This window comes from Lagenorhynchus albirostris, chromosome 1, assembly GCF_949774975.1.
Source record: "Lagenorhynchus albirostris chromosome 1, mLagAlb1.1, whole genome shotgun sequence".
Taxonomy (NCBI): Eukaryota; Metazoa; Chordata; class Mammalia; order Artiodactyla; family Delphinidae; genus Lagenorhynchus; species Lagenorhynchus albirostris.
In genome coordinates this window covers 100,725,647-100,797,735 of record NC_083095.1, presented here as the reverse complement: position 1 = coordinate 100,797,735, position 72,089 = coordinate 100,725,647, and positions in this window count along the sequence as shown.

Genomic DNA, 72,089 nt, shown 5'->3' with positions numbered 1-72,089 from the left:
TACCTGAATAGTAAGAATCTTAAAACCTATGGATTTACATGTCTCTGAAAGAGAATCAAGCGTGTGTACAGCAGCATAAACGCAGAAGTGATAGGATTGGTGAGTTTCGGTGAGCAAATGCAGACCCTTTGAAGTCATATTGCATGGTACCCATTCCATGGGTCACAACTCTCCAGGTAAGGGATTCTTCCTTCAGCTAAAACATGCATTTGGAACCCAGAGTATGATCCACCATGTGATCGGGAAACGTGTTCAAATGTGTCTCAGTTTTCGTCCCCTGGTACTCGGGTGCAACATTCCAGACGCTTTACTAACACTCTCCCCACTTGGAGAGTCAGTGCCTTTAACCTCCTGTTTGGCCCAGTTTGCAATTTCTCCGGGAAATGAACAGGAATAGGGAGAACCAATGAGAGACTAGCTGGAGGTGTCTGGACGTGCAAATTTAACTCTCATTTCCCACCAGGAAGAGGAATTAACCAAAGGCTCAGCTTGCCGTGCCGGAACCACACTAGGGCCTGAAGCAATCCTGCGGTGTTGCGGCCAGCTCACAATAAAGAGAGTTGAAGAAAGGATCTCAGGGGCCCTGTCATTCACAAACCTGCAGAGTTATAAATGACAGCTATCGTCCAAAAATATATTGAAGTAAGGCTGCCAAGAGCACTTGAAAGCGGGGCAGAATTGCAGGAAACCGATTTCAGGAGGTAGACTGGATTTGCATGAAAAGCATAGGAAAAGAGGCAGAACGTCCACAATGATGCACTTGGCCAAAAAGGGTGTATGCGTTTTTTCCTGAATATATTCAGGTGAAAACGCATACGCCCTTTTTGGCCAACCAAGCAAGCTTGCAAAGGAAATCTGCACTACAATGAAGTCTCACTGCCCCACGGGCAAAAGGGCCATCTGAAAAAAGTGTAAAATCCAGAAAGGCAGGACAGGCCATGGAGAACTGGGAGCCTTGTTATGCTGATGGGCGGGATGTAAATTGCCAACAGCCACTCTGGAGAAGTGTATGGTGTTTCCTGAAACATCTAAAAAACAAAGCAACAGAGCCTAGGGCACTTCCACTTATGCTCCTATAGCTTAGGGAAATTAAAATCAAAAAGACACAGCCACCCCAAAGTTTGGGAAGGCTCTGTTTACAAGAACCTCGTTTATGGTACAAGTTCAATATCACAGAAGGCGAAAAATGAATAAAGAATTTGTGGTATTTACGTACAATGCAATATCACTCAGCAATGAAATCTATGTCATCAGACCCGTAGCAGCATAATGAGTGCACTCAGGTACGATGATTCTAAGAGAAATAAGTCACACAGAAAAAGAAATATCAGAAGGTATCACTAATACACGGAATGTAAACTTGGCTACCCAGGAACTGAATTACAAAACAGAACAGGGTCTCAAATGTAGAAAACCAACTTATGCTTGCTTAAGGGGAAAGGTGAGTTGGGGTGCTGCATAAAACCAGAGATTGAAATTAGCACAGATACCGTTCCATAAGCCAAATATGTAATAGACAAGAGCTACTCCTTCCTCAACGAAGTGGACTCAACACCCCATATTAAACGCCTAAGGATATACCTGACTAGTAAGAATCTTAAAACCTATGGATTTACATGTCTCAAAAAGAGAATCAAGCGTGTGTACAACAGCATAAACGCAGCAGTGATAGGATTAGTGAGATTCGGTGAGCAAATGCAGACCCTTTGAAGTCATATTGCATGGTACCCATTCCATGGGTCTCAACTCTCCAGGTTTAAGGGATTCTTCCTTCAGCTAAAACATGCATGTGGAACCCAGAGTATGATCCACCGTGTGATCGGGAAACGTGTTCAAATATGTCTCAGTTTTCGTCCCCTGGTACTCGGGTGCAACATTCCAGACGCTTTACTAACACTCTCCCCACTTGGAGAGTCAGTGCCTTTAACCTCCTGTTTGGCCCAGTTTGCAATTTCTCCGGGAAATGAACAGGAATAGGGAGAACCAATGAGAGACTAGCTGGAGGTGTCTGGACGTGAAAATTTAACTCTCATTTCCCACCAGGAAGAGGAATTAACCAAAGGCTCAGCTTGCCGTGCCGGAACCACACTAGGGCCTGAAGCAATCCTGCGGTGTTGCGGCCAGCTCACAATAAAGAGAGTTGAAGAAAGGATCTCAGGGGCCCTGTCATTCACAAACCTGCAGAGTTATAAATGACAGCTATCGTCCAAAAATATATTGAAGTAAGGCTGCCAAGAGCACTTGAAAGCGGGGCAGAATTGCAGGAAACCGATTTCAGGAGGTAGACTGGATTTGCATGAAAAGCATAGGAAAAGAGGCAGAACGTCCACAATGATGCACTTGGCCAAAAAGGGTGTATGCGTTTTTTCCTGAATATATTCAGGTGAAAACGCATACGCCCTTTTTGGCCAACCAAGCAAGCTTGCAAAGGAAATCTGCACTACAATGAAGTCTCACTGCCCCACGGGCAAAAGGGCCATCTGAAAAAAGTGTAAAATCCAGAAAGGCAGGACAGGCCATGGAGAACTGGGAGCCTTGTTATGCTGATGGGCGGGATGTAAATTGCCAACAGCCACTCTGGAGAAGTGTATGGTGTTTCCTGAAACATCTAAAAAACAAAGCAACAGAGCCTAGGGCACTTCCACTTATGCTCCTATAGCTTAGGGAAATTAAAATCAAAAAGACACAGCCACCCCAAAGTTTGGGAAGGCTCTGTTTACAAGAACCTCGTTTATGGTACAAGTTCAATATCACAGAAGGCGAAAAATGAATAAAGAATTTGTGGTATTTACGTACAATGCAATATCACTCAGCAATGAAATCTATGTCATCAGACCCGTAGCAGCATAATGAGTGCACTCAGGTACGATGATTCTAAGAGAAATAAGTCACACAGAAAAAGAAATATCAGAAGGTATCACTAATACACGGAATGTAAACTTGGCTACCCAGGAACTGAATTACAAAACAGAACAGGGTCTCAAATGTAGAAAACCAACTTATGCTTGCTTAAGGGGAAAGGTGAGTTGGGGTGCTGCATAAAACCAGAGATTGAAATTAGCACAGATACCGTTCCATAAGCCAAATATGTAATAGACAAGAGCTACTCCTTCCTCAACGAAGTGGACTCAACACCCCATATTAAACGCCTAAGGATATACCTGACTAGTAAGAATCTTAAAACCTATGGATTTACATGTCTCAAAAAGAGAATCAAGCGTGTGTACAACAGCATAAACGCAGCAGTGATAGGATTAGTGAGATTCGGTGAGCAAATGCAGACCCTTTGAAGTCATATTGCATGGTACCCATTCCATGGGTCTCAACTCTCCAGGTTTAAGGGATTCTTCCTTCAGCTAAAACATGCATGTGGAACCCAGAGTATGATCCACCGTGTGATCGGGAAACGTGTTCAAATATGTCTCAGTTTTCGTCCCCTGGTACTCGGGTGCAACATTCCAGACGCTTTACTAACACTCTCCCCACTTGGAGAGTCAGTGCCTTTAACCTCCTGTTTGGCCCAGTTTGCAATTTCTCCGGGAAATGAACAGGAATAGGGAGAACCAATGAGAGACTAGCTGGAGGTGTCTGGACGTGAAAATTTAACTCTCATTTCCCACCAGGAAGAGGAATTAACCAAAGGCTCAGCTTGCCGTGCCGGAACCACACTAGGGCCTGAAGCAATCCTGCGGTGTTGCGGCCAGCTCACAATAAAGAGAGTTGAAGAAAGGATCTCAGGGGCCCTGTCATTCACAAACCTGCAGAGTTATAAATGACAGCTATCGTCCAAAAATATATTGAAGTAAGGCTGCCAAGAGCACTTGAAAGCGGGGCAGAATTGCAGGAAACCGATTTCAGGAGGTAGACTGGATTTGCATGAAAAGCATAGGAAAAGAGGCAGAACGTCCACAATGATGCACTTGGCCAAAAAGGGTGTATGCGTTTTTTCCTGAATATATTCAGGTGAAAACGCATACGCCCTTTTTGGCCAACCAAGCAAGCTTGCAAAGGAAATCTGCACTACAATGAAGTCTCACTGCCCCACGGGCAAAAGGGCCATCTGAAAAAAGTGTAAAATCCAGAAAGGCAGGACAGGCCATGGAGAACTGGGAGCCTTGTTATGCTGATGGGCGGGATGTAAATTGCCAACAGCCACTCTGGAGAAGTGTATGGTGTTTCCTGAAACATCTAAAAAACAAAGCAACAGAGCCTAGGGCACTTCCACTTATGCTCCTATAGCTTAGGGAAATTAAAATCAAAAAGACACAGCCACCCCAAAGTTTGGGAAGGCTCTGTTTACAAGAACCTCGTTTATGGTACAAGTTCAATATCACAGAAGGCGAAAAATGAATAAAGAATTTGTGGTATTTACGTACAATGCAATATCACTCAGCAATGAAATCTATGTCATCAGACCCGTAGCAGCATAATGAGTGCACTCAGGTACGATGATTCTAAGAGAAATAAGTCACACAGAAAAAGAAATATCAGAAGGTATCACTAATACACGGAATGTAAACTTGGCTACCCAGGAACTGAATTACAAAACAGAACAGGGTCTCAAATGTAGAAAACCAACTTATGCTTGCTTAAGGGGAAAGGTGAGTTGGGGTGCTGCATAAAACCAGAGATTGAAATTAGCACAGATACCGTTCCATAAGCCAAATATGTAATAGACAAGAGCTACTCCTTCCTCAACGAAGTGGACTCAACACCCCATATTAAACGCCTAAGGATATACCTGACTAGTAAGAATCTTAAAACCTATGGATTTACATGTCTCAAAAAGAGAATCAAGCGTGTGTACAACAGCATAAACGCAGCAGTGATAGGATTAGTGAGATTCGGTGAGCAAATGCAGACCCTTTGAAGTCATATTGCATGGTACCCATTCCATGGGTCTCAACTCTCCAGGTTTAAGGGATTCTTCCTTCAGCTAAAACATGCATGTGGAACCCAGAGTATGATCCACCGTGTGATCGGGAAACGTGTTCAAATATGTCTCAGTTTTCGTCCCCTGGTACTCGGGTGCAACATTCCAGACGCTTTACTAACACTCTCCCCACTTGGAGAGTCAGTGCCTTTAACCTCCTGTTTGGCCCAGTTTGCAATTTCTCCGGGAAATGAACAGGAATAGGGAGAACCAATGAGAGACTAGCTGGAGGTGTCTGGACGTGAAAATTTAACTCTCATTTCCCACCAGGAAGAGGAATTAACCAAAGGCTCAGCTTGCCGTGCCGGAACCACACTAGGGCCTGAAGCAATCCTGCGGTGTTGCGGCCAGCTCACAATAAAGAGAGTTGAAGAAAGGATCTCAGGGGCACTGTCATTCACAAACCTGCAGAGTTATAAATGACAGCTATCGTCCAAAAATATATGGAAGTAAGGCTGCCAAGAGCACTTGAAAGCGGGGCAGAATTGCAGGAAACCGATTTCAGGAGGTAGACAGGATTTGCATGAAAAACATAGGAAAAGAGGCAGAACGTCCACAATGATGCACTTGGCCAAAAAGGGTGTATGCGTTTTTTCCTGAATATATTCAGGTGAAAACGCATACGCCCTTTTTGGCCAACCAAGCAAGCTGGCAAAGGAAATCTGCACTACAATGAAGTCTCACTGCCCCACGGGCAAAAGGGCCATCTGAAAAAAGTGTAAAATCCAGAAAGGCAGGACAGGCCATGGAGAACTGGGAGCCTTGTTATGCTGATGGGCGGGATGTAAATTGCCAACAGCCACTCTGGAGAAGTGTATGGTGTTTCCTGAAACATCTAAAAAACAAAGCAACAGAGCCTAGGGCACTTCCACTTATGCTCCTATAGCTTAGGGAAATTAAAATCAAAAAGACACAGCCACCCCAAAGTTTGGGACGGCTCTGTTTACAAGAACCTCGTTTATGGTACAAGTTCAATATCACAGAAAGCGAAAAATGAATAAAGAATTTGTGGTATTTACGTACAATGCAATATCACTCAGCAATGAAATCTATGTCATCAGACCCGTAGCAGCATAATGAGTGCACTCAGGTACGATGATTCTAAGAGAAATAAGTCACACAGAAAAAGAAATATCAGAAGGTATCACTAATACACGGAATGTAAACTTGGCTACCCAGGAACTGAATTACAAAACAGAACAGGGTCTCAAATGTAGAAAACCAACTTATTCTTGCTTAAGGGGAAAGGTGAGTTGGGGTGCTGCATAAAACCAGAGATTGAAATTAGCACAGATACCATTCCATAAGCCAATTATGTAATAGACAAGAGCTACTCCTTGCTCAACGAAGTGGACTCAACACCCCATATTAAACGCCTAAAAATATACCTGAATAGTAAGAATCTTAAAACCTATGGATTTACATGTCTCTGAAAGAGAATCAAGCGTGTGTACAGCAGCATAAACGCAGAAGTGATAGGATTGGTGAGTTTCGGTGAGCAAATGCAGACCCTTTGAAGTCATATTGCATGGTACCCATTCCATGGGTCACAACTCTCCAGGTAAGGGATTCTTCCTTCAGCTAAAACATGCATTTGGAACCCAGAGTATGATCCACCATGTGATCGGGAAACGTGTTCAAATGTGTCTCAGTTTTCGTCCCCTGGTACTCGGGTGCAACATTCCAGACGCTTTACTAACACTCTCCCCACTTGGAGAGTCAGTGCCTTTAACCTCCTGTTTGGCCCAGTTTGCAATTATTTGAGAGAAATGAACAGGAATAGGGAGAACCAATGAGAGACTAGCTGGAGGTGTCTGGACGTGCAAATTTAACTCTCATTTCCCACCAGGAAGAGGAATTAACCAAAGGCTCAGCTTGCCGTGCTGGAACCACACTAGGGCCTGAAGCAATCCTGCGGTGTTGCGGCCAGCTCACAATAAAGAGAGTTGAAGAAAGGATCTCAGGGGCCCTGTCATTCACAAACCTGCAGAGTTATAAATGACAGCTATCGTCCAAAAATATATTGAAGTAAGGCTGCCAAGAGCACTTGAAAGCGGGGCAGAATTGCAGGAAACCGATTTCAGGAGGTAGACTGGATTTGCATGAAAAGCATAGGAAAAGAGGCAGAACGTCCACAATGATGCACTTGACCAAAAAGTGTGTATGCGTTTTTTCCTGAATATATTCAGGTGAAAACGCATACGCCCTTTTTGGCCAACCAAGCAAGCTTGCAAAGGAAATCTGCACTACAATGTAGTCTCACTGCCCCACGGGCAAAAGGGCCATCTGAAAAAAGTGTAAAATCCAGAAAGGCAGGACAGGCCATGGAGAACTGGGAGCCTTGTTATGCTGATGGGCGGGATGTAAATTGCCAACAGCCACTCTGGAGAAGTGTATGGTGTTTCCTGAAACATCTAAAAAACAAAGCAACAGAGTCTAGGGCACTTCCACTTATGCTCCTATAGATTAGGGAAATTAAAATCAAAAAGACACAGCCACCCCAAAGTTTGGGACGGCTGTGTTTACAAGAACCTCGTTTATGGTACAAGTTCAATATCACAGAAAGCGAAAAATGAATAAAGAATTTGTGGTATTTACGTACAATGCAATATCACTCAGCAATGAAATCTATGTCATCAGACCCGTAGCAGCATAATGAGTGGACTCAGGTACGATGATTCTAAGAGAAATAAGTCACACAGAAAAAGAAATATCAGAAGGTATCACTAATACACGGAATGTAAACTTGGCTACACAGGAACTGAATTACAAAACAGAACAGGGTCTCAAATGTAGAAAACCAACTTATGCTTGCTTAAGGGGAAAGGTGAGTTGGGGTGCTGCATAAAACCAGAGATTGAAATTATCACAGATACCATTCCATAAGCCAAATATATAATAGACAAGAGCTACTCCTTGCTCAACGAAGTGGACTCAACACCCCATATTAAACGCCTAAGAATATACCTGACTAGTAAGAATCTTAAAACCTATGGATTTACATGTCTCCAAAAGAGAATCAAGCGTGTGTACAGCAGCATAAACGCAGCAGTGATAGGATTTGTGAGATTCGGTGAGCAAATGCAGAGCCTTTGAAGTCATATTGCATGGTACCCATTCCATGGGTCTCAACTCTCCAGGTTTAAGGGATTCTTCCTTCAGCTAAAACATGCATGTGGAACCCAGAGTATGATCCACCGTGTGATCGGGAAACGTGTTCAAATGTGTCTCAGTTTTCGTCCCCTGGTACTCGGGTGCAACATTCCAGACGCTTTACTAACACTCTCCCCACTTGGAGAGTCAGTGCCTTTAACGTCCTGTTTGGCCCAGTTTGCAATTTCTGCGGGAAATGAACAGGAATAGGGAGAACCAATGAGAGACTAGCTGGAGGTGTCTGGACGTGCAAATTTAACTCTCATTTCCCACCAGGAAGAGGAATTAACCAAAGGCTCAGCTTTCCGTGCCGGAACCACACTAGGGCCTGAATCAATCTTGCGGTGTTGCGGCCAGCTCACAAGAAAGCGAGTTGAACAAAGGAGCTCAGGGGCACTGTCATTCACAAACCTGCAGAGTTATAAATGACAGCTATCGTCCAAAAATATATTGAAGTAAGGCTGCCAAGAGGACTTGAAAGCGGGGCAGAATTGCAGGAAACCGATTTCAGGAGGTAGACTGGAATTGCATGAAAAGCATAGGAAAAGAGGCAGAACGTCCACAATGATGCACTTGGCCAAAAAGGGCGTATGCGTTTTTTCCTGAATATATTCAGGAAAAAACGCATACGCCCTTTTTGGCCAACCAAGCAAGCTTGCAAAGGAAATCTGCACTACAATGAAGTCTCACTGCCCCCCGGGCAAAAGGGCCATCTGAAAAAAGTGTAAAATCCAGAAAGGCAGGACAGGCCATGGAGAACTGGGAGCCTTGTTATGCTGATGGGCGGGATGTAAATTGCCAACAGCCACTCTGGAGAAGTGTATGGTGTTTCCTGAAACATCTAAAAAACAAAGCAACAGAGCCTAGGGCACTTCCACTTATGCTCCTATAGCTTAGGGAAATTAAAATCAAAAAGACACAGCCACCCCAAAGTTTGGGAAGGCTCTGTTTACAAGAACCTCGTTTATGGTACAAGTTCAATATCACAGAAGGCGAAAAATGAATAAAGAATTTGTGGTATTTACGTACAATGCAATATCACTCAGCAATGAAATCTATGTCATCAGACCCGTAGCAGCATAATGAGTGCACTCAGGTACGATGATTCTAAGAGAAATAAGTCACACAGAAAAAGAAATATCAGAAGGTATCACTAATACACGGAATGTAAACTTGGCTACCCAGGAACTGAATTACAAAACAGAACAGGGTCTCAAATGTAGAAAACCAACTTATGCTTGCTTAAGGGGAAAGGTGAGTTGGGGTGCTGCATAAAACCAGAGATTGAAATTAGCACAGATACCGTTCCATAAGCCAAATATGTAATAGACAAGAGCTACTCCTTCCTCAACGAAGTGGACTCAACACCCCATATTAAACGCCTAAGGATATACCTGACTAGTAAGAATCTTAAAACCTATGGATTTACATGTCTCAAAAAGAGAATCAAGCGTGTGTACAACAGCATAAACGCAGCAGTGATAGGATTAGTGAGATTCGGTGAGCAAATGCAGACCCTTTGAAGTCATATTGCATGGTACCCATTCCATGGGTCTCAACTCTCCAGGTTTAAGGGATTCTTCCTTCAGCTAAAACATGCATGTGGAACCCAGAGTATGATCCACCGTGTGATCGGGAAACGTGTTCAAATATGTCTCAGTTTTCGTCCCCTGGTACTCGGGTGCAACATTCCAGACGCTTTACTAACACTCTCCCCACTTGGAGAGTCAGTGCCTTTAACCTCCTGTTTGGCCCAGTTTGCAATTTCTCCGGGAAATGAACAGGAATAGGGAGAACCAATGAGAGACTAGCTGGAGGTGTCTGGACGTGCAAATTTAACTCTCATTTCCCACCAGGAAGAGGAATTAACCAAAGGCTCAGCTTGCCGTGCCGGAACCACACTAGGGCCTGAAGCAATCCTGCGGTGTTGCGGCCAGCTCACAATAAAGAGAGTTGAAGAAAGGATCTCAGGGGCCCTGTCATTCACAAACCTGCAGAGTTATAAATGACAGCTATCGTCCAAAAATATATTGAAGTAAGGCTGCCAAGAGCACTTGAAAGCGGGGCAGAATTGCAGGAAACCGATTTCAGGAGGTAGACTGGATTTGCATGAAAAGCATAGGAAAAGAGGCAGAACGTCCACAATGATGCACTTGGCCAAAAAGGGTGTATGCGTTTTTTCCTGAATATATTCAGGTGAAAACGCATACGCCCTTTTTGGCCAACCAAGCAAGCTTGCAAAGGAAATCTGCACTACAATGAAGTCTCACTGCCCCACGGGCAAAAGGGCCATCTGAAAAAAGTGTAAAATCCAGAAAGGCAGGACAGGCCATGGAGAACTGGGAGCCTTGTTATGCTGATGGGCGGGATGTAAATTGCCAACAGCCACTCTGGAGAAGTGTATGGTGTTTCCTGAAACATCTAAAAAACAAAGCAACAGAGCCTAGGGCACTTCCACTTATGCTCCTATAGCTTAGGGAAATTAAAATAAAAAAGACACAGCCACCCCAAAGTTTGGGACGGCTCTGTTTACAAGAACCTCGTTTATGGTACAAGTTCAATATCACAGAAAGCGAAAAATGAATAAAGAATTTGTGGTATTTACGTACAATGCAATATCACTCAGCAATGAAATCTATGTCATCAGACCCGTAGCAGCATAATGAGTGGATTCAGATACAATGATTCTAAGAGAAATAAGTCACACAGAAAAAGAAACATCATAAGATATCACTAATACACGGAATGTAAACTTGGCTACACAGGAACTGAATTACAAAACAGAACAGGGTCTCAAATGTAGAAAACCAACTTATGCTTGCTTAAGGGGAAAGGTGAGTTGGGGTGCTGCATAAAACCAGAGATTGAAATTAGCACAGATACCGTTCCATAAGCCAATTATGTAATAGACAAGAGCTACTCCTTGCTCAACGAAGTGGACTCAACACCCCATATTAAACGCCTAAGAATATACCTCACTAGTAAGAATCTTAAAACCTATGGATTTACATGTCTACGAAAGAGAATCAAGCGTGTGTACAGCAGCATAAATGCAGAAGTGATAGGATTGGTGAGTTTCGGTGAGCAAATGCAGACCCTTTGAAGTCATATTGCATGGTACCCATTCCATGGGTCACAACTCTCCAGGTAAGGGATTCTTCCTTCAGCTAAAACATGCATTTGGAACCCAGAGTATGATCCACCATGTGATCGGGAAACGTGTTCAAATGTGTCTCAGTTTTCGTCCCCTGGTACTCGGGTGCAACATTCCAGACGCTTTACTAACACTCTCCCCACTTGGAGAGTCAGTGCCTTTAACCTCCTGTTTGGCCCAGTTTGCAATTTTTTGAGGGAAATGAACAGGAATAGGGAGAACCAATGAGAGACTAGCTGGAGGTGTCTGGACGTGCAAATTTAACTCTCATTTCCCACCAGGAAGAGGAATTAACCAAAGGCTCAGCTTGCCGTGCAGGAACCACACTAGGGCCTGAAGCAATCCTGCGGTGTTGCGGCCAGCTCACAATAAAGAGAGTTGAAGAAAGGATCTCAGGGGCACTGTCATTCACAAACCTGCAGAGTTATAAATGACAGCTATCGTCCAAAAATATATGGAAGTAAGGCTGCCAAGAGCACTTGAAAGCGGGGCAGAATTGCAGGAAACCGATTTCAGGAGGTAGACAGGATTTGCATGAAAAACATAGGAAAAGAGGCAGAACGTCCACAATGATGCACTTGGCCAAAAAGGGTGTATGCGTTTTTTCCTGAATATATTCAGGTGAAAACGCATACGCCCTTTTTGGCCAACCAAGCAAGCTGGCAAAGGAAATCTGCACTACAATGAAGTCTCACTGCCCCACGGGCAAAAGGGCCATCTGAAAAAAGTGTAAAATCCAGAAAGGCAGGACAGGCCATGGAGAACTGGGAGCCTTGTTATGCTGATGGGCGGGATGTAAATTGCCAACAGCCACTCTGGAGAAGTGTATGGTGTTTCCTGAAACATCTAAAAAACAAAGCAACAGAGCCTAGGGCACTTCCACTTATGCTCCTATAGCTTAGGGAAATTAAAATAAAAAAGACACAGCCACCCCAAAGTTTGGGACGGCTCTGTTTACAAGAACCTCGTTTATGGTACAAGTTCAATATCACAGAAAGCGAAAAATGAATAAAGAATTTGTGGTATTTACGTACAATGCAATATCACTCAGCAATGAAATCTATGTCATCAGACCCGTAGCAGCATAATGAGTGGATTCAGATACAATGATTCTAAGTGAAATAAGTCACACAGAAAAAGAAACATCATAAGATATCACTAATACACGGAATGTAAACTTGGCTACACAGGAACTGAATTACAAAACAGAACAGGGTCTCAAATGTAGAAAACCAACTTATGCTTGCTTAAGGGGAAAGGTGAGTTGGGGTGCTGCATAAAACCAGAGATTGAAATTAGCACAGATACCATTCCATAAGCCAATTATGTAATAGACAAGAGCTACTCCTTGCTCAACGAAGTGGACTCAACACCCCATATTAAACGCCTAAAAATATACCTGAATAGTAAGAATCTTAAAACCTATGGATTTACATGTCTCTGAAAGAGAATCAAGCGTGTGTACAGCAGCATAAACGCAGAAGTGATAGGATTGGTGAGTTTCGGTGAGCAAATGCAGACCCTTTGAAGTCATATTGCATGGTACCCATTCCATGGGTCACAACTCTCCAGGTAAGGGATTCTTCCTTCAGCTAAAACATGCATTTGGAACCCAGAGTATGATCCACCATGTGATCGGGAAACGTGTTCAAATGTGTCTCAGTTTTCGTCCCCTGGTACTCGGGTGCAACATTCCAGACGCTTTACTAACACTCTCCCCACTTGGAGAGTCAGTGCCTTTAACCTCCTGTTTGGCCCAGTTTGCAATTTTTTGAGAGAAATGAACAGGAATAGAGAGAACCAATGAGAGACTAGCTGGAGGTGTCTGGACGTGCAAATTTAACTCTCATTTCCCACCAGGAAGAGGAATTAACCAAAGGCTCAGCTTGCCGTGCTGGAACCACACTAGGGCCTGAAGCAATCCTGCGGTGTTGCGGCCAGCTCACAATAAAGAGAGTTGAAGAAAGGATCTCAGGGGCCCTGTCATTCACAAACCTGCAGAGTTATAAATGACAGCTATCGTCCAAAAATATATTGAAGTAAGGCTGCCAAGAGCACTTGAAAGCGGGGCAGAATTGCAGGAAACCGATTTCAGGAGGTAGACTGGATTTGCATGAAAAGCATAGGAAAAGAGGCAGAACGTCCACAATGATGCACTTGACCAAAAAGGGTGTATGCGTTTTTTCCTGAATATATTCAGGTGAAAACGCATACGCCCTTTTTGGCCAACCAAGCAAGCTTGCAAAGGAAATCTGCACTACAATGAAGTCTCACTGCCCCACGGGCAAAAGGGCCATCTGAAAAAAGTGTAAAATCCAGAAACGCAGGACAGGCCATGGAGAACTGGGAGCCTTGTTATGCTGATGGGCGGGATGTAAATTGCCAACAGCCACTCTGGAGAAGTGTATGGTGTTTCCTGAAACATCTAAAAAACAAAGCAACAGAGTCTAGGGCACTTCCACTTATGCTCCTATAGATTAGGGAAATTAAAATCAAAAAGACACAGCCACCCCAAAGTTTGGGACGGCTCTGTTTACAAGAACCTCGTTTATGGTACAAGTTCAATATCACAGAAAGCGAAAAATGAATAAAGAATTTGTGGTATTTACGTACAATGCAATATCACTCAGCAATGAAATCTATGTCATCAGACCCGTAGCAGCATAATGAGTGGACTCAGGTACGATGATTCTAAGAGAAATAAGTCACACAGAAAAAGAAATATCAGAAGGTATCACTAATACACGGAATGTAAACTTGGCTACACAGGAACTGAATTACAAAACAGAACAGGGTCTCAAATGTAGAAAACCAACTTATGCTTGCTTAAGGGGAAAGGTGAGTTGGGGTGCTGCATAAAACCAGAGATTGAAATTATCACAGATACCATTCCATAAGCCAAATATATAATAGACAAGAGCTACTCCTTGCTCAACGAAGTGGACTCAACACCCCATATTAAACGCCTAAGAATATACCTGACTAGTAAGAATCTTAAAACCTATGGATTTACATGTCTCCAAAAGAGAATCAAGCGTGTGTACAGCAGCATAAACGCAGCAGTGATAGGATTTGTGAGATTCGGTGAGCAAATGCAGAGCCTTTGAAGTCATATTGCATGGTACCCATTCCATGGGTCTCAACTCTCCAGGTTTAAGGGATTCTTCCTTCAGCTAAAACATGCATGTGGAACCCAGAGTATGATCCACCGTGTGATCGGGAAACGTGTTCAAATGTGTCTCAGTTTTCGTCCCCTGGTACTCGGGTGCAACATTCCAGACGCTTTACTAACACTCTCCCCACTTGGAGAGTCAGTGCCTTTAACGTCCTGTTTGGCCCAGTTTGCAATTTCTGCGGGAAATGAACAGGAATAGGGAGAACCAATGAGAGACTAGCTGGAGGTGTCTGGACGTGCAAATTTAACTCTCATTTCCCACCAGGAAGAGGAATTAACCAAAGGCTCAGCTTGCCGTGCCGGAACCACACTAGGGCCTGAATCAATCTTGCGGTGTTGCGGCCAGCTCACAAGAAAGCGAGTTGAACAAAGGAGCTCAGGGGCACTGTCATTCACAAACCTGCAGAGTTATAAATGACAGCTATCGTCCAAAAATATATTGAAGTAAGGCTGCCAAGAGGACTTGAAAGCGGGGCAGAATTGCAGGAAACCGATTTCAGGAGGTAGACTGGAATTGCATGAAAAGCATAGGAAAAGAGGCAGAACGTCCACAATGATGCACTTGGCCAAAAAGGGCGTATGCGTTTTTTCCTGAATATATTCAGGAAAAAACGCATACGCACTTTTTGGCCAACCAAGCAAGCTTGCAAAGGAAATCTGCACTACAATGAAGTCTCACTGCCCCCCGGGCAAAAGGGCCATCTGAAAAAAGTGTAAAATCCAGAAAGGCAGGACAGGCCATGGAGAACTGGGAGCCTTGTTATGCTGATGGGCGGGATGTAAATTGCCAACAGCCACTCTGGAGAAGTGTATGGTGTTTCCTGAAACATCTAAAAAACAAAGCAACAGAGCCTAGGGCACTTCCACTTATGCTCCTATAGCTTAGGGAAATTAAAATCAAAAAGACACAGCCACCCCAAAATTTGGGACGGCTCTGTTTACAACAACCTCGTTTATGGTACAAGTTCATTATCACAGAAAGCGAAAAATGAATAAAGAATTTGAGGTACTTACGTACAATGCAATATCACTCAGCAATGAAATCTATGTCATCAGACCCGTAGCAGCATAATGAGTGGATTCAGGTACGATGATTCTAAGTGAAATATGTCACACAGAAAAAGAAATATCATAATATATCACTAATACCCGGAATGTAAACTTGGCTACCCAGGAACTGAATTACAAAACAGAACAGGGTCTCAAATGTAGAAAACCAACTTATGCTTGCTTAAGGGGAAAGGTGAGTTGGGGTGCTGCATAAAACCAGAGATTGAAATTAGCACAGATACCGTTCCATAAGCCAAATATGTAATAGACAAGAGCTACTCCTTCCTCAACGAAGTGGACTCAACACCCCATATTAAACGCCTAAGAATATACCTGACTAGTAAGAATCTTAAAACCTATGGATTTACATGTCTCCAAAAGAGAATCAAGCGTGTGTACAGCAGCATAAACGCAGCAGTGATAGGATTAGTGAGGTTCGGTGAGCAAATGCAGACCCTTTGAAGACATATTGCATGGTACTCATTCCATGGGTCTCAACTCTCCAGCTTTAAGGAATTCTTCCTTCAGCTAAAACATGCATGTGGAACCCAGAGTATGATCCACCGTGTGATCGGGAAACGTGTTCAAATGTGTCTCAGTTTTCGTCCCCTGCTACTCGGGTGCAACATTCCAGACGCTTTACTAACACTCTCCCCACTTGGAGAGTCAGTGCCTTTAACCTCCTGTTTTGCCCAGTTTGCAATTTCTGTGGGAAATGAACAGGAATAGGGAGAACCAATGAGAGACTAGCTGGAGGTGTCTGGACGTGCAAATTTAACTCTCATTTCCCACCAGGAAGAGGAATTAACCAAAGGCTCATCTTGCCGTGCAGGAACCACACTAGGGCCTGAAGCAATCCTGCGGTGTTGCGGCCAGCTCACAATAAAGAGAGTTGAAGAAAGGATCTCAGGGGCCCTGTCATTCACAAACCTGCAGAGTTATAAATGACAGCTATCGTCCAAAAATATATTGAAGTAAGGCTGCCAAGAGGACTTGAAAGCGGGGCAGAATTGCAGGAAACCGATTTCAGGAGGTAGACTGGAATTGCATGAAAAGCATAGCAAAAGAGGCAGAACGTCCACAATGATGCACTTGGCCAAAAAGGGCGTATGCGTTTTTTCCTGAATATATTCAGGAAAAAACGCATACGCCCTTTTTGGCCAACCAAGCAAGCTTGCAAAGGAAATCTGCACTACAATGAAGTCTCACTGCCTTCTGGTCAAAAGGGCCATCTGAAAAAAGTGTAAAATCCAGAAAGGCAGGACAGGCCATGGAGAACTGGGAGCCTTGTTATGCTGATGGGCGGGATGTAAATTGCCAACAGCCACTCTGGAGAAGTGTATGGTGTTTCCTGAAACATCTAAAAAACAAAGCAACAGAGCCTAGGGCACTTCCACTTATGCTCCTATAGCTTAGGGAAATTAAAATCAAAAAGACACAGCCACCCCAAAATTTGGGACGGCTCTGTTTACAACAACCTCGTTTATGGTACAAGTTCATTATCACAGAAAGCGAAAAATGAATAAAGAATTTGAGGTACTTACGTACAATGCAATATCACTCAGCAATGAAATCTATGTCATCAGACCCGTAGCAGCATAATGAGTGGATTCAGGTACGATGATTCTAAGTGAAATATGTCACACAGAAAAAGAAATATCATAATATATCACTAATACCCGGAATGTAAACTTGGCTACCCAGGAACTGAATTACAAAACAGAACAGGGTCTCAAATGTAGAAAACCAACTTATGCTTGCTTAAGGGGAAAGGTGAGTTGGGGTGCTGCATAAAACCAGAGATTGAAATTAGCACAGATACCGTTCCATAAGCCAAATATGTAATAGACAAGAGCTACTCCTTCCTCAACGAAGTGGACTCAACACCCCATATTAAACGCCTAAGAATATACCTGACTAGTAAGAATCTTAAAACCTATGGATTTACATGTCTCCAAAAGAGAATCAAGCGTGTGTACAGCAGCATAAACGCAGCAGTGATAGGATTAGTGAGGTTCGGTGAGCAAATGCAGACCCTTTGAAGACATATTGCATGGTACTCATTCCATGGGTCTCAACTCTCCAGCTTTAAGGAATTCTTCCTTCAGCTAAAACATGCATGTGGAACCCAGAGTATGATCCACCGTGTGATCGGGAAACGTGTTCAAATGTGTCTCAGTTTTCGTCCCCTGCTACTCGGGTGCAACATTCCAGACGCTTTACTAACACTCTCCCCACTTGGAGAGTCAGTGCCTTTAACCTCCTGTTTTGCCCAGTTTGCAATTTCTGTGGGAAATGAACAGGAATAGGGAGAACCAATGAGAGACTAGCTGGAGGTGTCTGGACGTGCAAATTTAACTCTCATTTCCCACCAGGAAGAGGAATTAACCAAAGGCTCATCTTGCCGTGCAGGAACCACACTAGGGCCTGAAGCAATCCTGCGGTGTTGCGGCCAGCTCACAATAAAGAGAGTTGAAGAAAGGATCTCAGGGGCCCTGTCATTCACAAACCTGCAGAGTTATAAATGACAGCTATCGTCCAAAAATATATTGAAGTAAGGCTGCCAAGAGGACTTGAAAGCGGGGCAGAATTGCAGGAAACCGATTTCAGGAGGTAGACTGGAATTGCATGAAAAGCATAGCAAAAGAGGCAGAACGTCCACAATGATGCACTTGGCCAAAAAGGGCGTATGCGTTTTTTCCTGAATATATTCAGGAAAAAACGCATACGCCCTTTTTGGCCAACCAAGCAAGCTTGCAAAGGAAATCTGCACTACAATGAAGTCTCACTGCCCCCCGGGCAAAAGGGCCATCTGAAAAAAGTGTAAAATCCAGAAAGGCAGGACAGGCCATGGAGAACTGGGAGCCTTGTTATGCTGATGGGAGGGATGTAAATTGCCAACAGCCACTCTGGAGAAGTGTATGGTGTTTCCTGAAACATCTGAAAAACAAAGCAACAGAGCCTAGGGCACTTCCACTTATGCTCCTATAGCTTAGGGAAATTAAAATCAAAAAGACACAGCAACCCCAAAGTTTGGGACGGCTCTGTTTACAAGATCCTCGTTTATGGTACAAGTTCAATATCACAGACAGCGAAAAATGAATAAAGAATTTGTGGTATTTACGTACAATGCAATATCACTCAGCAATGAAATCTCTGTCATCCGGCCCGTAGCACCATAATGAGTAGATTCAGATTCGATGATTCTAAGTGAAATAAGTCACACAGAAAAAGAAACATCATAAGATATCACTAATACACGGAATGTAAACTTGGCTACACAGGACCTGAATTACAAAACAGAACAGGGTCTCAAATGTAGAAAACCAACTTATGCTTACTTAAGGGGAAAGGTGAGTTGGGGTGCTGCATAAAACAAGAGATTGAAATTAGCACAGATACCGTTCCATAAGCCAAATATGTAATAGACAAGAGCTACTCCTTGCTCAACGAAGTGGACTCAACACCCCATATTAAACGCCTAAGAATATACCTGACTAGTAAGAATCTTAAAACCTATGGATTTATATGTCTCCAAAAAGGAATCAAGCATGTGTACAGCAGCATAAACGCAGCAGTGATAGGATTGGTGAGTTTTGGTGAGCAAATGCAGACCCTTTGAAGTCATATTGCATGGTACCCATTCCATGGGTCACAACTCTCCAGGTTTAAGGGATTCCTCCTTCACCTAAAACATGCATGTGGAACCCAGAGTATGATCCACCGTGTGATCGGGAAACGTGTTCAAATGTGTCTCAGTTTTCGTCCCCTGCTACTCGGGTGCAACATTCCAGACGCTTTACTAACACTCTCCCCACTTGGAGAGTCAGTGCCTTTAACCTCCTGTTTGGCCCAGTTTGCAGTTTCTGCGGGAAATGAACAGGAATAGGGAGAACCAATGAGAGACTAGCTGGAGGTGTCTGTACGGGCAAATTTAACTCTCATTTCCCACCAGGAAGAGGAATTAACCAAAGGCTCAGCTTGCCGTGCCGGAACCACACTAGGGCCTGAAGCAATCCTGCGGTGTTGCGGCCAGCTCACAATAAAGAGAGTTGAAGAAAGGATCTCAGGGGCCCTGTCATTCACAAACCTGCAGAGTTATAAATGACAGCTATCGTCCAAAAATATATTGAAGTAAGGCTGCCAAGAGGACTTGAAAGCGGGGCAGAATTGCAGGAAACCGATTTCAGGAGGTAGACTGGAATTGCATGAAAAGCATAGGAAAAGAGGCAGAACGTCCACAATGATGCACTTGGCCAAAAAGGGCGTATGCGTTTTCTCCTGAATATATTCAGGAAAAAACGCATACGCCCTTTTTGGCCAACCAAGCAAGCTTGCAAAGGACATCTGCACTACAATGAAGTCTCACTGCCCCACGGGCAAAAGGGCCATCTGAAAAAAGTGTAAAATCCAGAAAGGCAGGACAGGCCATGGAGAACTGGGAGCCTTGTTATGCTGATGGGCGGGATGTAAATTGCCAACAGCCACTCTGGAGAAGTGTATGGTGTTTCCTGAAACATCTAAAAAACAAAGCAACAGAGCCTAGGGCACTTCCACTTATGCTCCTATAGCTTAGGGAAATTAAAATCAAAAAGACACAGCCACACCAACGTTTGGGACAACTCTGTTTACAAGAACCTCGTTCATGGTACAAGTTCAATATCACAGAAAGCGAAAAATGAATAAAGAATTTGTGGTATTTACGTACAATGCAATATCACTCAGCAATGAAATCTATGTCATCAGACCCGTAGCAGCATAATGAGTGGATTCAGGTACGATGATTCTAAGTGAAATATGTCACACAGAAAAAGAAATATAATAAGGTATCACTAATACACGGAATGTAAACTTGGCTACCCAGGAACTGAATTTCAAACAGAACAGGGTCTCAAATGTAGAAAACCAACCTATGCTTGCTTAAGGGGAAAGGTGAGTTGGGGGACTGCATAAAACCAGAGATTGAAATTAGCACAGATACCATTCCATAAGCCAAATATGTAATAGACAAGAGCTACTCCTTGCTCAACGAAGTGGACTCAACACCCCATATTAAACGCCTAAGAATATACCTGACTAGTAAGAATCTTAAAACCTATGGATTTACATGTCTCCAAAAGAGAATCAAGCGTGTGTACAGTAGCATAAACGCAGCAGTGATAGGATTAGTGAGGTTCGGTGAGCAAATGCAGACCCTTTGAAGTCATATTGCATGGTACCCATTCCATGGGTCTCAACTCTCCAGGTTTAAGGGATTCTTCCTTCAGCTAAAACATGCATGTGGAACCCAGAGTATGATCCACCGTGTGATCGGGAAACGTGTTCAAATATGTCTCAGTTTAAGTCCCCTGGTACTCGGGTGCAACATTCCAGACGCTTTACTAACACTCTCCCCACTTGGAGAGTCAGTGCCTTTAACCTCCTGTTTGGCCCAGTTTGCAATTTCTGTGGGAAATGAACAGGAATAGGGAGAACCAATGAGAGACTAGCTGGAGGTGTCTGGACGGGCAAATTTAACTCTCATTTCCCACCAGGAAGAGGAATTAACCAAAGGCTCAGCTTGCCGTCCGGGAACCACACTAGGGCCTGAAGCAATCCTGCGGTGTTGCGGCCAGCTCACAATAAAGAGAGTTGAACAAAGGATCTCAGGGGCACTGTCATTCACAAACCTGCAGAGTTATAAATGACAGCTATCATCCAAAAATATATTCAATAAGGCTGCCAAGAGCACTTGAAAGCGGGGCAGAATTGCAGGAAACCGATTTCAGGAGGTAGACTGGAATTGAATGAAAAGCATAGGAAAAGAGGCAGAACGTCCACAATGATGCACTTGGCCAAAAATGGCGTATGCGTTTTTTCCTGAATATATTCAGGAAAAAACGCATACGCCCTTTGGCCAACCAAGCAAGCTTGCAAAGGAAATCTGCACTACAATGAAGTCTCACTGCCCCCCGGGCAAAAGGGCCATCTGAAAAAAGTGTAAAATCCAGAAAGGCAGGACAGGCCATGGAGAACTGGGAGCCTTGTTATGCTGATGGGAGGGATGTAAATTGCCAACAGCCACTCTGGAGAAGTGTATGGTGTTTCCTGAAACATCTAAAAAACAAAGCAACAGAGCCTAGGGCACTTCCACTTATGGTCCTATAGCTTAGGGAAATTCAAATCAAAAAGACACAGCCACCCCAAAGTTTGGGACGGCTCTGTTTACAAGAACCTCGTTTATGGTACAAGTTCAATATCACAGAAAGCGAAAAATGAATAAAGAATTTGTGGTATATGTACAATGCAATATCACTCAGCAATGAAATCTATGTCATCAGACCCGTAGCAGCGTAATGAGTGGACTCAAGTACGATGATTCTAAGAGAAATAAGTCACACAGAAAAAGAAATATCATAAGGTATCACTAATACACGGAATGTAAACTTGGCTACCCAGGAACTGAATTACAAAACAGAACAGGGTCTCAAATGTAGAAAACCAACTTATGCTTGCTTAAGGGGAAAGGTGAGTTGGGGTGCTGCATAAAACCAGCGATTGAAATTAACACAGGTACCGTTCCATAAGCCAAATATGTAATAGACAAGAGCAACTCCTTGCTCAACGAAGTGGACTCAACACCCCATATTAAACGCCTAAGAATATACCTGACTAGTAAGAATCTTAAAACCTATGGATTTATATGTCTCCGAAAGCGAATCAAGCGTGTTTATCACGGCATAAACGCAGCAGTGATAGGATTGGTGAGTTTCGGTGAGCAAATGCAGACCCTTTGAAGTCATATGCATGGTACCCATTCCATGGGTCTCAACTCTCCAGGTTTAAGGGATTCTTCATTCAGCTAAAACATGCATGTGTAACCCAGAGTATGATCCACCGTGTGATCGGGAAACGTGTTCAAATATGTCTCAGTTTTTGTCCCCTGGTACTCGGGTGCAACATTCCAGACGCTTTACTAACACTCTCCCCACTTGGAGAGTCAGTGCCTTTAACGTCCTGTTTGGCCCAGTTTGCAATTTCCGCGGGAAATGAACAGGAATAGGGAGAACCAATGAGAGACTAGCTGGAGGTGTCTGGACGGGCAAATTTAACTCTCATTTCCCACCAGGAAGAGGAATTAACCAAAGGCTCAGCTTGCCGTGCCGGAACCACACTAGGGCTTGAAGCAATCTTGCGGTGTTGCGGCCAGCTCACAAGAAAGCGAGTTGAAGAAAGGATCTCAGGGGCCCTGTTATTCACAAACCTGCAGAGTTATAAATGACAGCTATAGTCCAAAATTATATTGAAGTAAGGCTGCCAAGAGCACTTGAAAGCGGGGCAGAATTGCAGGAAACCGATTTCAGGAGGTAGACTGGAATTGCATGAAAAGCATAGGAAAAGAGGAAGAACGTCCACAATGATGCACTTGGTCAAAAAGGGCGTATGCGTTTTTTCCTGAATATATTCAGGAGAAAACGCATACGCCCTTTTTGGCCAACCAAGCAAGCTTGCAAAGGAAATCTGCACTACAATGAAGTCTCACTGCCCCCCGGGCAAAAGGGCCATCTGAAAAAAGTGTAAAATCCAGAAAGGCAGGACAGGCCATGGAGAATTGGGAGCCTTGTTATGCGGATGGGCGGGATGTAAATTGCCAACAGCCACTCTGGAGAAGTGTATGGTGTTTCCTGAAGCATCTAAAAAAGAAAGCAACAGAGCCTAGGGCACTTCCACTTATGCTCCTATAGCTTAGGGAAATTCAAATCAAAAAGACACATCCACCCCAAAGTTTGGGCCGGCTCTGTTTACAAGAACCTCGTTTATGGTACAAGTTCAATATCACAGAAAGCGAAAAATGAATAAAGAATTTGTGGTATTTACGTACAATGCAATATCACTCAGCAATGAAATCTATGTCATCAGACCCGTAGCAGCATAATGAGTGAATTCAGGTACGATGATTCTAAGAGAAATAAGTCACACAGAAAAAGAAATATCATAAGGTATCACTAATACACGGAATGTAAACTTGGCTACCCAGGAACTGAATTACAAAACAGAACAGGGTCTCAAATGTAGAAAACCAACTTATGCTTGCTTAAGGGGAAAGGTGAGTTGGGGTGCTGCATAAAACCAGAGATTGAAATTAGCACAGATACCGTTCCATAAGCCAAATATGTAATAGACAAGAGCTACTCCTTGCTCAACGAAGTGGACTCAACACCCCATATTAAACGCCTAAAAATATACCTGAATAGTAAGAATCTTAAAACCTATTGATTTATATGTCTCCGAAAAGGAATCAAGCGTGTGTACAGCAGCATAAATGCAGCAGTGATAGGATTGGTGAGTTTCAGTGAGCAAATGCAGACCCTTTGAAGTCATATTGCATGGTACCCATTCCATGGGTCACAACTCTCCAGGTAAGGGATTCTTCCTTCAGCTAAAACATGCATTTGGAACCCAGAGTATGATCCACCATGTGATCGGGAAACGTGTTCAAATGTGTCTCAGTTTTCGTCCCCTGGTACTCGGGTGCAACATTCCAGACGCTTTACTAACACTCTCCCCACTTGGAGAGTCAGTGCCTTTAACGTCCTGTTTGGCCCAGTTTGCAATTTCTGCGGGAAATGAACAGGAATAGGGAGAACTAATGAGAGACTAGCTGGAGGTTTCTGGACGTGCAAATTTAACTCTCATTTCCCACCAGGAAGAGGAATTAACCAAAGGCTCATCTTGCCGTGCCGGAACCACAGTAGGGCCTGAAGCAATCCTGCGGTGTTGCGGACAGCTCACAATAAAGAGAGTTGAAGAAAGGATCTCAGGGGCACTGTCATTCACAAACCTGCAGAGTTATAAATGACAGCTATCGTCCAAAAATATATTGAAGTAAGGCTGCCAAGAGGACTTGAAAGCGGGGCAGAATTGCAGGAAACCGATTTCAGGAGGTAGACTGGAATTGCATGAAAAGCATAGGAAAAGAGGCAGAACGTCCACAATGATGCACTTGGCCAAAAAGGGCGTATGCGTTTTTTCCTGAATATATTCAGGAAAAAACGCATACGCCCTTTTTGGCCAACCAAGCAAGCTTGCAAAGGAAATCTGCACTACAATGAAGTCTCACTGCCCCACGGGCAAAAGGGCCATCTAAAAAAGGGTAAAATCCAGAAAGGCAGGACAGGCCGTGGAGAACTGGGAGCCTTGTTATGCTGATGGGCGGGATGTAAATTGCCAACAGCCACTCTGGAGAAGTGTATGGTGTTTCCTGAAGCATCTAAAAAACAAAGCAACAGAGCCTAGGGCACTTCCACTTATGCTCCTATAGCTTAGGGAAATTCAAATAAAAAAGACACAGCCACCCCAAAGTTTGGGACGGCTCTGTTTACAAGAACCTCGTTTATGGTACAAGTTCAATATCACAGAAAGCGAAAAATGAATAAAGAATTTGTGGTACTTACGTACAATGCAATATCACTCAGCAATGAAATCTATGTCATCAGACCCGTAGCAGCATAATGAGTGGACTCAGGTACGATGATTCTAAGAGAAATAAGTCACACAGAAAAAGAAATATCATAAGGTATCACTAATACACGGAATGTAAACTTGGCTACCCAGGAACTGAATTACAAAACAGAACAGGGTCTCAAATGTAGAAAACCAACTTATGCTTGCTTAAGGGGAAAGGTGAGTTGGGGTGCTGCATAAAACCAGAGATTGAAATTAGCACAGATACAATTCCATAAGCCAAATATGTAATAGGCAAGAGCTACTCCTTCCTCAACGAAGTGGACTCAACACCCCATATTAAACGCCTAAGAATATACCTGACTAGTAAGAATCTTAAAACCTATGGATTTACATGTCTCCAAAAGAGAATCAAGCGTGTGTACAGCAGCATAAACGCAGCAGTGATAGGATTAGTGAGGTTCGGTGAGCAAATGCAGACCCTTTGAAGTCATATTGCATGGTACCCATTCCATGGGTCTCAACTCTCCAGGTTTAAGGGATTCTTCCTTCACCTAAAACATGCATGTGGAACCCAGAGTATGATCCACCGTGTGATCGGGAAACGTGTTCAAATGTGTCTCAGTTTTCGTCCCCTTGTACTCGGGTGCAACATTCCAGACGCTTTACTAACACTCTCCCCACTTGGAGAGTCAGTGCCTTTAACGTCGTGTTTGGCCCAGTTTGCAATTTCTGCGGGAAATGAACAGGAATAGGGAGAACCAATGAGAGACTAGCTGGAGGTGTCTGGACGGGCAAATTTAACTCTCATTTCCCACCAGGAAGAGGAATTAACCAAAGGCTCAGCTTGCCGTGCCGGAACCACACTAGGGCCTGAAGCAATCTTGCGGTGTTGCGGCCATCTCACAAGAAAGCCAGTTGAAGAAAGGAGCTCAGGGGCACTGTAATTCACAAACCTGCAGAGTTATAAATGACAGCTATCGTCCAAAAATATATTGAAGTAAGGCTGCCAAGAGCACTTGAATGCGGGGCAGAATTGCAGCAAACCGATTTCAGGAGGTAGACTGGAATTGCATGAAAAGCATAGGAAAAGAGGCAGAACGTCCACAATGATGCACTTGGCCAAAAAGGGCGTATGCGTTTTTTCCTGAATATATTCAGGAAAAAACGCATACGCCCTTTTTGGCCAACCAAGCAAGCTTGCAAAGGAAATCTGCACTACAATGAAGTCTCACTGCCCCACGGGCAAAAGGGCCATCTGAAAAAAGTGTAAAATCCAGAAAGGCAGGACAGGCCATGGAGAACTGGGAGCCTTGTTATGCTGATGGGCGGGATGTAAATTGCCAACAGCCACTCTGGAGAAGTGTATGGTGTTTCCTGAAACATCTAAAAAACAAAGCAACAGAGCCTAGGGCACTTCCACTTATGCTCCTATAGCTTAGGGAAATTAAAATCAAAAAGACACAGCCACCCCAAAGTTTGGGACGGCTCTGTTTACAAGATCCTCGTTTATGGTACAAGTTCAATATCACAGAAAGCGAAAAATGAATAAAGAATTTGTGGTATTTACGTACAATGCAATATCACTCAGCAATGAAATCTATGTCATCAGGCCCGTAGCACCATAATGAGTGGATTCAGATTCGATGATTCTAAGTGAAATAAGTCACACAGAAAAAGAAACATCATAAGATATCACTAATACACGGAATGTAAACTTGGCTACACAGGACCTGAATTACAAAACAGAACAGGGTCTCAAATGTAGAAAACCAACTTATGCTTACTTAAGGGGAAAGGTGAGTTGGGGTGCTGCATAAAACAAGAGATTGAAATTAGCACAGATACCGTTCCATAAGCCAAATATGTAATAGACAAGAGCTACTCCTTCCTCAACGAAGTGGACTCAACACCCCATATTAAACGCCTAAGAATATACCTGACTAGTAAGAATCTTAAAACCTATGGATTTATATGTCTCCGAAAAGGAATCAAGCATGTGTACAGCAGCATAAACGCAGCAGTGATAGGATTGGTGAGTTTTGGTGAGCAAATGCAGACCCTTTGAAGTCATATTGCATGGTACCCATTCCATGGGTCACAACTCTCCAGGTTTAAGGGATTCCTCCTTCAGCTAAAACATGCATGTGGAACCCAGAGTATGATCCACCGTGTGATCGGGAAACGTGTTCAAATGTGTCTCAGTTTTCGTCCCCTGCTACTCGGGTGCAACATTCCAGACGCTTTACTAACACTCTCCCCACTTGGAGAGTCAGTGCCTTTAACCTCCTGTTTGGCCCAGTTTGCAGTTTCTGCGGGAATTGAACAGGAATAGGGAGAACCAATGAGAGACTAGCTGGAGGTGTCTGGACGGGCAAATTTAACTCTCATTTCCCACCAGGAAGAGGAATTAACCAAAGGCTCAGCTTGCCGTGCCGGAACCACACTAGGGCCTGAAGCAATCTTGCGGTGTTGCGGCCATCTCACAAGAAAGCCAGTTGAAGAAAGGAGCTCAGGGGCACTGTAATTCACAAACCTGCAGAGTTATAAATGACAGCTATCGTCCAAAAATATATTGAAGTAAGGCTGCCAAGAGCACTTGAATGCGGGGCAGAATTGCAGGAAACCGATTTCAGGAGGTAGACTGGAATTGCATGAAAAGCATAGGAAAAGAGGCAGAACGTCCACAATGATGCACTTGGCCAAAAAGGGCGTATGCGTTTTTTCCTGAATATATTCAGGAAAAAACGCATACGCCCTTTTTGGCCAACCAAGCAAGCTTGCAAAGGAAATCTGCACTACAATGAAGTCTCACTGCCCCACGGGCAAAAGGGCCATCTGAAAAAAGTGTAAAATCCAGAAAGGCAGGACAGGCCATGGAGAACTGGGAGCCTTGTTATGCTGATGGGCGGGATGTAAATTGCCAACAGCCACTCTGGAGAAGTGTATGGTGTTTCCTGAAACATCTAAAAAACAAAGCAACAGAGCCTAGGGCACTTCCACTTATGCTCCTATAGCTTAGGGAAATTAAAATCAAAAAGACACAGCCACCCCAAAGTTTGGGACGGCTCTGTTTACAAGATCCTCGTTTATGGTACAAGTTCAATATCACAGAAAGCGAAAAATGAATAAAGAATTTGTGGTATTTACGTACAATGCAATATCACTCAGCAATGAAATCTATGTCATCAGGCCCGTAGCACCATAATGAGTGGATTAAGATTCGATGATTCTAAGTGAAATAAGTCACACAGAAAAAGAAACATCATAAGATATCACTAATACACGGAATGTAAACTTGGCTACACAGGACCTGAATTACAAAACAGAACAGGGTCTCAAATGTAGAAAACCAACTTATGCTTACTTAAGGGGAAAGGTGAGTTGGGGTGCTGCATAAAACCAGAGATTGAAATTAGCACAGATACAATTCCATAAGCCAAATATGTAATAGGCAAGAGCTACTCCTTCCTCAACGAAGTGGACTCAACACCCCATATTAAACGCCTAAGAATATACCTGACTAGTAAGAATCTTAAAACCTATGGATTTACATGTCTCCAAAAGAGAATCAAGCGTGTGTACAGCAGCATAAACGCAGCAGTGATAGGATTAGTGAGGTTCGGTGAGCAAATGCAGACCCTTTGAAGTCATATTGCATGGTACCCATTCCATGGGTCTCAACTCTCCAGGTTTAAGGGATTCTTCCTTCAGCTAAAACATGCATGTGGAACCCAGAGTATGATCCACCGTGTGATCGGGAAACGTGTTCAAATGTGTCTCAGTTTTCGTCCCCTGGTACTCGGGTGCAACATTCCAGACGCTTTACTAACACTCTCCCCACTTGGAGAGTCAGTGCCTTTATCGTCGTGTTTGGCCCAGTTTGCAATTTCTGCGGGAAATGAACAGGAATAGGGAGAACCAATGAGAGACTAGCTGGAGGTGTCTGGACGGGCAAATTTAACTCTCATTACCCACCAGGAAGAGGAATTAACCAAAGGCTCAGCTTGCCGTGCCGGAACCACACTAGGGCCTGAAGCAATCTTGCGGTGTTGCGGCCAGCTCACAAGAAAGCCAGTTGAAGAAAGGAGCTCAGGGGCACTGTAATTCACAAACCTGCAGAGTTATAAATGACAGCTATCGTCCAAAAATATATTGAAGTAAGGCTGCCAAGAGCACTTGAATGCGGGGCAGAATTGCAGGAAACCGATTTCAGGAGGTAGACTGGAATTGCATGAAAAGCATAGGAAAAGAGGCAGAACGTCCACAATGATGCACTTGGCCAAAAAGGGCGTATGCGTTTTTTCCTGAATATATTCAGGAAAAAACGCATACGCCCTTTTTGGCCAACGAAGCAAGCTTGCAAAAGAAATCTGCACTACAATGAAGTCTCAATGCCCCACGGGCAAAAGGGCCATCTGAAAAAAGTGTAAAATCCAGAAAGGCAGGACAGGCCATGGAGAACTGGGAGCCTTGTTATGCTGATGGGCGGGATGTAAATTGCCAACAGCCACTCTGGAGAAGTGTATGGTGTTTCCTGAAACATCTAAAAAACAAAGCAACAGAGCCTAGGGCATTTCCACTTATGCTCCTATAGCTTAGGGAAATTAAAATCAAAAAGACACAGCCACCCCAAAGTTTGGGACGGCTCTGTTTACAAGATCCTCGTTTACGGTACAAGTTCAATATCACAGAAAGCGAAAAATGAATAAAGAATTTGTGGTATTTACGTACAATGCAATATCACTCAGCAATGAAATCTATGTCTTCAGGCCCGTAGCACCATAATGAGTGGATTCAGATACAATGATTCTAAGTGAAATAAGTCACACAGAAAAAGAAACATCATAAGATATCACTAATACACGGAATGTAAACTTGGCTACCCAGGAACTGAATTACAAAACAGAACAGGGTCTCAAATGTAGAAAACCAACTTATGCTTGCTTAAGGGGAAAGGTGAGTTTGGGTGCTGCATAAAACCAGAGATTGAAATTAGCACAGATACCGTTCCATAAGCCAAATATGTAATAGAAAAGAGCTACTCCTTGCTCAACGAAGTGGACTCAACACCCCATATTAAACGCCTAAAAATATACCTTAATAGTAAGAATCTTAAAACCTATGGATTTATATGTCTCTGAAAAGGAATCAAGCGTGTGTACAGCAGCATAAACGCAGCAGTGATAGGATTGGTGAGTTTCGGTGAGCAAATGCAGACCCTTAGAAGTCATATTGCATGGAACCCATTCCATGGGTCACAACTCTCCAGGTAAGGGATTCTTCCTTCAGCTAAAACATGCATGTGGAACCCAGAGTATGATCCACCATGTGATCGGGAAACGTGTTCAAATGTGTCTCAGTTTTCGTCCCCTGGTACTCGGGTGCAACATTCCAGACGCTTTACTAACACTCTCCCCACTTGGAGAGTCAGTGCCTTTAACGTCGTGTTTGGCCAAGTTTGCAATTTCTGCGGGAAATGAACAGGAATAGGGAGAACCAATGAGAGACTAGCTGGAGGTGTCTGGACGGGCAAATTTAACTCTCATTTCCCACCAGGAAGAGGAATTAACCAAAGGCTCAGCTTGCCGTGCCGGAACCACACTAGGGCCTGAAGCAATCTTGCGGTGTTGCGGCCATCTCACAAGAAAGCCAATTGAAGAAAGGAGCTCAGGGGCACTGTAATTCACAAACCTGCAGAGTTATAAATGACAGCTATCGTCCAAAAATATATTGAAGTAAGGCTGCCAAGAGCACTTGAATGCGGGGCAGAATTGCAGGAAACCGATTTCAGGAGGTAGACTGGAATTGCATGAAAAGCATAGGAAAAGAGGCAGAACGTCCACAATGATGCACTTGGCCAAAAAGGGCGTATGCGTTTTTTCCTGAATATATTCAGGAAAAAACGCATACGCCCTTTTTGGCCAACCAAGCAAGCTTGCAAAGGAAATCTGCACTACAATGAAGTCTCACTGCCCCCCGGTCAAAAGGGCAATCTGAAAAAAGTGTAAAATCCAGAAAGGCAGGACAGGCCATGGAGAACTGGGAGCCTTGTTATGCTGATTGGCGGGATGTAAATTACCAACAGCCACTCTGGAGAAGTGTATGGTGTTTCCTGAAACATCTAAAAAACAAAGCAACAGAGCCTAGGGCACTTCCACTTATGCTCCTATAGCTTAGGGAAATTCAAATCAAAAAGACACAGCCACCCCAAAGTTTGGGACGGCTCTGTTTACAAGAACCTCGTTTATGGTACAAGTTCAATATCACAGAAAGCGAAAAATGAATAAAGAATTTGTGGTACTTACGTACAATGCAATATCACTCAGCAATGAAATCTATGTCATCAGGCCCGTAGCAGCGTAATGAGTGGACTCATGTACGATGATTCTAAGAGAAATAAGTCACACAGAAAAAGAAATATCATAAGGTATCACTAATACACGGAATGTAAACTTGGCTGCCCAGGAACTGAATTACAAAACAGAACAGGGTCCCAAATGTAGAAAACCAACTTATGCTTGCTTAAGGGGAAAGGTGAGTTAGGGTGCTGCATAAAACCAGAGATTGAAATTAGTACAGATACCGTTCCATAAGCCAAATATGTAGTAGACAAGAGCTACTCCTTTCTCAACGAAGTGGACTCAACACCCCATATTAAACGCCTAAGAATATACCTGACTAGTAAGAATCTTAAAACCTATGGATTTACATGTCTCCGAAAGAGAATCAAGCGTGTGTACAGCAGCATAAATGCAGCAGTGATAGGATTGGTGAGGTTCGGTGAGCAAATGCAGACCCTTTGAAGTCATATTGCATTGTACCCATTCCATGGGTCTCAACTCTCCAGGTTTAAGGGATTCTTCCTTCAGCTAAATCATGCATGTGGAACCCAGAGTATGATCCACCGTGTGATCGGGAAACGTGTTCAAATGTGTCTCAGTTTTCGTCCCCTGGTACTCGGGTGCAACATTCCAGACGCTTTACTAACACTCTCCCCACTTGGAGAGTCAGTGCCTTTAACCTCCTGTTTGCCCAGTTTGCAATTTCTGCGGGAAATGAACAGGAATAGGGAGAACCAATGAGAGACTAGCTGGAGGTGTCTGGACGGGCAAATTTAACTCTCATTTCCCACCAGGAAGAGGAATTAACCAAAGGCTCAGCTTGCCGTGCCGGAACCACACTAGGGCCTGAAGCAATCTTGCGGTGTTGTGGTCAGCTCACAAGAAAGTGAGTTGAACAAAGGAGCTCAGGGGCACTGTCATTCACAAACCTGCAGAGTTATAAATGACAGCTATCGTCCAAAAATATATTGAAGTAAGGCTGCCAAGAGCACTTGAAAGCGGGGCAGAATTGCAGGAAACCGATTTCAGGAGGTAGACTGGAATTGCATGAAAAGCATAGGAAAAGAGGCAGAACGTCCACAATGATGCACTTGGCCAAAAAGGGCGTATGCGTTTTTTCCTGAATATATTCAGGAAAAAACGCATATGCCCTTTTTGGCCAACCAAGCAAGCTTGCAAAGGAAATCTGCACTACAATGAAGTCTCACTGCCCCCCGGGCAAAAGGGCCATCTGAAAAAAGTGTAAAATCCAGAAAGGCAGGACAGGCCATGGAGAACTGGGAGCCTTGTTATGCTGATGGCCGGGATGTAAATTGCCAACAGCCACTCTGGAGAAGTGTATGGTGTTTCCTGAAACATCTAAAAAACAAAGCAACAGAGCCTAGGGCACTTCCACTTATGCTCCTATAGCTCAGGAAAATTAAAATCAAAAAGACACAGCCACCCCAAAATTTGGGACGGCTCTGTTTACAAGAACCTCGTTTATGGTACAAGTTCATTATCACAGAAAGCGAAAAATGAATAAAGAATTTGTGGTACTTACGTACAATGCAATATCACTCAGCAATGAAATCTATGTCATCAGGCCCGTAGCACCATAATGAGTGGATTCAGGTACGATGATTCTAAGTGAAATATGTCACACAGAAAAAGAAATATCATAAGGTATCACTAATACACGGAATGTAAACTTGGCTACCCAGGAACTGAATTACAAAACAGAACAGGGTCTCAAATGTAGAAAACCAACTTATGCTTGCTTAAGGGAAAGGTGAGTTGGGGTGCTGCATAAAACCAGAGATTGAAATTAGCACAGATACCGTTCCATAAGCCAAATATGTAATAGACAAGAGCTACTCCTTGCTCAACGAAGTGGACTCAACACCCCATATTAAACGCCTAAGAATATACCTGACTAGTAAGAATCTTAAAACCTATGGATTTACATGTCTCCAAAAGAGAATCAAGCGTGTGTACAGCAGCATAAACGCAGCAGTGATAGGATTAGTGAGGTTCGGAGAGCAAATGCAGACCCTTTGAAGTCATATTGCATGGTACCCATTCCATGGGTTTCAACTCTCCAGGTTTAAGGGATTCTTCCTTCAGCTAAAACATGCATGTGGAACCCAGAGTATGATCCACCGTGTGATCGGGAACCGTGTTCAAATATGTCTCAGTTTAAGTCCCCTGGTACTCGGGTGCAACATTCCAGACGCTTTACTATCACTCTCCCCACTTGGAGAGTCAGTGCCTTTAACCTCCTGTTTGGCCCAGTTTGCAATTTCTTTGGAAGATGAACAGGAATAAGGAGAAGCAATGGGAGACTATCTATAGGTGTCTGCACGGGAAATTTAACTCTCATTTCCCACCAGGAAGACGAATGAAGCAAAGGCTCCACGTGCCGTGCTGGAACTAGATTAGTGCCTGAAGAGATCCTGCGGTTTTCGGCCAGCTCACAAGAAAGCGAGTTGAAGAAAGGAGCTCAGGGGCACTGTCATTCACAAACATGCGGAGTTATAAATGACAGCTATCAGCCAAAATTATACTGAAGTAATGCTGCGAAGAGGACTTGAATGCGGGGCTGATTGCTGGAAAGTGATTTCAGAAGGTACACGGGAGTCGCTCTTAAAGTATAGGAAAAGAGACAGAACTTGGAAAATAATGCACTTGGCAAAAAAGGGCATATGTGTTTTATCCAGAGCTCTCATAACTGAGGGGCGGAGATTCCCAGCAGGCTCCAACTGTCACCTGAGGGCTCACATTGCCAAGGCAACGTGATCAAGCCAGGCAGGAGTTACCCAACAGCAGAGGTCCCACCTCACAGAAAGGTGAGGAACACAGCCAGGATCAGACTCTCACCAGAGGGCCCACATCACCAAGGGGATGGGAACCAGGCAGGAGTGTCCCCACACCAGTGGGACAACATCATTGAAAGGTGAGGATCCCAGCACATGTGTCCTCAAATAGATGAACCACATCACCAAGGGGTCGGAATGAGGCTGGCAGAACCGGCCTCACAACACTGGGCCCATAGAATAAAAAAGTTGAGGAATCTAGCAGTTGGAACCTCCCAGCAAGTGGCCCAGAGCACCGAGGCTATGGGATCCAGGCTGCAGTGAACTCACAGCAGAGGGCCCACATCATGAACCTGTGAGCAGCGCAGCCATTGGGACCTCAGAACAGAAGGCCCACATCCCCATTGGGATGGGAACCTGGCAGGTGTGGCTTCGCACCACTTAGCACATATCAGAAAATGTTAGGAGCCCAGCAGATAGGGCCTGACGCCAGGGGGCTCTCATAACTGAGGGGAGGAGACTCCCAGCAGGTTCCAACTGCCAACAGAGGGCCCACGTCTACAAGGTGACATGCGCCAGCCAGGCAGTAGTGACCTCACAGCAGAGGGCCTATCTCACAGAAGGGTGAGGAACCGAGGCAGGATGAGACTCTCACCAGAGGGCCCACAACACCAAGGGGATGGGAACCAGTCAGGACTGTCCTCCCACCAGTGGGGCCACAACATCGAAAGGTGAGGAACCCAGCACATGTGGCCTCATATCAGAGGACATACATCACAAAGGGGATGGGAGTGAGGCAGGTAGGAGTAGCCTAAAAACAGAGGGCCCAAAGAATAAAAAAGGTGAGGAATCCAGCATTTGGAACCTCCCAGCAGGCGGCCGAGAGCACAGAAGCTATGGGATGCAGGCAGGAGTGAACTAACAGCAGAGAGCCCACATCATGAAACTGTGAGCAACCCAGGCATTGGGACCTCAGAGCAGAAAGCCCACATCCCCATGGGGATGGGAACCTGACAGGAGTGTCCTGGCATCACTGGGCTCACATCAGGAAACGTGGGGAGCCCAGCAGTTAGAGCCTGATGCTAGAGGGCCGTCATCACCGAGGGCAGGAGGCTCCCAGCAGGTTCCATGTGCCAACAGAGGGCCCACGTCGCCAAGATGATGTGTGCAAGTCAGGCAGGATTGACCTCACAGCAGAGGGCCTACCTCACAGAAGAGTGAGGAACCCAGCCAGGATAAGACTGTCACCAGAAGGCCCACATCACCAAGGGGATGGGAACCAGGCAGGAGTGTCCTCACACCAGTGGGGCCACATCATTGAAAGTTGCGGAACCCAGCACATGTGGCCTCAAACCAGAAGACCCACATCACGAAGGGGTTGCGAGTGAGGCAGGCAGGAGGAGCATCACAACACAGGACCCGTAGAATACAAAACTTGAGGAATCGAGCAGTTGGAACCTCCCAGCATAATGAGTGGATTGAGGCACGATGATTCTAAGTGAAATAAGTCACACAGAAAAAGAAACATCATAAGATGTTTGATGCATGGAATGTAAACTTGGCTACACATGAACTGAATTACAAAACAGAACAGGGTCTCAAGTTTAGAAAACCAACTTATGCTTGCTTAAGGGGAAAGGTGAGTTGGGGTGCTGCATAAAACCAGAGATTGAGGGTTCCCTGGTGGCTCAGAGGTTGAAAGTCCGCCTACTGATGCAGGGGACACGGGTGCGTGCCCCGATCCGGGAGGATCCCACATGCCGCGGAGTGGCTGGGCCCGTGAGCCTTGGCCGCTGAGCCTGCGCATCTGGAGCCTGTGCTCCACAACGGGAGACGCCACAACAATGAGAGGCCTCCGTACAGAAAAAAAAAAAAAAACCAGAAATTGAAATTAGCACAGATACCGTTTCATAAGCCAAATATGTAATAGACAAGAGCTACTCCTTGCTCAACGAAGTGGACTCAACACCCCATATTAAACGCCTAAGAATATACCTCACTAGTAAGAATCTTAAAACCTATGGATTTATATGTCTACGAAAGAGAATCAAGCGTGTGTACAGCAGCATAAATGCAGCAGTGACAGGATTGGTGAGGTTCGGTGAGCAAAGGCAGACCCTTTGAAGTCATATTGCATGGTTCCCATTTCATGGGTCTCAACTCTCCAGCTTTAAGGGATTCTTCCTTCAGCTAAAACATGCATGTGGAACCCAGAGTATGATCCACCGTGTGATCGGGAAACGTGTTCAAATGTGTCTCAGTTTTCGTCCCCTGGTACTCGGGTGCAACATTCCAGACGCTTTACTAACACTCTCCCCACTTGGAGAGTCAGTGCCTTTAACCTCCTGTTTGGCCCAGTTTGCAATTTCTGCGGGAAATGAACAGGAATAGGGAGAACCAATGAGAGACTAGCTGGAGGTGTCTGGACGGGCAAATTTAACTCTCATTTCCCACCAGGAAGAGGAATTAACCAAAGGCTCAGCTTGCCGTGCCGGAACCATACTAGGGCCTGAAGCAATCCTGCGGTGTTGCGGCCAGCTCACAAGAAATCGAGTTGAAGGAAGGAGCTCAGGGGCACTGTCATTCACAAACCTGCAGAGTTATAAATGACAGCTATCGTCCAAAAATATATTGAAGTAAGGCTGCCAAGAGCACTTGAAAGGGGGGCAGAATTGCAGGAAACCGATTTCAGGAGGTAGACTGGAATTGCATGAAAAGCATAGGAAAAGAGGCAGAACGTCCACAATGATGCACTTGGTCAAAAAGGGCGTATGCGTTTTTTCCTGAATATATTCAGGAAAAAAACGCATACGCCCTTTTTGGCCAACCAAACAAGCTTGCAAAGGAAATCTGCACTACAATGAAGTCTCACTGCCCCCCGGGCAAGAGGGCCATCTGAAAAAACTGTAAAATCCAGAAAGGCAGGACAGGCCATGGAGAACTGGGAGCCTTGTTATGCTGATGGGCGGGATGTATATTGCCAACAGCCACTCTGGAGAAGTGTATGGTGTTTCCTGAAACATCTAAAAAACAAAGCAACAGAGCCTAGGGCACTTCCACTTATGCTCCTATAGCTTAGGGAAATTCAAATCAAAAAGACACAGCCATCCCAAAGTTTGGGATGGCTCTGTTTACAAGAACCTCGTTTATGGTACAAGTTCAATATCACAGAAAGCGAAAAATGAATAAAGAATTTGTGGTACTTACGTACAATGCAATATCACTCAGCAATGAAATCTATGTCATCAGGCCCGTAGCAGCATAATGAGTGGATTCAGGTACGATGATTCTAAGTGAAATAAGTCACACAGAAAAAGAAATATCATAAGGTATCACTAATACACGGAATGTAAACTTGGCTACACAGGAACTGAATTACAAAACAGAACAGGGTCTCAAATGTAGAAAACCAACTTATGCTTGCTAAAGGGGAAAGGTGAGTTGGGGTGCTGCATAAAACCAGAGATTGAAATTAGCACAGATACCGTTCCATAAGCCAAATATGTAATAGATAAGAGCTACTCCTTGCTCAACGAAGTGGACTCAACACCCCATATTAAACGCCTAAGAATATACCTGACTAGTAAGAATCTTAAAACCTATGGATTTACATGTCTCTGAAAGAGAATCAAGGGTGTGTACAGCAGCATAAATGCAGCAGTGATGGGATTCGTGAGGTTCGGTGAGCAAATGCAGACCCTTTGAAGTCATATTGCATGGTACCCATTCCATGGGTCTCAACTCTCCAGGTTTAAGAGATTCTTCCTTCAGCTAAAACATGCATGTGGAACCCAGAGTATGATCCACCGTGTGATCGGGAAACGTGTTCAAATGTGTCTCAGTTTTCGTCCCCTGGTACTCGGGTGCAACATTCCAGACGCTTTACTAACACTCTCCCCACTTGGAGAGTCAGTGCCTTTAACCTCCTGCTTGGCCCTGTTTGCAATTTCTGCGGGAAATGAACAGGAATAGGGAGAACCAATGAGAGACTAGCTGGAGGTGTCTGGACGGGCAAATTTAACTCTCATTTCCCACCAGGAAGAAGAATTAACCAAAGGCTGCCTTGCCGTGCCGGAACCACACTAGGGCCTGAAGCAATCCTGCGGTGTTGCGGCCAGCTCACAATAAAGAGAGTTGAAGAAAGGATCTCAGGGGCACTGTCATTCACAAACCTGCAGAGTTATAAATGACAGCTGTCATCCAAAAATATATTGAAGTAAGGCTGCCAAGAGGACTTGAAAGCGGGGCAGAATTGCAGGAAACCGATTTCAGGAGGTAGACTGGAATTGCATGAAAAGCATAGGAAAAGAGGCAGAACGTCCACAATGATGCACTTGGCCAAAAAGTGCGTATGCGTTTTTTCCTGAATATATTCAGGAAAAAACGCATACGCCCTTTTTGGCCAACCAAGCAAGCTTGCAAAGGACATCTGCACTACAATGAAGTCTCACTGCCCCACGGGCAAAAGGGCCATCTGAAAAAAAGTGTAAAATCCAGAAAGGCAGGACAGCCCATGGAGAACTGGGAGCCTTGTTATGCTGATGGGCGGGATGTCAATTGCCAACAGCCACTCTGGAGAAGTGTATGGTGTTTCCTGAAACATCTAAAAAACAAAGCAACAGAGCCTAGGGCACTTCCACTTATGTTCCTATAGGTTATAGAAATTAAAATCAGAAAGACACAGCCACCCCAAAGTTTGGGACACCTCTGTTTACAAGATCCTCGTTTATGGTACAAGTTCAATATCACAGAAAGCGAAAAATGAATAAAGAATCTGTGGTATTTACGTACAATGCAATATCACTCAGCAATGAAATCTATGTCATCAGGCCCGTAGCAGCCTAATGAGTGGATTCAGGTACGATGATTCTAAGTGAAATAAGTCACACAGAAAAAGAAACATCATAAGATATCACTAATACACGGAATGTAAACTTGGCTACACAGGAACTGAATTACAAAATAGAACAGGGTCTCAAATGTAGAAAACCAACTTATGCTTACTTAAGGGGAAAGGTGAGTTGTGGTGCTGCATAAAACAAGAGATTGAAATTAGCACAGATACCGTTCCATAAGCCAAATATGTAATAGACAAGAGCTACTCCTTGCTCAACGAAGTGGACTCAACACCCCATATTAAACGCCTAAGAATATACCTGACTAGTAAGAATCTTAAAACCTATGGATTTATATGTCTCCGAAAAGGAATCAAACCTGTGTACAGCAGCATAAACGCAGCAGTGATAGGATTGGTGAGTTTCGGTGAGCAAATGCAGACCCTTTGAAGTCATATTGCATGGTACCTATTCCATGGGTCACAGCTCTCCAGGTTTAAGGGATTCCTCCTTCAGCTAAAACATGCATGTGGCACCCAGAGTATGATCCACCGTGTGATCGGGAAACGTGTTCAAATGTGTCTCAGTTTTCGTCCCCTGCTACTCGGGTGCAACATTCCAGACGCTTTACTAACACTCTCCCCACTTGGAGAGTCAGTGCCTTTAACGTCCTGTTTGGCCCAGTTTGCAATTTCTGCGGGAAATGAACAGGAATAGGGAGAACCAATGAGAGACTAGCTGGAGGTGTCTGGACGTGAAAATTTAACTCTCATTTCCCACCAGGAAGAGGAATTAACCAAAGGCTCAGCTTGCCGTGCCAGAACCACACTAGGGCCTGAAGCAATCCTGCGGTGTTGCGGCCAGCTCACAATAAAGAGAGTTGAAGAAAGGATCTCAGGGGCCCTGTCATTCACAAACCTGAAGAGTTATAAATGACAGCTATCGTCCAAAAATATATTGAAGTAAGGCTGCCAAGAGGACTTGAAAGCGGGGCAGAATTGCAGGAAACCGATTTCAGGAGGTAGACTGGAATTGCATGAAAAGCATAGGAAAAGAGGCAGAACGTCCACAATGATGCACTTGGCCAAAAAGGGCGTATGCGTTTTTTCCTGAATATATTCAGGAAAAAACGCATACGCCCTTTTTGGCCAACCAAGCAAGCTTGCAAAGGAAATCTGCACTACAATGAAGTCTCACTGCCCCCGGGGCAAAAGGGCCATCTGAAAAAAGTGTAAAATCCAGAAAGGCAGGACAGGCCATGGAGAACTGGGAGCCTTGTTATGCTGATGGGCGGGATGTCAATTGCCAACAGCCACTCTGGAGAAGTGTATGGTGTTTCCTGAAACATCTAAAAAACAAAGCAACAGAGCCTAGGGCACTTCCACTTATGCTCCTATAGCTTAGGGAAATTAAAATAAAAAAGACACAGCCACCCCAAAGTTTGGGACGGCTCTGTTTACAAGAACCTCGTTTATGGTACAAGTTCAATATCACAGAAAGCGAAAAATGAATAAAGAATTTGTGGTACTTATGTACAATGCAATACCACTCAGCAATGAAATCTATGTCATCAGACCCGTAGCAGCATAATGAGTGGACTCAGGTACGATGATTCTAAGAGAAATAAGTCACACAGAAAAAGAAATATCATAAGGTATCACTAATACACGGAATGTAAACTTGGCTACACAGGAACTGAATTACAAAACAGAACAGGGTCTCAAATGTAGACAACCAACTTATGCTTGCTTAAGGGGAAAGGTGAGTTGGGGTGCTGCATAAAACCAGATATTGAAATTAGCACAGATACCGTTCCATAAGCCAAATATGTAATAGACACGAGCTACTCCTTCCTCAACGAAGTGGACTCAACACCCCATATTAAACGCCTAAGTATATACCTGAATAGTAAGAATCTTAAAACCTATGGATTTACATGTCTCCAAAAGAGAATCAAGCGTGTGTACAGCAGCATAAATGCAGCAGTGATAGGATTAGTCAGGTTCGGTGAGCAAATGCAGAGCCTTTGAAATCATATTGCATGGTACCCATTCCATGGGTCTCAACTCTCCAGGTTTAAGGGATTCTTCCTTCAACTAAAACATGCATGTGGAACCCAGAGTATGATCCACCGTGTGATCGGGAAACGTGTTCCAATATCTCTCAGTTTTCGTCCCCTGGTACTCGGGTGCAACATTCCAGACGCTTTACTAACACTCTCCCCACTTGGAGAGTCAGTGCCTTTAACCTCCTCTTTGCCCCAGCTTGCAATTTCTGCGGGAAATGAACAGGAATAGGGAGAACCAATGAGAGACTAGCTGGAGGTGTCTGGACGTGCAAATTTAACTCTCATTTCCCACCAGGAAGAGGAATTAACCAAAGGCTCAGCTTGCCGTGCCGGAACCACACTAGGGCCTGAAGCAATCCTGCGGTGTTGCGGCCAGCTCACAATAAAGAGAGTTGAAGAAAGGATCTCAGTGGCCCTGCCATTCACAAACCTGCAGAGTTATAAATGACAGCTATCGTCCAAAAATATATTGAAGTAAGGCTGCCAAGAGGACTTGAAAGCGGGGCAGAATTGCAGGAAACCGATTTCAGGAGGTAGACTGGAATTGCATGAAAAGCATAGGAAAAGAGGCAGAACATCCACAATGATGCACTTGGCCAAAAAGGGCGTATGCGTTTTTTCCTGAATATATTCAGGAAAAAACGCATACGCCCTTTTTGGCCAACCAAGCAAGCTTGCAAAGGAAATCTGCACTACAATGAAGTCTCACTGCCCCATGGGCAAAAGGGCCATCTGAAAAAAGTGTAAAATCCAGAAAGGCAGGACAGGCCATGGAGAATTGGGAGCCTTGTTATGCTGATGGGCGGGATGTAAATTGCCAACAGCCACTCTGGAGAAGTGTATGGTGTTTCCTGAAACATCTAAAAAACAAAGCAACAGAGCCTAGGGCACTTCCACTTATGCTCCTATAGCTTAGGGAAATTCAAATCAAAAAGACACAGCCACCCCAACGTTTGGGACGGCTCTGTTTACAAGAATCTCGTTTACGGTACAAGTTCAATATCACAGAAAGCGAAAAATGAACAAAGAATTTGTGGTATTTACGTACAATGCAATATCATTCAGCAATGAAATCTATGTCATCAGGCCCGTAGCAGCATAATGAGTGGATTCAGATACAATGATTCTAAGTGAAATAAGTCACACAGAAAAAGAAACATCATAAGATATCACTAATACACGGAATGTAAACTTGGCTACACAGGAACTGAATTACAAAACAGAACAGGGTCTCAAATGTAGAAAACCAACTTATGCTTGCTTAAGGGGAAAGGTGAGTTGGGGTGCTGCATAAAACCAGATATTGAAATTAGCACAGATACCGTTCCATAAGCCAAATATGTAATAGACAAGAGCTACTCCTTGCTCAACGAAGTGGACTCAACACCCCATATTAAACGCCTAAAAATATACCTGAATAGTAAGAATCTTAAAACCTATGGATTTATATGTCTCCGAAAAGGAATCAAGCGTGTGTACAGCAGCATAAACGCAGCAGTGATAGGATTGGTGAGTTTCAGTGAGCAAATGCAGACCCTTTGAAGTCATATTGCATGGTACCCATTCCATGGGTCACAACTCTCCAGGTAAGGGATTCTTCCTTCAGCTAAAACATGCATTTGGAACCCAGATTATGATCCACCATGTGATCGGGAAACGTGTTCAAATGTGTCTCAGTTTTCGTCCCCTGGTACTCGGGTGCAACATTCCAGACGCTTTACTAACACTCTCCCCACTTGGAGAGTCAGTGCCTTTAACCTCCTGTTTGGCCCAGTTTGCAATTTCTGCGGGAAATGAACAGGAATAGGGAGAACCAATGAGAGACTAGCTGGAGGTGTCTGGACGTGCAAATTTAACTCTCATTTCCCACCAGGAAGAGGAATTAACCAAAGGCTCATCTTGCTGTGCCGGAACCACACTAGGGCCTGAAGCAATCCTGCGGTGTTGCGGCCAGCTCACAATAAAGAGAGTTGAAGAAAGGATCTCAGGGACACTGTTTCCCAAACCTGCAGAGTTATAAATGACAGCTATCGTCCAAAAATATATTGAAGTAAGGCTGCCAAGAGCACTTGAAAGCGGGGCAGAATTGCAGGAAACCGATTTCAGGAGGTAGACTGGAATTGCATGAAAAGCATAGGAAAAGAGGCAGAACGTCCAAAATGATGCACTTGGCCAAAAAGGGCGTATGCGTTTTTTCCTGAATATATTCAGGAGAAAACGCATACGCCCTTTTTGGCCAACCAAGCAAGCTTGCAAAGGAAATCTGCACTACAATGAAGTCTCACTGCCCCACGGGCAGAGGGCCATCTGAAAAAAGTGTAAAATCCAGAAAGGCAGAACAGGCCATGGAGAATTGGGAGCCTTGTTATGCTGATGGGCGGGATGTAAATTGCCAACAGCCACTCTGGAGAACTGTATGGTGTTTCCTGAAACATCTAAAAAACAAAGCAACAGAGCCTAGTGCACTTCCACTTATGCTCCTATAGCTTAGGGAAATTAAAATCAAAAAGACACAGCCACCCCAACGTTTGGGACGGCTCTGTTTACAAGATCCTCGTTTACGGTACAAGTTCAATATCACAGAAAGCGAAAAATGAATAAAGAATTTGTGGTACTTACGTACAATGCAATATCACTCAGCAATGAAATCTATGTCATCAGACCCGTAGCAGCATAATGAGTGGACTCAGGTACGGTGATTCTAAGAGAAATAAGTCACACAGAAAAAGAAATATCATAAGGTATCACTAATACACGGAATGTAAACTTGGCTACCCAGGAACTGAATTACAAAACAGAACAGGGTCTCAAATGTAGAAAACCAACTTATGCTTGCTTAAGGGGAAAGGTGAGTTGGGGTGCTGCATAAAACCAGAGATTGAAATTAGCACAGATACCGTTCCATAAGCCAAATATGTAATAGACAAGAGCTACTCCTTCCTCAACGAAGTGGACTCAACACCCCATATTAAACGCCTAAGGATATACCTGACTAGTAAGAATCTTAAAACCTATGGATTTACATGTCTCCAAAAGAGAATCAAGTGTGTGTACAGCAGCATAAATGCAGCAGTGATCAGTTTAGTGAGGTTCGGTGAGCAAATGCAGACCCTTTGAAGTCATATTGCATGGTACCCATTCCATGGGTCTCAACTCTCCAGGTTTAAAGGATTCTTCCTTCAGCTAAAACATGCATGTGGAACCCAGAGTATGATCCACCGTGTGATCGGGAAACGTGTTCAAATGTGTCTCAGTTTTCGTCCCCTGGTACTCGGGTGCAACATTCCAGACGCTTTACTAACACTCTCCCCACTTGGAGAGTCAGTGCCTTTAACGTCCTGTTTGGCCCAGTTTGCAATTTCTGCGGGAAATGAACAGGAATAGGGAGAACCAATGAGAGACTAGCTGGAGGTGTCTGGATGTGCAAATTTAACTCTCATTTCCCACCAGGAAGAGGAATTAACCAAAGGCTCAGCTTGCCGTGCCGGAACCACACTAGGGCCTGAAGCAATCCTGCGGTGTTGCGGCCAGCTCACAATAAAGAGAGTTGAAGAAAGGATCTCAGGGGCCCTGTCATTCACAAACCTGCAGAGTTATAAATGACAGCTATCGTCCAAAAATATATTGAAGTAAGGCTGCCAAGAGGACTTGAAAGCGGGGCAGAATTGCAGGAAACCGATTTCAGGAGGTAGACTGGAATTGCATGAAAAGCATAGGAAAAGAGGCAGAACGTCCACAATGATGCACTTGGCCAAAAAGGGCGTATGCGTTTTTTCCTGAATATATTCAGGAAAAAACGCATACGCCCTTTTTGGCCAACCAAGCAAGCTTGCAAAGGACATCTGCACTACAATGAAGTCTCACTGCCCCACGGGCAAAAGGGCCATCTGAAAAAAGTGTAAAATCCAGAAAGGCAGGTCAGGCCATGGAGAATTGGGAGCCTTGTTATGCTGATGGGCGGGATGTAAATTGCCAACAGCCACTCTGGAGAAGTGTATGGTGTTTCCTGAAACATCTAAAAAACAAAGCAACAGAGCCTAGGGCACTTCCACTTATGCTCCTATAGCTTAGGGAAATTCAAATCAAAAAGACACAGCCACCCCAAAGTTTGGGACGGCTCTGTTTACAAGAACCTCGTTTATGGTACAAGTTCAATATCACAGAAAGCGAAAAATGAATAAAGAATTTGTGGTACTTACGTACAATGCAATATCACTCAGCAATGAAATCTATGTCATCAGACCCATAGCAGCATAATGAGTGCACTCAGGTACGATGATTCTAAGAGAAATAAGTCACACAGAAAAAGAAATATCATAAGGTATCACTAATACACGGAATGTAAACTTGGCTACCCAGGAACTGAATTACAAAACAGAACAGGGTCTCAAATGTAGAAAACCAACTTATGCTTGCTTAAGGGGAAAGGTGAGTTGGGGTGCTGCATAAAACCAGAGATTGAAATTAGCACAGATACCGTTCCATAAGCCAAATATGTAATAGACAAGAGCTACTCCTTCCTCAACGAAGTGGACTCAACACCACATATTAAACGCCTAAGGATATACCTGACTAGTAAGAATCTTAAAACCTATGGATTTACATGTCTCCAAAAGAGAATCAAGTGTGTGTACAGCAGCATAAATGCAGCAGTGATAGGATTAGTGAGGTTCGGTGAGCAAATGCAGACCCTTTGAAGTCATATTGCATGGTACCCATTCCATGGGTCTCAACTCTCCAGGTTTAAGGGATTCTTCCTTCAGCTAAAACATGCATGTGGAACCCAGAGTATGATCCACCGTGTGATCGGGAAACGTGTTCAAATATGTATCAGTTTTCGTCCCCTGGTACTCGGGTGCAACAATCCAGACGCTTTACTAACACTCTCCCCACTTGGAGAGTCAGTGCCTTTAACCTCCTGTTTGGCCCAGTTTGCAATTTCTGCGGGAAATGAACAGGAATAGGGAGAACCAATGAGAGACTAGCTGGAGGTGTCTGGACGGGCAAATTTAACTCTCATTTCCCACCAGGAAGAGGAATTAACCAAAGGCTCAGCTTGCCGTCCGGGAACCACACTAGGGCCTGAAGCAATCCTGCGGTGTTGCGGCCAGCTCACAAGAAAGCGAGTTGAAGAAAGGAGCTCAGGGGCCCTGTCATTCACAAACCTGCAGAGTTATAAATGACAGCTATCGTCCAAAAATATATTGAAGTAAGGCTGCCAAGAGGACTTGAAAGCGGGGCAGAATTGCAGGAAACCGATTTCAGGAGGTAGACTGGAATTGCATGAAAAGCATAGGAAAAGAGGCAGAACGTCCACAATGATGCACTTGGCCAAAAAGGGCGTATGCGTTTTTTCCTGAATATATTCAGGAAAAAACGCATACGCCCTTTTTGACCAACCAAGCAAGCTTGCAAAGGAAATCTGCACTACAATGAAGTCTCACTGCTCCCTGGTCAAAAGGGCCATCTGCAAAAAGTTTAAAATCCAGAAAGGCAGGACAGGCCATGGAGAACTGGGAGCCTTGTTATGCTGATGGGCGGGATGTAAATTGCCAACAGCCACTCTGGAGAAATGTATGGTGTTTCCTGAAACATCTAAAAAACAAAGCAACAGAGCCTAGGGCACTTCCACTTATGGTCCTATAGTTTAGGGAAATTAAAATAAAAAAGACACAGCCACCCCAAAGTTTGGGACGGCTCTGTTTACAAGAACCTCGTTTATGGTACAAGTTCAATATCACAGAAAGCGAAAAATGAATAAAGAATTTGTGGTACTTACTTACAATGCAATATCACTCAGCAAAGAAATCTATGTCATCAGACCCGTAGCAGCATAATGAGTGGACTCAGGTACGATGATTCTAAGAGAAATAAGTCACACAGAAAAAGAAATATCATAAGGTATCACTAATACACGGAATGTAAACTTGGCTACCCAGGAACTGAATTACAAAACAGAACAGGGTCTCAAATGTAGAAAACCAACTTATGCTTGCTTAAGGGGAAAGGTGAGTTGGGGTGCTGCATAAAACCAGAGATTGAAATTAGCACAGATACCATTCCATAAGCCAAATATGTAACAGACAAGAGCTACTACTTCCTCAAAGAAGTGGACTCAACACATCATATTAAACGCCTAAGAATATACCTGACTAGTAAGAATCTTAAAACCTATGGATTTACATGTCTCTGAAAGAGAATCAAGCGTGTGTACAGCAGCATAAACGCAGCAGTGATAGGATTAGTGAGGTTCTGAGCAAATGCAGACCCTTTGAAGTCATATTGCATGGTACCCATTCCATGGGTCACAACTCTCCAGGTTTAAGGGATTCCTCCTTCAGCTAAAACATGCATGTGGAACCCAGAGTATGATCCACCGTGTGATCGGGAAACGTGTTCAAATGTGTCTCAGTTTTCGTCCCCTGGTACTCGGGTGCAACATTCCAGACGCTTTACTAACGCTCTCCCCACTTGGAGAGTCAGTGCCTTTAACCTCCTGTTTGGCCCAGTTTGCAATTTCTGCGGGAAATGAACAGGAATAGGGAGAACCAATGAGAGACTAGCTGGAGGTGTCTGGACGGGCAAATTTAACTCTCATTTCCCACCAGGAAGAAGAATTAACCAAAGGCTCAGATTGCCGTGCTTGAACCACACTAGGGCCTGAAGCAATCCTGCGGTGTTGCGGCCAGCTCACAATAAAGAGAGTTGAAGAAAGGATCTCAGGGGCACTGTCATTCACAAACCTGCAGAGTTATAAATGACAGCTATCATCCAAAAATATATTGAAGTAAGGCTGCCAAGAGGACTTGAAAGCGGGGCAGAATTGCAGGAAACCGATTTCAGGAGGTAGACTGGAATTGCATGAAAAGCATAGGAAAAGAGGCAGAACGTCCACAATGATGCACTTGGCCAAAAAGTGCGTATGCGTTTTTTCCTGAATATATTCAGGAAAAAACGCATACGCCCTTTTTGGCCAACCAAGCAAGCTTGCAAAGGAAATCTGCACTACAATGAAGTCTCACTGCCCCACGGGCAAAAGGGCCATCTGAAAAAAGTGTAAAATCCAGAAAGGCAGGACAGGCCATGGAGAACTGGGAGCCTTGTTATGCTGATGGGCGGGATGTCAATTGCCAACAGCCACTCTGGAGAAGTGTATGGTGTTTCCTGAAACATCTAAAAAACAAAGCAACAGAGCCTAGGGCACTTCCACTTATGTTCCTATAGCTTACAGAAATTAAAATCAGAAAGACACAGCCACCCCAAAGTTTGGGACAGCTCTGTTTACAAGATCCTCGTTTATGGTACAAGTTCAATATCACAGAAAGCGAAAAATGAATAAAGAATCTGTGGTATTTACGTACAATGCAATATCACTCAGCAATGAAATCTATGTCATCAGGCCCGTAGCAGCCTAATGAGTGGATTCAGGTACGATGATTCTAAGTGAAATAAGTCACACAGAAAAAGAAACATCATAAGATATCACTAATACACGGAATGTAAACTTGGCTACACAGGAACTGAATTACAAAACAGAACAGGGTCTCAAATGTAGAAAACCAACTTATGCTTACTTAAGGGGAAAGGTGAGTTGTGGTGCTGCATAAAACAAGAGATTGAAATTAGCACAGATACCGTTCCATAAGCCAAATATGTAATAGACAAGAGCTACTCCTTGCTCAACGAAGTGGACTCAACACCCCATATTAAACGCCTAGGAATATACCTGACTAGTAAGAATCTTAAAACCTATGGATTTATATGTCTCCGAAAAGGAATCAAACCTGTGTACAGCAGCATAAACGCAGCAGTGATAGGATTGGTGAGTTTCGGTGAACAAATGCAGACCCTTTGAAGTCATATTGCATGGTACCCATTCCATGGGTCACAGCTCTCCAGGTTTAAGGGATTCCTCCTTCAGCTAAAACATGCATGTGGCACCCAGAGTATGATCCACCGTGTGATCGGGAAACGTGTTCAAATGTGTCTCAGTTTTCGTCCCCTGCTACTCGGGTGCAACATTCCAGACGCTTTACTAACACTCTCCCCACTTGGAGAGTCAGTGCCTTTAACGTCCTGTTTGGCCCAGTTTGCAATTTCTGCGGGAAATGAACAGGAATAGGGAGAACCAATGAGAGACTAGCTGGAGGTGTCTGGACGGGCAAATTTAACTCTCATTTCCCACCAGGAAGAGGAATTAACCAAAGGCTCAGCTTGCCGTGCCGGAACCATACTAGGGCCTGAAGCAATCCTGCGGTGTTGCGGCCAGCTCACAAGAAATCGAGTTGAAGGAAGGAGCTCAGGGGCACTGTCATTCACAAACCTGCAGAGTTATAAATGACAGCTATCGTCCAAAAATATATTGAAGTAAGGCTGCCAAGAGCACTTGAAAGGGGGGCAGAATTGCAGGAAACCGATTTCAGGAGGTAGACTGGAATTGCATGAAAAGCATAGGAAAAGAGGCAGAACGTCCACAATGATGCACTTGGCCAAAAAGGGCGTATGCGTTTTTTCCTGAATATATTCAGGAAAAAACGCATACGCCCTTTTTGGCCAACCAAGCAAGCTTGCAAAGGAAATCTGCACTACAATGAAGTCTCACTGCCCCCCGGGCAAAAGGGCCATCTAAAAAAGGGTAAAATCCAGAAAGGCAGGACAGGCCGTGGAGAACTGGGAGCCTTGTTATGCTGATGGGCGGGATGTAAATTGCCAACAGCCACTCTGGAGAAGTGTATGGTGTTTCCTGAAGCATCTAAAAAACAAAGCAACAGAGCCTAGGGCACTTCCACTTATGCTCCTATAGCTTAGGGAAATTCAAATAAAAAAGACACAGCCACCCCAAAGTTTGGGACGGCTCTGTTTACAAGAACCTCGTTTATGGTACAAGTTCAATATCACAGAAAGCGAAAAATGAATAAAGAATTTGTGGTACTTACGTACAATGCAATATCACTCAGCAATGAAATCTATGTCATCAGACCCGTAGCAGCATAATGAGTGGACTCAGGTACGATGATTCTAAGAGAAATAAGTCACACAGAAAAAGAAATATCATAAGGTATCACTAATACACGGAATGTAAACTTGGCTACCCAGGAACTGAATTACAAAACAGAACAGGGTCTCAAATGTAGAAAACCAACTTATGCTTGCTTAAGGGGAAAGGTGAGTTGGGGTGCTGCATAAAACCAGAGATTGAAATTAGCACAGATACAATTCCATAAGCCAAATATGTAATAGGCAAGAGCTACTCCTTCCTCAACGAAGTGGACTCAACACCCCATATTAAACGCCTAAGAATATACCTGACTAGTAAGAATCTTAAAACCTATGGATTTACATGTCTCCAAAAGAGAATCAAGCGTGTGTACAGCAGCATAAACGCAGCAGTGATAGGATTAGTGAGGTTCGGTGAGCAAATGCAGACCCTTTGAAGTCATATTGCATGGTACCCATTCCATGGGTCTCAACTCTCCAGGTTTAAGGGATTCTTCCTTCACCTAAAACATGCATGTGGAACCCAGAGTATGATCCACCGTGTGATCGGGAAACGTGTTCAAATGTGTCTCAGTTTTCGTCCCCTTGTACTCGGGTGCAACATTCCAGACGCTTTACTAACACTCTCCCCACTTGGAGAGTCAGTGCCTTTAACGTCGTGTTTGGCCCAGTTTGCAATTTCTGCGGGAAATGAACAGGAATAGGGAGAACCAATGAGAGACTAGCTGGAGGTGTCTGGACGGGCAAATTTAACTCTCATTTCCCACCAGGAAGAGGAATTAACCAAAGGCTCAGCTTGCCGTGCCGGAACCACACTAGGGCCTGAAGCAATCTTGCGGTGTTGCGGCCATCTCACAAGAAAGCCAGTTGAAGAAAGGAGCTCAGGGGCACTGTAATTCACAAACCTGCAGAGTTATAAATGACAGCTATCGTCCAAAAATATATTGAAGTAAGGCTGCCAAGAGCACTTGAATGCGGGGCAGAATTGCAGCAAACCGATTTCAGGAGGTAGACTGGAATTGCATGAAAAGCATAGGAAAAGAGGCAGAACGTCCACAATGATGCACTTGGCCAAAAAGGGCGTATGCGTTTTTTCCTGAATATATTCAGGAAAAAACGCATACGCCCTTTTTGGCCAACCAAGCAAGCTTGCAAAGGAAATCTGCACTACAATGAAGTCTCACTGCCCCACGGGCAAAAGGGCCATCTGAAAAAAGTGTAAAATCCAGAAAGGCAGGACAGGCCATGGAGAACTGGGAGCCTTGTTATGCTGATGGGCGGGATGTAAATTGCCAACAGCCACTCTGGAGAAGTGTATGGTGTTTCCTGAAACATCTAAAAAACAAAGCAACAGAGCCTAGGGCACTTCCACTTATGCTCCTATAGCTTAGGGAAATTAAAATCAAAAAGACACAGCCACCCCAAAGTTTGGGACGGCTCTGTTTACAAGATCCTCGTTTATGGTACAAGTTCAATATCACAGAAAGCGAAAAATGAATAAAGAATTTGTGGTATTTACGTACAATGCAATATCACTCAGCAATGAAATCTATGTCATCAGGCCCGTAGCACCATAATGAGTGGATTCAGATTCGATGATTCTAAGTGAAATAAGTCACACAGAAAAAGAAACATCATAAGATATCACTAATACACGGAATGTAAACTTGGCTACACAGGACCTGAATTACAAAACAGAACAGGGTCTCAAATGTAGAAAACCAACTTATGCTTACTTAAGGGGAAAGGTGAGTTGGGGTGCTGCATAAAACAAGAGATTGAAATTAGCACAGATACCGTTCCATAAGCCAAATATGTAATAGACAAGAGCTACTCCTTCCTCAACGAAGTGGACTCAACACCCCATATTAAACGCCTAAGAATATACCTGACTAGTAAGAATCTTAAAACCTATGGATTTATATGTCTCCGAAAAGGAATCAAGCATGTGTACAGCAGCATAAACGCAGCAGTGATAGGATTGGTGAGTTTTGGTGAGCAAATGCAGACCCTTTGAAGTCATATTGCATGGTACCCATTCCATGGGTCACAACTCTCCAGGTTTAAGGGATTCCTCCTTCAGCTAAAACATGCATGTGGAACCCAGAGTATGATCCACCGTGTGATCGGGAAACGTGTTCAAATGTGTCTCAGTTTTCGTCCCCTGCTACTCGGGTGCAACATTCCAGACGCTTTACTAACACTCTCCCCACTTGGAGAGTCAGTGCCTTTAACCTCCTGTTTGGCCCAGTTTGCAGTTTCTGCGGGAATTGAACAGGAATAGGGAGAACCAATGAGAGACTAGCTGGAGGTGTCTGGACGGGCAAATTTAACTCTCATTTCCCACCAGGAAGAGGAATTAACCAAAGGCTCAGCTTGCCGTGCCGGAACCACACTAGGGCCTGAAGCAATCTTGCGGTGTTGCGGCCATCTCACAAGAAAGCCAGTTGAAGAAAGGAGCTCAGGGGCACTGTAATTCACAAACCTGCAGAGTTATAAATGACAGCTATCGTCCAAAAATATATTGAAGTAAGGCTGCCAAGAGCACTTGAATGCGGGGCAGAATTGCAGGAAACCGATTTCAGGAGGTAGACTGGAATTGCATGAAAAGCATAGGAAAAGAGGCAGAACGTCCACAATGATGCACTTGGCCAAAAAGGGCGTATGCGTTTTTTCCTGAATATATTCAGGAAAAAACGCATACGCCCTTTTTGGCCAACCAAGCAAGCTTGCAAAGGAAATCTGCACTACAATGAAGTCTCACTGCCCCACGGGCAAAAGGGCCATCTGAAAAAAGTGTAAAATCCAGAAAGGCAGGACAGGCCATGGAGAACTGGGAGCCTTGTTATGCTGATGGGCGGGATGTAAATTGCCAACAGCCACTCTGGAGAAGTGTATGGTGTTTCCTGAAACATCTAAAAAACAAAGCAACAGAGCCTAGGGCACTTCCACTTATGCTCCTATAGCTTAGGGAAATTAAAATCAAAAAGACACAGCCACCCCAAAGTTTGGGACGGCTCTGTTTACAAGATCCTCGTTTATGGTACAAGTTCAATATCACAGAAAGCGAAAAATGAATAAAGAATTTGTGGTATTTACGTACAATGCAATATCACTCAGCAATGAAATCTATGTCATCAGGCCCGTAGCACCATAATGAGTGGATTAAGATTCGATGATTCTAAGTGAAATAAGTCACACAGAAAAAGAAACATCATAAGATATCACTAATACACGGAATGTAAACTTGGCTACACAGGACCTGAATTACAAAACAGAACAGGGTCTCAAATGTAGAAAACCAACTTATGCTTACTTAAGGGGAAAGGTGAGTTGGGGTGCTGCATAAAACCAGAGATTGAAATTAGCACAGATACAATTCCATAAGCCAAATATGTAATAGGCAAGAGCTACTCCTTCCTCAACGAAGTGGACTCAACACCCCATATTAAACGCCTAAGAATATACCTGACTAGTAAGAATCTTAAAACCTATGGATTTACATGTCTCCAAAAGAGAATCAAGCGTGTGTACAGCAGCATAAACGCAGCAGTGATAGGATTAGTGAGGTTCGGTGAGCAAATGCAGACCCTTTGAAGTCATATTGCATGGTACCCATTCCATGGGTCTCAACTCTCCAGGTTTAAGGGATTCTTCCTTCAGCTAAAACATGCATGTGGAACCCAGAGTATGATCCACCGTGTGATCGGGAAACGTGTTCAAATGTGTCTCAGTTTTCGTCCCCTGGTACTCGGGTGCAACATTCCAGACGCTTTACTAACACTCTCCCCACTTGGAGAGTCAGTGCCTTTATCGTCGTGTTTGGCCCAGTTTGCAATTTCTGCGGGAAATGAACAGGAATAGGGAGAACCAATGAGAGACTAGCTGGAGGTGTCTGGACGGGCAAATTTAACTCTCATTACCCACCAGGAAGAGGAATTAACCAAAGGCTCAGCTTGCCGTGCCGGAACCACACTAGGGCCTGAAGCAATCTTGCGGTGTTGCGGCCAGCTCACAAGAAAGCCAGTTGAAGAAAGGAGCTCAGGGGCACTGTAATTCACAAACCTGCAGAGTTATAAATGACAGCTATCGTCCAAAAATATATTGAAGTAAGGCTGCCAAGAGCACTTGAATGCGGGGCAGAATTGCAGGAAACCGATTTCAGGAGGTAGACTGGAATTGCATGAAAAGCATAGGAAAAGAGGCAGAACGTCCACAATGATGCACTTGGCCAAAAAGGGCGTATGCGTTTTTTCCTGAATATATTCAGGAAAAAACGCATACGCCCTTTTTGGCCAACGAAGCAAGCTTGCAAAAGAAATCTGCACTACAATGAAGTCTCAATGCCCCACGGGCAAAAGGGCCATCTGAAAAAAGTGTAAAATCCAGAAAGGCAGGACAGGCCATGGAGAACTGGGAGCCTTGTTATGCTGATGGGCGGGATGTAAATTGCCAACAGCCACTCTGGAGAAGTGTATGGTGTTTCCTGAAACATCTAAAAAACAAAGCAACAGAGCCTAGGGCATTTCCACTTATGCTCCTATAGCTTAGGGAAATTAAAATCAAAAAGACACAGCCACCCCAAAGTTTGGGACGGCTCTGTTTACAAGATCCTTGTTTACGGTACAAGTTCAATATCACAGAAAGCGAAAAATGAATAAAGAATTTGTGGTATTTACGTACAATGCAATATCACTCAGCAATGAAATCTATGTCTTCAGGCCCGTAGCACCATAATGAGTGGATTCAGATACAATGATTCTAAGTGAAATAAGTCACACAGAAAAAGAAACATCATAAGATATCACTAATACACGGAATGTAAACTTGGCTACCCAGGAACTGAATTACAAAACAGAACAGGGTCTCAAATGTAGAAAACCAACTTATGCTTGCTTAAGGGGAAAGGTGAGTTTGGGTGCTGCATAAAACCAGAGATTGAAATTAGCACAGATACCGTTCCATAAGCCAAATATGTAATAGAAAAGAGCTACTCCTTGCTCAACGAAGTGGACTCAACACCCCATATTAAACGCCTAAAAATATACCTTAATAGTAAGAATCTTAAAACCTATGGATTTATATGTCTCTGAAAAGGAATCAAGCGTGTGTACAGCAGCATAAACGCAGCAGTGATAGGATTGGTGAGTTTCGGTGAGCAAATGCAGACCCTTAGAAGTCATATTGCATGGAACCCATTCCATGGGTCACAACTCTCCAGGTAAGGGATTCTTCCTTCAGCTAAAACATGCATGTGGAACCCAGAGTATGATCCACCATGTGATCGGGAAACGTGTTCAAATGTGTCTCAGTTTTCGTCCCCTGGTACTCGGGTGCAACATTCCAGACGCTTTACTAACACTCTCCCCACTTGGAGAGTCAGTGCCTTTAACGTCGTGTTTGGCCAAGTTTGCAATTTCTGCGGGAAATGAACAGGAATAGGGAGAACCAATGAGAGACTAGCTGGAGGTGTCTGGACGGGCAAATTTAACTCTCATTTCCCACCAGGAAGAGGAATTAACCAAAGGCTCAGCTTGCCGTGCCGGAACCACACTAGGGCCTGAAGCAATCTTGCGGTGTTGCGGCCATCTCACAAGAAAGCCAATTGAAGAAAGGAGCTCAGGGGCACTGTAATTCACAAACCTGCAGAGTTATAAATGACAGCTATCGTCCAAAAATATATTGAAGTAAGGCTGCCAAGAGCACTTGAATGCGGGGCAGAATTGCAGGAAACCGATTTCAGGAGGTAGACTGGAATTGCATGAAAAGCATAGGAAAAGAGGCAGAACGTCCACAATGATGCACTTGGCCAAAAAGGGCGTATGCGTTTTTTCCTGAATATATTCAGGAAAAAACGCATACGCCCTTTTTGGCCAACCAAGCAAGCTTGCAAAGGAAATCTGCACTACAATGAAGTCTCACTGCCCCCCGGTCAAAAGGGCAATCTGAAAAAAGTGTAAAATCCAGAAAGGCAGGACAGGCCATGGAGAACTGGGAGCCTTGTTATGCTGATTGGCGGGATGTAAATTACCAACAGCCACTCTGGAGAAGTGTATGGTGTTTCCTGAAACATCTAAAAAACAAAGCAACAGAGCCTAGGGCACTTCCACTTATGCTCCTATAGCTTAGGGAAATTCAAATCAAAAAGACACAGCCACCCCAAAGTTTGGGACGGCTCTGTTTACAAGAACCTCGTTTATGGTACAAGTTCAATATCACAGAAAGCGAAAAATGAATAAAGAATTTGTGGTACTTACGTACAATGCAATATCACTCAGCAATGAAATCTATGTCATCAGGCCCGTAGCAGCGTAATGAGTGGACTCATGTACGATGATTCTAAGAGAAATAAGTCACACAGAAAAAGAAATATCATAAGGTATCACTAATACACGGAATGTAAACTTGGCTGCCCAGGAACTGAATTACAAAACAGAACAGGGTCCCAAATGTAGAAAACCAACTTATGCTTGCTTAAGGGGAAAGGTGAGTTAGGGTGCTGCATAAAACCAGAGATTGAAATTAGTACAGATACCGTTCCATAAGCCAAATATGTAATAGACAAGAGCTACTCCTTTCTCAACGAAGTGGACTCAACACCCCATATTAAACGCCTAAGAATATACCTGACTAGTAAGAATCTTAAAACCTATGGATTTACATGTCTCCGAAAGAGAATCAAGCGTGTGTACAGCAGCATAAATGCAGCAGTGATAGGATTGGTGAGGTTCGGTGAGCAAATGCAGACCCTTTGAAGTCATATTGCATTGTACCCATTCCATGGGTCTCAACTCTCCAGGTTTAAGGGATTCTTCCTTCAGCTAAATCATGCATGTGGAACCCAGAGTATGATCCACCGTGTGATCGGGAAACGTGTTCAAATGTGTCTCAGTTTTCGTCCCCTGGTACTCGGGTGCAACATTCCAGACGCTTTACTAACACTCTCCCCACTTGGAGAGTCAGTGCCTTTAACCTCCTGTTTGCCCAGTTTGCAATTTCTGCGGGAAATGAACAGGAATAGGGAGAACCAATGAGAGACTAGCTGGAGGTGTCTGGACGGGCAAATTTAACTCTCATTTCCCACCAGGAAGAGGAATTAACCAAAGGCTCAGCTTGCCGTGCCGGAACCACACTAGGGCCTGAAGCAATCTTGCGGTGTTGTGGTCAGCTCACAAGAAAGTGAGTTGAACAAAGGAGCTCAGGGGCACTGTCATTCACAAACCTGCAGAGTTATAAATGACAGCTATCGTCCAAAAATATATTGAAGTAAGGCTGCCAAGAGCACTTGAAAGCGGGGCAGAATTGCAGGAAACCGATTTCAGGAGGTAGACTGGAATTGCATGAAAAGCATAGGAAAAGAGGCAGAACGTCCACAATGATGCACTTGGCCAAAAAGGGCGTATGCGTTTTTTCCTGAATATATTCAGGAAAAAACGCATATGCCCTTTTTGGCCAACCAAGCAAGCTTGCAAAGGAAATCTGCACTACAATGAAGTCTCACTGCCCCCCGGGCAAAAGGGCCATCTGAAAAAAGTGTAAAATCCAGAAAGGCAGGACAGGCCATGGAGAACTGGGAGCCTTGTTATGCTGATGGCCGGGATGTAAATTGCCAACAGCCACTCTGGAGAAGTGTATGGTGTTTCCTGAAACATCTAAAAAACAAAGCAACAGAGCCTAGGGCACTTCCACTTATGCTCCTATAGCTCAGGAAAATTAAAATCAAAAAGACACAGCCACCCCAAAATTTGGGACGGCTCTGTTTACAAGAACCTCGTTTATGGTACAAGTTCATTATCACAGAAAGCGAAAAATGAATAAAGAATTTGTGGTACTTACGTACAATGCAATATCACTCAGCAATGAAATCTATGTCATCAGGCCCGTAGCACCATAATGAGTGGATTCAGGTACGATGATTCTAAGTGAAATATGTCACACAGAAAAAGAAATATCATAAGGTATCACTAATACACGGAATGTAAACTTGGCTACCCAGGAACTGAATTACAAAACAGAACAGGGTCTCAAATGTAGAAAACCAACTTATGCTTGCTTAAGGGAAAGGTGAGTTGGGGTGCTGCATAAAACCAGAGATTGAAATTAGCACAGATACCGTTCCATAAGCCAAATATGTAATAGACAAGAGCTACTCCTTGCTCAACGAAGTGGACTCAACACCCCATATTAAACGCCTAAGAATATACCTGACTAGTAAGAATCTTAAAACCTATGGATTTACATGTCTCCAAAAGAGAATCAAGCGTGTGTACAGCAGCATAAACGCAGCAGTGATAGGATTAGTGAGGTTCGGAGAGCAAATGCAGACCCTTTGAAGTCATATTGCATGGTACCCATTCCATGGGTTTCAACTCTCCAGGTTTAAGGGATTCTTCCTTCAGCTAAAACATGCATGTGGAACCCAGAGTATGATCCACCGTGTGATCGGGAACCGTGTTCAAATATGTCTCAGTTTAAGTCCCCTGGTACTCGGGTGCAACATTCCAGACGCTTTACTATCACTCTCCCCACTTGGAGAGTCAGTGCCTTTAACCTCCTGTTTGGCCCAGTTTGCAATTTCTTTGGAAGATGAACAGGAATAAGGAGAAGCAATGGGAGACTATCTATAGGTGTCTGCACGGGAAATTTAACTCTCATTTCCCACCAGGAAGACGAATGAAGCAAAGGCTCCACGTGCCGTGCTGGAACTAGATTAGTGCCTGAAGAGATCCTGCGGTTTTCGGCCAGCTCACAAGAAAGCGAGTTGAAGAAAGGAGCTCAGGGGCACTGTCATTCACAAACATGCGGAGTTATAAATGACAGCTATCAGCCAAAATTATACTGAAGTAATGCTGCGAAGAGGACTTGAATGCGGGGCTGATTGCTGGAAAGTGATTTCAGAAGGTACACGGGAGTCGCTCTTAAAGTATAGGAAAAGAGACAGAACTTGGAAAATAATGCACTTGGCAAAAAAGGGCATATGTGTTTTATCCAGAGCTCTCATAACTGAGGGGCGGAGATTCCCAGCAGGCTCCAACTGTCACCTGAGGGCTCACATTGCCAAGGCAACGTGATCAAGCCAGGCAGGAGTTACCCAACAGCAGAGGTCCCACCTCACAGAAAGGTGAGGAACACAGCCAGGATCAGACTCTCACCAGAGGGCCCACATCACCAAGGGGATGGGAACCAGGCAGGAGTGTCCCCACACCAGTGGGACAACATCATTGAAAGGTGAGGATCCCAGCACATGTGTCCTCAAATAGATGAACCACATCACCAAGGGGTCGGAATGAGGCTGGCAGAACCGGCCTCACAACACTGGGCCCATAGAATAAAAAAGTTGAGGAATCTAGCAGTTGGAACCTCCCAGCAAGTGGCCCAGAGCACCGAGGCTATGGGATCCAGGCTGCAGTGAACTCACAGCAGAGGGCCCACATCATGAACCTGTGAGCAGCGCAGCCATTGGGACCTCAGAACAGAAGGCCCACATCCCCATTGGGATGGGAACCTGGCAGGTGTGGCTTCGCACCACTTAGCACATATCAGAAAATGTTAGGAGCCCAGCAGATAGGGCCTGACGCCAGGGGGCTCTCATAACTGAGGGGAGGAGACTCCCAGCAGGTTCCAACTGCCAACAGAGGGCCCACGTCTACAAGGTGACATGCGCCAGCCAGGCAGTAGTGACCTCACAGCAGAGGGCCTATCTCACAGAAGGGTGAGGAACCGAGGCAGGATGAGACTCTCACCAGAGGGCCCACAACACCAAGGGGATGGGAACCAGTCAGGACTGTCCTCCCACCAGTGGGGCCACAACATCGAAAGGTGAGGAACCCAGCACATGTGGCCTCATATCAGAGGACATACATCACAAAGGGGATGGGAGTGAGGCAGGTAGGAGTAGCCTAAAAACAGAGGGCCCAAAGAATAAAAAAGGTGAGGAATCCAGCATTTGGAACCTCCCAGCAGGCGGCCGAGAGCACAGAAGCTATGGGATGCAGGCAGGAGTGAACTAACAGCAGAGAGCCCACATCATGAAACTGTGAGCAACCCAGGCATTGGGACCTCAGAGCAGAAAGCCCACATCCCCATGGGGATGGGAACCTGACAGGAGTGTCCTGGCATCACTGGGCTCACATCAGGAAACGTGGGGAGCCCAGCAGTTAGAGCCTGATGCTAGAGGGCCGTCATCACCGAGGGCAGGAGGCTCCCAGCAGGTTCCATGTGCCAACAGAGGGCCCACGTCGCCAAGATGATGTGTGCAAGTCAGGCAGGATTGACCTCACAGCAGAGGGCCTACCTCACAGAAGAGTGAGGAACCCAGCCAGGATAAGACTGTCACCAGAAGGCCCACATCACCAAGGGGATGGGAACCAGGCAGGAGTGTCCTCACACCAGTGGGGCCACATCATTGAAAGTTGCGGAACCCAGCACATGTGGCCTCAAACCAGAAGACCCACATCACGAAGGGGTTGCGAGTGAGGCAGGCAGGAGGAGCATCACAACACAGGACCCGTAGAATACAAAACTTGAGGAATCGAGCAGTTGGAACCTCCCAGCATAATGAGTGGATTGAGGCACGATGATTCTAAGTGAAATAAGTCACACAGAAAAAGAAACATCATAAGATGTTTGATGCATGGAATGTAAACTTGGCTACACATGAACTGAATTACAAAACAGAACAGGGTCTCAAGTTTAGAAAACCAACTTATGCTTGCTTAAGGGGAAAGGTGAGTTGGGGTGCTGCATAAAACCAGAGATTGAGGGTTCCCTGGTGGCTCAGAGGTTGAAAGTCCGCCTACTGATGCAGGGGACACGGGTGCGTGCCCCGATCCGGGAGGATCCCACATGCCGCGGAGTGGCTGGGCCCGTGAGCCTTGGCCGCTGAGCCTGCGCATCTGGAGCCTGTGCTCCACAACGGGAGACGCCACAACAATGAGAGGCCTCCGTACAGAAAAAAAAAAAAAAACCAGAAATTGAAATTAGCACAGATACCGTTTCATAAGCCAAATATGTAATAGACAAGAGCTACTCCTTGCTCAACGAAGTGGACTCAACACCCCATATTAAACGCCTAAGAATATACCTCACTAGTAAGAATCTTAAAACCTATGGATTTATATGTCTACGAAAGAGAATCAAGCGTGTGTACAGCAGCATAAATGCAGCAGTGACAGGATTGGTGAGGTTCGGTGAGCAAAGGCAGACCCTTTGAAGTCATATTGCATGCTTCCCATTTCATGGGTCTCAACTCTCCAGCTTTAAGGGATTCTTCCTTCAGCTAAAACATGCATGTGGAACCCAGAGTATGATCCACCGTGTGATCGGGAAACGTGTTCAAATGTGTCTCAGTTTTCGTCCCCTGGTACTCGGGTGCAACATTCCAGACGCTTTACTAACACTCTCCCCACTTGGAGAGTCAGTGCATTTAACCTCCTGTTTGGCCCAGTTTGCAATTTCTGCGGGAAATGAACAGGAATAGGGAGAACCAATGAGAGACTAGCTGGAGGTGTCTGGACGGGCAAATTTAACTCTCATTTCCCACCAGGAAGAGGAATTAACCAAAGGCTCAGCTTGCCGTGCCGGAACCATACTAGGGCCTGAAGCAATCCTGCGGTGTTGCGGCCAGCTCACAAGAAATCGAGTTGAAGGAAGGAGCTCAGGGGCACTGTCATTCACAAACCTGCAGAGTTATAAATGACAGCTATCGTCCAAAAATATATTGAAGTAAGGCTGCCAAGAGCACTTGAAAGGGGGGCAGAATTGCAGGAAACCGATTTCAGGAGGTAGACTGGAATTGCATGAAAAGCATAGGAAAAGAGGCAGAACGTCCACAATGATGCACTTGGTCAAAAAGGGCGTATGCGTTTTTTCCTGAATATATTCAGGAAAAAAACGCATACGCCCTTTTTGGCCAACCAAACAAGCTTGCAAAGGAAATCTGCACTACAATGAAGTCTCACTGCCCCCCGGGCAAGAGGGCCATCTGAAAAAACTGTAAAATCCAGAAAGGCAGGACAGGCCATGGAGAACTGGGAGCCTTGTTATGCTGATGGGCGGGATGTATATTGCCAACAGCCACTCTGGAGAAGTGTATGGTGTTTCCTGAAACATCTGAAAAACAAAGCAACAGAGCCTAGGGCACTTCCACTTATGCTCCTATAGCTTAGGGAAATTAAAATCAAAAAGACACAGCCATCCCAAAGTTTGGGATGGCTCTGTTTACAAGAACCTCGTTTATGGTACAAGTTCAATATCACAGAAAGCGAAAAATGAATAAAGAATTTGTGGTACTTACGTACAATGCAATATCACTCAGCAATGAAATCTATGTCATCGGGCCCGTAGCAGCATAATGAGTGGATTCAGGTACGATGATTCTAAGTGAAATAAGTCACACAGAAAAAGAAATATCATAAGGTATCACTAATACACGGAATGTAAACTTGGCTACACAGGAACTGAATTACAAAACAGAACAGGGTCTCAAATGTAGAAAACCAACTTATGCTTGCTAAAGGGGAAAGGTGAGTTGGGGTGCTGCATAAAACCAGACATTGAAATTAGCACAGATACCGTTCCATAAGCCAAATATGTAATAGACAAGAGCTACTCCTTGCTCAACGAAGTGGACTCAACACCCCATATTAAACGCCTAAGAATATACCTCACTAGTAAGAATCTTAAAACCTATGGATTTATATGTCTACGAAAGAGAATCAAGCGTGTGTACAGCAGCATAAATGCAGCAGTGACAGGATTGGTGAGGTTCGGTGAGCAAAGGCAGACCCTTTGAAGTCATATTGCATGGTTCCCATTTCATGGGTCTCAACTCTCCAGCTTTAAGGGATTCTTCCTTCAGCTAAAACATGCATGTGGAACCCAGAGTATGATCCACCGTGTGATCGGGAAACGTGTTCAAATGTGTCTCAGTTTTCGTCCCCTGGTACTCGGGTGCAACATTCCAGACGCTTTACTAACACTCTCCCCACTTGGAGAGTGAGTGCCTTTAACCTCCTGTTTGGCCCAGTTTGCAATTTCTGTGGGAAATGAACAGGAATAGGGAGAACCAATGAGAGACTAGCTGGAGGTGTCTGGACGGGCAAATTTAACTCTCATTTCCCACCAGGAAGAGGAATTAACCAAAGGCTCAGCTTGCCATGCCGGAACCATACTAGGGCCTGAAGCAATCCTGCGGTGTTGCGGCCAGCTCACAAGAAATCGAGTTGAAGGAAGGAGCTCAGGGGCACTGTCATTCACAAACCTGCAGAGTTATAAATGACAGCTATCGTCCAAAAATATATTGAAGTAAGGCTGCCAAGAGCACTTGAAAGGGGGGCAGAATTGCAGGAAACCGATTTCAGGAGGTAGACTGGAATTGCATGAAAAGCATAGGAAAAGAGGCAGAACGTCCACAATGATGCACTTGGTCAAAAAGGGCGTATGCGTTTTTTCCTGAATATATTCAGGAAAAAAACGCATACGCCCTTTTTGGCCAACCAAACAAGCTTGCAAAGGAAATCTGCACTACAATGAAGTCTCACTGCCCCCCGGGCAAGAGGGCCATCTGAAAAAACTGTAAAATCCAGAAAGGCAGGACAGGCCATGGAGAACTGGGAGCCTTGTTATGCTGATGGGCGGGATGTATATTGCCAACAGCCACTCTGGAGAAGTGTATGGTGTTTCCTGAAACATCTAAAAAACAAAGCAACAGAGCCTAGGGCACTTCCACTTATGCTCCTATAGCTTAGGGAAATTAAAATCAAAAAGACACAGCCATCCCAAAGTTTGGGATGGCTCTGTTTACAAGAACCTCGTTTATGGTACAAGTTCAATATCACAGAAAGCGAAAAATGAATAAAGAATTTGTGGTACTTACGTACAATGCAATATCACTCAGCAATGAAATCTATGTCATCAGGCCCGTAGCAGCATAATGACTGGATTCAGGTACGATGATTCTAAGTGAAATAAGTCACACAGAAAAAGAAATATCATAAGGTATCACTAATACACGGAATGTAAACTTGGCTACACAGGAACTGAATTACAAAACAGAACAGGGTCTCAAATGTAGAAAACCAACTTATGCTTGCTAAAGGGGAAAGGTGAGTTGGGGTGCTGCATAAAACCAGACATTGAAATTAGCACAGATACCGTTCCATAAGCCAAATATGTAATAGACAAGAGCTACTCCTTGCTCAACGAAGTGGACTCAACACCCCATATTAAACGCCTAAGAATATACCTCACTAGTAAGAATCTTAAAACCTATGGATTTATATGTCTACGAAAGAGAATCAAGCGTGTGTACAGCAGCATAAATGCAGCAGTGACAGGATTGGTGAGGTTCGGTGAGCAAATGCAGACCCTTTGAAGTCATATTGCATGGTACCCATTCCATGGGTCTCAACTCTCCAGGTTTAAGAGATTCTTCCTTCAGCTAAAACATGCATGTGGAACCCAGAGTATGATCCACCGTGTGATCGGGAAACGTGTTCAAATGTGTCTCAATTTTCGTCCCCTGGTACTCGGGTGCAACATTCCAGACGCTTTACTAACACTCTCCCCACTTGGAGAGTCAGTGCCTTTAACCTCCTGTTTGGCCCAGTTTGCAATTTCTGCGGGAAATGAACAGGAATAGGGAGAACCAATGAGAGACTAGCTGGAGGTGTCTGGACGGGCAAATTTAACTCTCATTTCCCACCAGGAAGAGGAATTAACCAAAGGCTCAGCTTGCCGTGCCGGAACCACACTAGGGCCTGAAGCAATCTTGCGGTGTTGCGGCCAGCTCACAAGAAAGCGAGTTGAACAAAGGAGCTCAGGGGCACTGTCATTCACAAACCTGCAGAGTTATAAATGACAGCTATCGTCCAAAAATATATTGAAGTAAGGCTGCCAAGAGCACTTGAAAGCGGGGCAGAATTGCAGGACACCGATTTCAGGAGGTAGACTGGAATTGCATGAAAAGCATAGGAAAAGAGGCAGAACGTCCACAATGATGCACTTGGCCAAAAAGGGCGTATGCGTTTTTTCCTGAATATATTCAGGAAAAAACGCATACGCCCTTTTTGGGCAACCAAGCAAGCTTGCAAAGGAAATCTGCACTACAATGAAGTCTCACTGCCCCCCGGTCAAAAGGGCCATCTGAAAAAAGTGTAAAATCCAGAAAGGCAGGACAGGCCATGGAGAACTGGGAGCCTTGTTATGCTGATGGGCGGGATGTAAATTGCCAACAGCCACTCTGGAGAAGTGTATGGTGTTTCCTGAAACATCTAAAAAACAAAGCAACAGAGCCTAGGGCACTTCCATTTATGCTCCTATAGCTTAGGGAATTCAAATCAAAAAGACACAGCCACCCCAAAGTTTGGGACGGCTCTGTTTACAAGAACCTCGTTTATCGTACAAGTTCAATATCACAGAAAGCGAAAAATGAATAAAGAATTTGTGGTACTTACGTACAATGCAATATCACTCAGCAATGAAATCTATGTCATCAGACCCGTAGCAGCATAATGAGTGGACTCAGGTACGATGATTCTAATAGAAATAAGTCACACAGAAAATGAAACATCATAAGGTATCACTAATACACGGAATGTAAACTTGGCTACCCAGGAACTGAATTACAAAACAGAACAGGGTCTCAAATGTAGAAAACCAACTTATGCTTGCTTAAGGGGAAAGGTGAGTTAGGGTGCTGCATAAAACCAGAGATTGAAATTAGTACAGATACCGTTCCATAAGCCAAATATGTAATAGACAAGAGCTACTCCTTGCTCAACGAAGTGGACTCAACACCCCATATTAAACGCCTAAGAATATACCTGACTAGTAAGAATCTTAAAACCTATGGATTTACATGTCTCTGAAAGAGAATCAAGCGTGTGTACAGCAGCATAAACGCAGCAGTGATAGGATTAGTGAGGTTCGGAGAGCAAATGCAGACCCTTTGAAGTCATATTGCATGGTACCCATTCCATGGGTCACAACTCTCCAGGTTTAAGGGATTCTTCCTTCAGCTAAAACATGCATGTGGAACCCAGAGTATGATCCACCGTATGATCGGGAAACGTGTTCAAATATGTCTCAGTTTAAGTCCCCTGGTACTCGGGTGCAACATTCCACACGCTTTACTAACACTCTCCCCACTTGGAGGGTCAGTGCCTTTAACGTCGTGTTTGGCCCAGTTTGCAATTTCTGCGGGAAATGAACAGGAATAGGGAGAACCAATGAGAGACTAGCTGGAGGTGTCTGGACGGGCAAATTTAACTCTCATTTCCCACCAGGAAGAGGAATTAACCAAAGGCTCAGCTTGCCATGCCGGAACCACACTAGGGCCTGAAGCAATCCTGCGGTGTTGCGGCCAGCTCACAATAAAGAGAGTTGAAGAAAGGATCTCAGGGGCACTGTCATTCACAAACCTGCAGAGTTATAAATGACAGCTATCGTCCAAAAATATATTGAAGTAAGGCTGCCAAGAGGACTTGAAAGCGGGGCAGAATTGCAGGACACCGATTTCAGGAGGTAGACTGGAATTGCATGAAAAGCATAGGAAAAGAGGCAGAACGTCCACAATGATGCACTTGGCCAAAAAGGGCGTATGCGTTTTTTCCTGAATATATTCAGGAAAAAACGCATACGCCCTTTTTGGCCAACCAAGCAAGCTTGCAAAGGAAATCTGCACTACAATGAAGTCTCACTGCCCCCCGGGCAAAAGGGCCATCTGAAAAAAGTGTAAAATCCAGAAAGGCAGGACAGGCCATGGAGAACTGGGAGCCTTGTTATGCTGATGGGCGGGATGTAAATTGCCAACAGCCACTCTGGAGAAGTGTATGGTGTTTCCTGAAACATGTAAAAAACAAAGCAACAGAGCCTAGGGCACTTCCACTTATGCTCCTATAGCTTAGGGAAATTCAAATCAAAAAGTCAAAGCCACGCGAAAGTTTGGGACGGCTCTGTTTACAAGATCCTCGTTTATGGTACAAGTTCAATATCACAGAAAGCGAAAAATGAATAAAGAATTTGTGGTATTTACGTACAATGCAATATCACTCAGCAATGAAATCTATGTCATCAGGCCCGTAGCAGCATAATGAGTGGATTCAGATACGATGATTCTAAGTGAATTAAGTCACACAGAAAAAGAAACATCATAAGATATCACTAATACACGGAATGTAAACTTGGCTACACAGGAACTGAATTACAAAACAGAACAGGGTCTCAAATGTAGAAAACCAACTTATGCTTGCTTAAGGGGAAAGGTGAGTTGGGGTGCTGCATAAAACCAGAGATTGAAATTAGCGCAGATGCCGCTCCATAAGGCAAATATGTAATAGACAAGAGCTACTCCTTGCTCAACGAAGTGGACTCAACACCCCATATTAAACGCCTAAGAACATACCTGACGAGTAAGAATCTTAAAAGCTATGGATTTATATGTCTCCGAAAGAGAACCAAGCTTCTGTGCAGCGGCATAAACGCAGCAGTGATAGGATTGGTGAGGTTCGGTGAGCAAACGCAGACCCTTTGAAGTCATATTTCATGGTACCCATTCCATGGGTCACAACTCTCCAGGTTTAAGGGACTCTTCCCTCAGCTAAAACATGCATGAGGTACGCAGACTGTGATCCACCATGTGATCGGGAAACGTGTTCAAATGTGTCTCAGTTGTCGTCCCTGGTACTCGGGTGCAACATTCCAGATGGTTTATTAACACTCTCCCCACTTGGAGAGTCAGTGCCTTCAACCTCCTCTTTGGCCAAGTTTGCAATTTCTGCGGACAATGAAAAGGAATAGGGAGAACCAATGAGAGACTAGCTGGAGGTGTCTGGACGGGCAAATTTAACTCTCATTTCCCACCAGGAAGAGGAATTAACCAAAGGCTCAGCTTGAGATACCGGGACCACACTAGGGCCTGAAGCAATCATGCGGTGTTGCGGCCAGCTCACAAGAAAGCGAGTTGAAGAAAGGAGCTCAGGGGCACTGTAATTCACAAAACTGCAGAGTTATAAATGACAGCTATCGTCCAAAAATATATTGAAGTAAGGCTGCCAAGAGGACTTGAAAGCGGGGCAGAATTGCAGGAAACCGATTTCAGGCGGTAGACTGGAATTGCATGAAAAGCAGAGGAAAAGAAGCAGACCGTCCACAATGATGCACTTGGCCAAAAATGGTGTATGCGTTTTTTCCTGAATATATTCATGAAAAAACGCATACGCACATTTTGGCCAACCGAGCAAGCTTGCAAAGGAAATCTGCACTACAATGAAGTCTCACTGCCCCACGGGCAAAAGGGCCATCTGAAAAAAGTGTAAAATCCAGAAAGGCAGGACAGGCCATGGAGAACTGGGAGCCTTGTTATGCTGATGGGCGGGATGTAAATTGCCTGCAGACAATCTGGAGAAGTGTATGTTGTTTCCTGAAACATCCAAAAAACAAAGCAACAGAGCGTAGTGCACTTTCACTGATGGTCCTATAGTTTAGGGAAACTAAAATGAAAAAGACACAGCCACCCCAAAGTTTGGGACGGCTCTGTTTACAAGAACCTCGTTTATGGTACAAGTTCAATATCGCAGAAAGCGAAAAATGGATAAAGAATTTGTGGTACTTACGTACAAAGCAATATCACTCTGCAATGAAATCTATGTCATCAGGCCCATAGCAGCATAATGAGTGGATTCAGGTACGATGTTTCTAAGTGAAATAAGTCACACAGAAAAAGAAACATCATAAGATATCACTAATACACGGAATGTAAACTTGGCTACACAGGAACTGAATTACAAAACAGAACAGGGTTTCAAATGCAGAAAACCAACTTATGCTTGCTTAAGGGGAAAGGTGAGTTGGGGTGCTGCATAAAACCAGAGATTGAAATTAGCACAGATACCGCTCCATAAGGCAAATATGTAATAGACAAGAGCTACTCCTTGCTCAACGAAGTGGACTCAACACCACATAATAAACGCCTAAGAACATACCTGACCAGTAAGAATCTTAAAAGCTATGGATTTATATGTATCCGAAAGAGAACCAAGCTTCTGTGCAGCGGCATAAACGCAGCAGTGATAGGATTGGTGAGGTTCGGTGAGCAAACGCAGACCCTTTGAAGTCATATTGCATGGTACCCATTCCATGGGTCACAACTCTCCAGGTTTAAGGGACTCTTCCCTCAGCTAAAAAATGCATGAGGTACGCAGACTGTGATCCACCGTGTGATCGGGAAACGTGTTCAAATGTGTCTCAGTTGTCGTCCCTGGTACTCGGGTGCAACATTCCAGATGGTTTACTAACACTCTCCCCACTTGGAGAGTCAGTGCCTTCAACCTCCTCTTTGGCCAAGTTTGCAATTTCTGCGGACAATGAACAGGAATAGGGAGAACCAATGAGAGACTAGCTGGAGGTGTCTGGACGGGCAAATTTAACTCTCATTTCCCACCAGGAAGAGGAATTAACCAAAGGCTCAGCTTGCCGTGCCGGAACCATACTAGGGCCTGAAGGAATCCTGCGGTGTTGCGGCCAGCTCACAAGAAATCGAGTTGAAGGAAGGAGCTCAGGGGCACTGTCATTCACAAACCTGCAGAGTTATAAATGACAGCTATCGTCCAAAAATATATTGAAGTAAGGCTGCCAAGAGCGCTTGAAAGGGGGCAGAATTGCAGGAAACCGATTTCAGGAGGTAGACTGGAATTGCATGAAAGCATAGGAAAAGAGGCAGAACGTCCACAATATTGCACTTGGCCAAAAAGGGTGTATGCGTTTTTTCCTGAATATATTCAGGTGAAAACGCATACGCCCTTTTTGGCCAACCAAGCAAGCTTGCAAAGGAAATCTGCACTACAATGAAGTCTCACTGCCCCACGGGCAAAAGGGCCATCTGAAAAAAGTGTAAAATCCAGAAACGCAGGACAGGCCATGGAGAACTGGGAGCCTTGTTATGCTGATGGGCGGGATGTAAATTGCCAACAGCCACTCTGGAGAAGTGTATGGTGTTTCCTGAAACATCTAAAAAACAAAGCAACAGAGTCTAGGGCACTTCCACTTATGCTCCTATAGATTAGGGAAATTAAAATAAAAAAGACACAGCCACCCCAAAGTTTGGGACGGCTCTGTTTACAAGAACCTCGTTTATGGTACAAGTTCAATATCACAGAAAGCGAAAAATGAATAAAGAATTTGTGGTATTTACGTACAATGCAATATCACTCAGCAATGAAATCTATGTCATCAGACCCGTAGCAGCATAATGAGTGGACTCAGGTACGATGATTCTAAGAGAAATAAGTCACACAGAAAAAGAAATATCAGAAGGTATCACTAATACACGGAATGTAAACTTGGCTACACAGGAACTGAATTACAAAACAGAACAGGGTCTCAAATGTAGAAAACCAACTTATGCTTGCTTAAGGGGAAAGGTGAGTTGGGGTGCTGCATAAAACCAGAGATTGAAATTATCACAGATACCATTCCATAAGCCAAATATATAATAGACAAGAGCTACTCCTTGCTCAACGAAGTGGACTCAACACCCCATATTAAACGCCTAAGAATATACCTGACTAGTAAGAATCTTAAAACCTATGGATTTACATGTCTCCAAAAGAGAATCAAGCGTGTGTACAGCAGCATAAACGCAGCAGTGATAGGATTTGTGAGATTCGGTGAGCAAATGCAGAGCCTTTGAAGTCATATTGCATGGTACCCATTCCATGGGTCTCAACTCTCCAGGTTTAAGGGATTCTTCCTTCAGCTAAAACATGCATGTGGAACCCAGAGTATGATCCACCGTGTGATCGGGAAACGTGTTCAAATGTGTCTCAGTTTTCGTCCCCTGGTACTCGGGTGCAACATTCCAGACGCTTTACTAACACTCTCCCCACTTGGAGAGTCAGTGCCTTTAACGTCCTGTTTGGCCCAGTTTGCAATTTCTGCGGGAAATGAACAGGAATAGGGAGAACCAATGAGAGACTAGCTGGAGGTGTCTGGACGTGCAAATTTAACTCTCATTTCCCACCAGGAAGAGGAATTAACCAAAGGCTCAGCTTTCCGTGCCGGAACCACACTAGGGCCTGAATCAATCTTGCGGTGTTGCGGCCAGCTCACAAGAAAGCGAGTTGAACAAAGGAGCTCAGGGGCACTGTCATTCACAAACCTGCAGAGTTATAAATGACAGCTATCGTCCAAAAATATATTGAAGTAAGGCTGCCAAGAGGACTTGAAAGCGGGGCAGAATTGCAGGAAACCGATTTCAGGAGGTAGACTGGAATTGCATGAAAAGCATAGCAAAAGAGGCAGAACGTCCACAATGATGCACTTGGCCAAAAAGGGCGTATGCGTTTTTTCCTGAATATATTCAGGAAAAAACGCATACGCACTTTTTGGCCAACCAAGCAAGCTTGCAAAGGAAATCTGCACTACAATGAAGTCTCACTGCCCCCTGGTCAAAAGGGCCATCTGCAAAAAGTGTAAAATCCAGAAAGGCAGGACAGGCCATGGAGAACTGGGAGCCTTGTTATGCTGATGGGTGGGATGTAAATTGCCAACAGCCACTCTGGAGAAATGTATGGTGTTTCCTGAAACATCTAAAAAACAAAGCAACAGAGCCTAGGGCACTTCCACTTATGCTCCTATAGCTTAGGGAAATTCAAATCAAAAAGACACAGCCACCCCAAAGTTTGGGACGGCTCTGTTTACAAGATCCTCGTTTATGGTACAAGTTCAATATCACAGAAAGCGAAAAATGAATAAAGAATTTGTGGTATTTACGTACAATGCAATATCACTCAGCAATGAAATCTATGTCATCAGGCCCGTAGCACCATAATGAGTGGATTCAGATACAATGATTCTAAGTGAAATAAGTCACACAGAAAAAGAAACATCATAAGATATCACTAATACACGGAATGTAAACTTGGCTACCCAGGAACTGAATTACAAAACAGAACAGGGTCTCAAATGTAGAAAACCAACTTATGCTTGCTTAAGGGGAAAGGTGAGTTGGGGTGCTGCATAAAACCAGAGATTGAAATTAGCACAGATACCGTTCCATAAGCCAAATATGTAATAGACAAGAGCTACTCCTTCCTCAACGAAGTGGACTCAACACCCCATATTAAACGCCTAAAAATATACC